The following is a 72,089-nucleotide window of genomic DNA, read 5'->3' as shown; positions in this document are numbered from 1 at the left end:
ATATATATATATATATCAGTTATATCATTTAGTATTATTTGAGACCTCTAGGGATTCAAGGACTCATCGAGGGAGGCTAAAATCACCCAAACTAGCTATCATACCTTACCTTAAATTCATTCACACTAGATGCACTCACCACCCCTAAAGACCAACTGTTCCGCTCACTGGGAGAAAAAACTAGCACTTACCCCTCTACAAATAAATTTAACTTCAATGGATCTCCCCCCCACCATGTTCTCTACCTACCTTCCATATAACGAAAAATTTCAACAATTGATATCCTATAACACCCCTTCAAGGTTTTATAGACTTCTATCATGTCACACCTCTTTCTTTTGTTAACCAGAGTCGGCAATCCACATATTTGCAATCGGTCCTCATAATCTAGATCACATAATCCAGATATGATATTGGTAACTCTTCTTTCACCCTTTACACAGCCTCTTTATCCTTATGGAACCAAGGAGACCAAATCTGCGCACAGTAATCTAGATGTCCTCTTATCAATGTCTCATAAAGAGGCAAAATTACTTCCTTATCCTTACATGGCAAGGTTCGTTTCAACATCGCAATTATAATTGTATTTGCAGCTTTTGATATGTGACCTTTGAACTTCTAATTCTTATCTACCAATACGTCACGATCCTATGCCTCTTCAGTTTCTTTTAGCATAACATCGCTAGTATAATGCTGCTGGAGCTCTAATCACGCCAAAGTACATAACTTTATACTTACTAACATTAATCTGACAGCCATTTTCGTTTGCACACATTTTTAGCGTATTCAAATAATTTTTATGTGCTGGATATCAGTAGCATTGTTGATGACCAGCCAATCTTTGCGTCATCGGCAAACATTGCACATCTGATGTTAGATCCTGCCTGATGGTATTAATGTATAGATTGAACAATAATAGCTCAAGAACTGAACCCTGAGGTACATCACTGGTTACCTTAAATCTGGCAGATTACACCCACTGTATACCACTTTTTGATATCTGTCTCACAACTATTCCTATTCCCTGATCTAAGTCAAGAGCTTATTTTCTAATCTCATATTCTCCAGTTTATGCAACAGTCTTTCGTATGGTATCCTATCAAATGACTTAGAAAATTCCAACATCATCATAGATCTATTACCTTTATCTAACTCCGCCGTAACATTGTTATAAAATATGAGCATATTGCTAAAATATGACCTTCCTTTGGTAAACCCATGCTGTTCCCTGCAGAGTATAGAATGCTTGTCTACCCATTTCTGTAGGCGAGTTCTTACCAACTTCTATAAAATATTCACTACCAGAGATAGTAATAGGTCGGTAGTTAGACACATCCGTTTTTGCACCACCCTTGTGCAATGGAAATATATATATTCCTTCCATTTCTATGGTATCATTCCTGAGGTGAAACTCAAGATATACAAATATGTGAAAGACGTAACCAATTCAGCTGAACATTCTTTTAGCAAACTGGCTGATTTTACATCTGTTGACAAATTCTTATCGAGGTTATACAACAGCTATGCAAGCTCATTGTTATGCATCTCTAACTCTTCATCTAATGTAACAATAGCACTGTGCATCATGCTACGTACACCTGGTTGATATATATTAGCAAAGTGACCAATCATTAATTGAAGAATCTCATTGACTTCCGACACTCGTGTACCATCTCTATTCAATAAAGTTATTTTTCCACATTAATTCTTTCTTTTACTTGCCGCATAACGATAAAATTCTTTGGGATTGTCTTTCGCTTACATGGAAAGTTTCGTTTCATACACTAATTTAGCTTTCTTCATAATACTAGTTACTTTTCTGTCATGAGCTTTACACAATACTTAACTCCTTTCATTCTTAATTTCAGGATAATCTTAAACATCATCTTCTTCTTGTGGATCTCTTGCTTAATAAGGTTGCACATCCATTTCACTACTAACTTATTGATTCTTCGAACACTAGAGATACATTGAGATACCGCTTTATTCAAGCAATTTTTCAAAGATTCATATACATTGCTGACATTTTCTCAATTCACAAACTGATTCCATGGGACCAAAGATCCTATTCTCCTAAGCAGATCATAATTTCCATCTTTGTAGTTCAGCATGTAACCTGTTTTAATCGGAGCATCGATATAATTAAATACTTCCCAAAAAATTACAGCATGACCACTGTCACCAATTGGTGGTAAAATAGACATATTCTTGACAGAGATCCCTTCTGATGATATGAGCAAATCCAACACTCTTTGACCTCGAGTTCCTTCTTTCACCGTCTGCTTGAGAAAGTTGTCTCTCAACAGTCCAATGAATTCTTCTTCTTCTTCTTAGCACTTTTCCTCCTCTCCTGTCTCTTTTGTGATTCCTAAAAATAGTATACCCATTACACTCGATCCCATATATATTGACTTGGCTGAGAGACATATTTTTGAAACAGATAAAATGATCATATAAACTATATTCAATAGTAGCAGATAAAGAAGCTTTCTGAACAAAATGCGCTAAGGTACGTTTTGAATCATAAATTCTTTCATTCAGAAGTTCCTTTTTTACAAGATTAATACAGACGAAATTTGTAGAACAGGTCTAGTAATAGGACAACTAATCGTGACCGTAATAATAACAATAATATGTATGAAGGTTCAAATAATGCCAGAATCATAATGTTATATTCGTTTGGCGCGTTCTATTTTAATATTTTCTCTTACGTAAGTGAATCTTGGAAAGAGAGTCAGAGATCTGGATACTGATAGAATTTAAAACGCTTGTCGAGGAAACATAAGATATTCCAAAATAACTTAGACATGATATAACTGATTGACTCGGCTTTAGACAGCAATAGGTGGAAACGTATTAAAGATATGATCGAATTGCAAGCGTCAAAGACTCAAAATAACAACAAAATAAAATTACCTGATAAATCTTAATCTCAAAAGCAAGAACAAGAAAAATAATCTAAATCAAAGTTTCAACTCTCTCCTGATAAAATTATTGTTAACAAATCCAGTTATTACATTTCTAATGTTGAAAAAAACATTCCTGATAAGGGCTTTGATTCTTGATGTCTCCCTCTCCAAAATCCATTCAAACGAGCTGTGACTTACTAAAATTGAAAAGGCTACCTCTTTCCTTGCTACTCAAGAAGCTCATTTACTTCGTATGAATCCATTTTTATTATCAACAATGCGAAACCCCCTACAGGCAATTTCTTTCCCGCAGAATGTAAAGCAGTAGAAAATTACAAAAAACAAAGATTTAATAAATCTACCTGCAGATGAAGATAACTCGAATGTCATCCTGGATACTGAGGATTATAATAACAGGATCTTTCAATTATTACAAACAGATACTCACTCGTTTCTGGACAGAGATCCAACTTGTGATGTCCATAACTGTACGAACAACTTTCTAAGAACCACTGCAGAGTTTTCTAGAAGTATTCTATTATCTCTTCGTTCACTTCATCCTTCAATCCCAATATATGGATCATCACAAAGAAAATACTCCACTGATACCATTTGTAGAAGGCATTGATTCACTTAATTATAGACTCTCAAAGTATTTAGCGAAATTCCTAAAATGTGTATTCGGTTGGACCTCAAAAATTCTGTTCATTTTGTTTTCAAACCGAGAGAATTATGGCTATATATTTTGTTGTTTCCCTCTTCGCAAATGTTCCTATAGAAGACGTTCTCACTCCCTTAAAAGATAAATTATCGAAACAAGGAATGTCTTTATTAACCCATTGTGTTACTTGTGGTTATTTCCATTTTTAAGACAATATTTACAAACATAATTTTGGCTTAGCCTCGGGCAATCCATAATCTCTCATAATGCCGAATTTATATTTAGAATCGTTTGCGGAAAAATTTGTCTCTTCATTCTATTATAAACTAAGGTTGTGGAACAGATATAGAAGAGATGACATCATCCTAATCTGGAGTCATAGACCTGAGTCTCTAAAGAACCTCCTTGACCACCTCAACAGTCAATACCCAAAAATCCAATTTAGTTCAGAGATTGATTAAAATTTCAAATTAGAGATTGATGGCCCTCTTCCGTTCCTAGGGGACAAACTCTTGTATCTGCGAAATTAAAAATCTCTATTTATAAGAAGCCAACTCACACCAATAGATATCTCCATGCACAGTCCCTTCACTATCCACCTTAAAACCTGGCATTATCTATAAGCTAGGCAAACGGGATCGCTTCCTCCTCCGTGAAGAAGATAGTAACAAAGAGCTTCACTTTCTTCTTACAACTTTTTAGCAAAATGGTTTTTCAAAGCAAACAGCTAATAAACTACTATTCAAGCCACCTCCTCTCCATTCTGAAGATAGAAATAGTGAAAAAGGCTAAATATCCCTGGCATATATCAATTCGTTTTACCAAAATTGGCCCAAATCTTAAATCAGAACCTCTTTCACTTCTCTTCTGAAACTCAGTTCCTTGCTCAGTACGCCCAAACAAACACCTAACAAGCTGAAATATCCTGTCATTCACCATATAAATGTCTTACTTTGGCCAGACTGAAAAATCCATCGAATCACGTCTAGAAGAATATAAAAGTGACGTCACGTATGGCAGAACTAGAGCAAGCGCTTTGCCGAACCACGTCTTCAATTTTGCAGACACTAAGGACTAAAACTCCATCACTCACCCAGTTATGTGTGACCAATCAGAAACATCTTTCGATGCTATGATGAACTGGAGAGAAAAATTGTAGAAAATAACGAAATCATCCTTCATTACATCTCAAAACTAACCTCAGCTGCAATCTCTCAGACTGTCATTACTCTACAATCCAACTTTGGCGTTCAACAACCGCTCAAGCCCAACAATGAACAAAAACACGGAACGCTTTCAAATCTACATTAGCGTTTTTTACTGTTTAGATTTTATCTATCGCATTGTTTCTTGGTATTTCCCTCATGCTATGCACCCGAAAAAGTCTTCAAAGAAGCGAAACAAACGATAAAAATAATTAAATTAAAAACACTTGGCTTAACGTTTTAGCGACAACGTTGCACACACACACACACACACACACACACACACACACACACACACACACACACACACACACACACACACACACACACACACACTGCATTAGTATCAAATGTTTGTGGATTCTAAAGTTGAATTATTTAAACAATTTTATCGGTTTGAAACAATAGCTAATCTATTTAAAATCGTTGTTTTCTTTTAAAAAATCACAACTTAAGCTTAAAACAATTTATTATCTAACTTTCATATGAGAAGATACATGCTTGAAGCTACATATCTAAATCTATATAATTATTGTTTATACATATTACAGCACGTGTTAGTACTGCATTATACGAATACATCATGTAACAGAATTTATTTTTTGTTTCGACATTTTTAGTGATCATCTCAAGGCATATAAATCCCTTACTAGATCCCTTATACGAAGCCATACAAATTCTTTCGTAAAATATACGTAAGGCATCCCGGGAATATCCTTGAGTTTACCTGAAACGAAAGATAAGAATATCATTTAAACTTTTCCAGGACACTCGTGAAAACCAAATAACGAATAGAGTAATGTTTTATTGTTTTAGAATTATGGCCCAAGCAAGCTAAAGGGTGACGTCCAGTGAAATCATCATTTGCATGTTTGAATTTTGACATGCAAAATTTTGGTTTTCAGTTTATAGGTATTAACTACTGAGTCTTAGATTGTGAAAAAGTCTTACCTCTGAATGAAATAATCCAACCTCCCTTTGGCTATAAAGCCTTCGTCAAGTTCTTTTGGTTCTAAATGAAATTTTAACTAATAGGGGAAGGAGAAGAATTCGACTGTAGAAGTCGCAAACCATTCTACTATTGCTAACCACAGGCTATTCCATCTACTACTACTACTATCAGTATTCCAGATGTGTGGTAATGTCACAAAGCATTCATTTGATAAATGGATGATTATGTTTATTACCAAATGGACACAAAATTGTCTTAACGTATTAAGCTGACAGTTAGTTCTTGTCCCTCAAACTGACACAGCAGCATGCGCAGTGCCTGTTAAAGTGTTTTACATGAATGACGTGTGTTCCTCCTAAGTAAAGTATAAATGACTACTTAAATTTTGCTTTGAGATTACCAGCCGTTTGTGCTCGAGTCATGTGAACATCACGATAATTAAGGAATGCTGCAACAAATGGCCGTTTGTTTCGTAATACAAGTATTGGTTCAGTTTCTTCTGGAGACATGAAACAATTTCAGAGAAAACTAATTCAGACAGGCTTCTATTAATGATGACATTATGAATATAAACGAATTGATTCGTCTATTCCGACCGAACTACTGAGTCCTATAATGATTTCATTTCGTATGAGCGTTCTGAGCTTCAGTAGCTCAGTCAGTGTACACGGAGGAGTTCGATTGGAAAGACGTGGGCTCGAACCACAATTAGCAGGCGAAGAACCTTTATCACGGATTTTAAAATGAAGGGCAGTGAACTAGTCGGATACGGTGGAAGCAGAGTGTTTGTCCCTAAGCAGGAAAACCAGTCAGCAAACCGCAGAATGAATTCTTATGGGCTAATCACGTTATGCTGGAGGTGTGGTTGCAAAATAGAAAGATGCTTGAAAGATCGTGGAAGCTTAAGTGCCTGTTAGAGCCACGGATGATGATGGTAATCATGAGCATTCTCTCCATATCTCTAAAGGCTTCAATGAATTGTTAACGTCTCCAAGATATGTTTCTTCCAAGTTTCACCTTCTCAAAAGAAAACCAACTGACTGGAGAACAGAGATAGTTGTTGGAAGTTTTTCCATTTTGTTATAAATTAAAAGTACCAAGAAATTATATCCAAGCGGAAAAACTTCCAACAACTATCTCTAATTCAGACTATTTTAATAATAAGGTGCGACACCTTCTGGCTACTCGTATATGACAGTATAACTTCGCATTACTTTAACCTTAGTATCACCACATTTGGGTCTGGCTCACACTGATGAGACCTCAATAATGGTCAATACCTGTCTGGGAAGTAACCCTTCCGATAATGCATAGCTTTACTATACATGTCCGCAGGGATATGCGCTTTACATTATGGGATGCTAAAGCGAGTGATGTGAAGTCATTAGCGTCTATATATGAGTTGCCCTAGTCCTGAAAATACTTCAGGCGCAAACGTTGTTTGCTTACCCTTGGATAAATGATTAAACCAACTATACAATATGTTAGTATCTTTAATTTATGATTGGGCAACATATCTGGCTGAGCTAAATAATTTCTTGTAAGTATTCATAAAAAGTAAGCATGCTTAATACCTCGTTGCAAGTTGGAAGAAATTCTCAATTGATCTAGTCAACAACACGTCTAATGTGGTATAAGGACAAAGGTTAAATTTAGGTAACTTCGTAGGAAAGTTCATTGAAATATATTTATTTGTATTAAATTTATAAATAAATATTTATTTGCTTACGATACAAATTAACTAAATATTAAGAAAACAGTCCAAAGATACACTTCATTTTAATTTTCTTACTAACATTCTTTTAAGAAATTACAGCAATTCAAGTAATAAAATTCGACATTTTGATTTATTTCCGATTTCGTAACATAATTATATTTCAGAATAAATTGTCTATCATTCAAAAGCGAATTATTATTTAAAAGTTTTTGTGCTATTTTAAATTACAAATTGACAGTTTAAACGGAAGGAGAACAGGGGGAAAAAACTCAACTTACCTATTCAGCGACAATTGTTCCACATTTCTGAAAAATAAAATAACACACAGTTGAATGCGAATATGGAGAGAATAATTATAGATTACGCGTGCATGTTACGAATCTGGTAATTATCGAAAACTTTCTGTCTTAAAAATGAATTCACCTACCTTGTAAGCTTCTCGAATATTATCCATTAGCACATCTGAAGAAAATTCGCTCTTACGGAAGCTACATCTTTTGGATTCCATCAGACTCTGTAAATATACCACACTGCTATGATTTCGTCTTCACCATACAAAAGTATGGACAATTATCAAATCAGAATAGAGTACTTGACTAAACTCTATTTTCCAAATAATCATTATTTATTTAATGCCAAGATATCCATAAAGATTATCTGTAAACTAAACAATATTAGGAAAATCTTATTTATCAACTTTATTATTTATTAAATATGTTATTAATCTATTTTATCTTCTTCCTCTTGTGTACCTTATCTCATCGATTTGGGGTGGGCCTTTTTACATGAAGCGATCTTATCCGCGCGATCCCAACTGACTTGTCGCAGAGTCTGACGTTGGGGAAGAGGTATTTTTATCAGTAGAAGTGTGCACACGGGGCCGATTTGTCTGTCTCAGGGCCAGGCAAACCGACTTTCTGGGACCAAAAACCACCTATCTCCGTATTAGACCGAGTACCTGACCTTTAGTCGAAAGAGACCAGATAAAGGTATCTCACCACTTTGACGGGAATGAAACCCACACCTTCCCGACCAAATTGTTTCGTCAGTACCGACTGAACTACGTAGGCTCTATGATATTAAATTATTTATTTATTAAATTAAAGATGACTCATGATTTTCTCTTTTAAGATGACGCCATTCCCAGAATCAGTAACATCGAAACATCTTGCAAAGAATGAGAATTTCACCGTAACAACAGACAACAACAACAACAATAACAAAAATGCATCACATTGTTAGAATTGTTAGTGGTTGTTGTTGTCTGTAAATTAAGGGACAAAAAATCCCAGTTTCCGGAAGGATACGGAATCCCTTCTACTGAAACTGGATATTTCGCTTTCAGTTGAAGAGGCCTAATAATAATAGTTGTTAGCGTTCTAGACGGAATTCGAACCCACGTGGTCTTTCCATCCAAAGGACTTCTATTCGGAATAAGCTATGGAGATTCATTCGGGTAGCATAAGTTTCCCAAAATTATCCTTCAGTCCCCCAATCACGGTAATCTCTAGCAACATTCCACCATTATTTCATCCTATTAGCCTCCACTTCACTTCAGATAGATTTTGTCTTTACTTTGAGGAGTTCTCACCATAACTGCACACAAATCATCTGATATTATTATCAGAATATCCTTTCCCCTTCTATCTCTTCTGTCCTTAAAAATACTATCATCTGACTGTGATAGTTTGGTTTCACAAATGCCAACAGTCTTACGTTACGAAAGCAGCAAACTGAACCCATTTGTTATTCCTGGAGTTTGGGTAGAGACATAAAAGTTACCACCACCTCCTTATACTTAAATCTGTCTGATTGACCTAGTTGTGCAGCTTTATTGCACAAACATCCAATTCCGAACCCAAAGCGTTTTCAGCTCTACCGCTTTATTCGTTTCTAGAACCATTTTTATTTCCATGAACATCATTACCACGTTTGCATGCGTTAGCTAAAGTTACACATTCTCACCGTTCCTCCCATGATGATGTAGCTTCCTTGACATTCCGCGATAGGTCGCATTCTTTTGGAATATAGGTTGAAGTGGTGCATCGAATCTGACTTACCTCGGAAATTCCAGTTCCTGCTTTAATTCCTTCACACAAATAGCCCACCAGTTCATGGATGGTTGAAATTTCCTTCCCACCAATTTCTTTGGCGCATTTCTTCCAGTCATCTAAAAACTTCGAAGATAGAAAAACAGTAATCAGAATAATTTAACCAAATAATAAAAAAAAAAAACATATATTAAATTCTTCTGCTAATATTGCGCAGGTCATTTCTTAATGAGACAGCTATTTCTAACATATTTGTGATATAATCATATTTATAATACGATTAGATCTTAAATTATAATCTATGTTTTAAATGAAAGATCAATAAAGGTAGTCTCAGTTATTTTTTTATTTCTAGTTCTTAACTTGGAGTCGTTGATGAATTCGAATAAACGTTTAAAACTCGAATTGAATGCTTATAATCATGAAACCTTTCTGGTACTTACGCATTATGTAAAATTCAAAGAGGCAATGTTATTTAAATCCAAATAAAAAGGTAATTTTACTTCGTGTTAGTTGACCATAGTATGCGGTGTATGGAAGTACTTACCGCTTGTCCCACATGTCCAAACATGCAGTCCAAAAGCTCGTGATGGGTGTCAGAAACTATAAGAAATATAAATAGAAATGCATTAAAAAAACTCAAGAAGAAAGCGTTTCTAATTATCTACCCAATAAGTAGAAAAGATAATTCATTGACACGCTATTTAATACACATAGTTTATTACAACTCATAAGCGTTGAGAAGCAAACATTCCATTTCCTGCTAACCTCCACCATTAATATCATCGTTCTTGCATTTCATTATGTTATCTTCCAATATACCCATTAAATAGCATTATTATAATGAATAATGTGTTTAGAAACAGCACCTTTATCATTCCTAAGTCTGTTATCAATTCAAATTAGTCACGAATAAACTTACGGCAATCTCTTTGCATGGTCTTCACAAACGCATTATCGTCTGCCCCGACGCTCGCCAGAAGCAAAGCCAAGGTGATCAGAACCACTTGAGTCATTCTGCACTTTATGATTATTGTGATCAGGGTCATCGCGGTTCAGTTATATACCATTTCCGGAATGCCATAAATTATTAGAATATAATGTCTCTTTCATTCTTTCTCCTCGAAAACAGAACACTTACTACTAAACTGTGATTTATTTGTTTTCCCTGTAGAACAAGATAAAAAGAAAACTTTATTTCTAGATGAATTGCAATTTGAATATTATATTCAGATTGCAACGGGACTCCTTTTTCTTCCAAAAAAGGAATTGCTGTCATTTTTCTGTTTCTTTGTTTCCAGCCGTCATAGGAGAGCTTTTATTGTTGAAGTACGTTTTCATTTTGGAAGTTGTTTATTGAACTTTATGTCTAAAAATGTTTGTATATCCATTGAAGGGTTATGCAATAGTATTTTTGATTTGTTGAACTGACAAAAATAAATCATTCAAACAAAAGAGTTACCTTCCTGAACACCGGAAGAAATGGGTTCGTGTCTTACGAAGTCAGTGTAATTTCTAAAGTTTAGCTTTGACTGGAACTCATCCAATAAAAGAGCATTCAAAGTATTTTAATTTATTGATTTCTTTATTTTCATTTTGGTTTCTTTCTTTTTCATCGTGAAGCGGATGTTGGCTACTTAAATACATTAAAAATGTGTGTAATGTGGTTTGACCACGTGGTTAGATAGCAAACTGATTGTCTGCATGGCCAAGCTAAACCACTCGTTTTAGAGTGGCTATTTTAAGTGCTTCGTTCTCTTGGAATTCTAAGTAAAAATTAGGCAAGCAGGGAAAGAGGTGGACCCATGATGGCTTGTATATTTTTCCATTCCATGTGAAATAAACAGTACAGTGAATAAATTTGAATAATTTGGATGAATGTAGTTTGTGAAAAGGTTGACTTATCAAATCCAAGGTCTCAGTTAATGCTACATTAGCAAAAATGTAGTAATATCAAAGCTAATCATTATGTAAACATTTTGTTTCTTATTTTTGAGCTAAACAGAATTTTATAACAAAGGGATGAGAAATACCTCTAATGTATCTGACGATTTAGTTAAGCATTTAGAAAGTTTCGTGTAAAATTTTTTATTCTATGGACAAATGTGCTTAAGGACGCATCTCGTGTGCGGATGTTTGGGTCTTCTCTATGGTGAGTAGCTTTACATGAAAACTATTGAGAACTGCTTAAGCCTGGATGTGGCACTTTTTCAGTAAATTACCGACTTTATTCTTTTTCGATCGTTCTACATACGAAATCTACGATTTTGTAAGTAGAACGATCTTGTGCATTATGTTCTCGCATTCTGTTCGATTCATTACCACGCTGGCTTTTCATTTCGCTGATTTGTTATTGCATAGCTCAAGTGTTCAAGGACAGTTATAGAATAGGAAGGGAGTGTTCGTGTAACCGCTTACTTTTTCAATGAGTAGAAAGAATAGAGTCTGTTATCATTAGGAAAACGGAAAACTGAATTTACGAATGTGATCTATGTAGAAGGCAGGTGACAGAAGTGAGCTCTGATACGTTCCCTCATTCGCGAACAAACTGGAACTGAATCAATTCACCTCGACACGCAACAAACGACCACAGACAAAGTTTGGTACAATCCAGTGAAAAGTGGGCTGAACAATGGCAATTTCTTGACCACACATTCAAAACCATAAATAATCGAATAATCTGGAGATTTCCAAGGCACGTAACCAAAAAACGTGTCCCTTCGATCGTACACATGCCTCCGACTGAATTAGAAACTTTTATTTAATGCAGCGGTTTCCATAAAGGCATGGGACTATCAATACCAATCGTCGTCAATTCCCTGCGCATAGTTCGGTGAGTTGGGTCGTGAACAGCTTTCGTTAAATGCTTCGGCCAACTGCTACAGACAGGAAGATCTGTTTGTCGGTACAAGCTTCTCAGACGACGTCGATCTCTCTTAGGACCACAGTTAATGCTTTTTAGACAAGCAATGTGGGTTATTTATCCACTGATTAAACACCCGGAATATCTCACATTATAAGAATCCAGTCAGCTCTGCTGTTTTCAAAATCGAGGCTCCAGCCAAACTGCAACACTTACTGTGGCACCCACAATTAGCCCTTTATTAAACTCCGAAATATCCTTTGTTTTTCCATTGCGATCAATACTGACGATCACTGGCCAACAGCATTCTTCAATAGTAAGAATGTGTAAGTGAAGTTAACATACATCTCTAAAGATTTATAATTTTTATTGGTAAAGTGTATGTAGAGAGCCCCTACCAGTGGTCACTGTTGGCCGTCCTCTACTCCAGGAGAAGGTGACTACTCATGAAATTCTCAGTGTTTATGGTAAGGAGTGAGATCATGACGATCGAACGTTAGTTGAACGGCATACTTTTATCTCCCTTGTGATTATTTCGATGTGCTGGAATAAGAGCCAGCTGAATGAAAAGATATAGTATGGCATAAGAAAGTTGTTATTTGAAGACGCCGTCATGACTAGAATGCTGTTTGCTGTTTATGTTGTTAGTTAAGATTCTTTTCATGTCATTTTTGTTGAAGAAATATGGTGCTGTTTATGGTATGGAAAAAAGTCATCTTTAGATGTTGTCTTGCTGAAAGCAGAAGGCGGAAATACACAAGAGCAGGAGTTGCATGGAATTACTTTGGTAGTACTTGAATGCTCGACTTCCATCTGCTGGGAACTTTGCACGTCAGGTTTGATTTTGATGATAGTTGTTTTAGCGCACTTTAATGTATTCTCTGTTTGAAGGTAAATGCTTTCTCGCAGGTTTGGATCCAAAGATTGAAAGTTGAGGACCGACCATGGAACGGAAGATAGAATTTTCGTTGTCGTTCCACAAAGACATCTTGTAGAGATACACGAGCAGAAGCTGTTAGGGAAAGGCGTCGAGGGAAGGGCATTTTGTTGAGAAAAGTAACTTGCACAATATTCCGGTCTAATTGAGGAAGATAAGAGGGTGACATACCTGGAAGGGAATTGGTAAATAAAAGATCCAGAATTTGTGCAGTTAGATATCAAGTATTCTTCATATTTTGGTATTGTGTGAGTGAAGTACACATGAGCAGATCAATGCTTGCACGAATCCTTCTGCACCTCGTCCAACTTTATCAGCGAAAACGATAATAGGTGATAATGATGAGACCCAACTAGCTCGAAACAGTTGTAAGGCCAGTGAAATCTTTTCAAAATGGACTAATAGAAAGCGAATATATAGACCCTTGGGCATCGTTTAGGTTTTCTAAGTAGTCTGCGCTAAGACAACTCGTGAATACCTGTGAGTGTATTCCGGTAAGCTCTCTGCCGAACTTATTTCTACGAAACTTTCATAGTGTCTCCATTCGGCTTTGAAATAATGCTCGATCCAGTATCCACTTGATTTCTGCGAATTTTGCATCGTCCAACTGAAGCCTTTCGGTTCTTTATTTTAGTAAATACTCTGCGCACCGACGGAGAGTTTGCTTTTGAAAAATACATCTCTCTAACATTTCAAGTTCCTTAGTACTGAACGAGAGTTTCTGTTCTCTCAAGGCTTCGGCTTGAGAGGAAATTTGAATCTCCGGGATTAGTGATTTCCAGCGTGGGGTCTTCTCGGTGAATGCTTTTCCTTGGAATATGAGCGGTTCTGCTCAGAGGTGGAGTGAGCCTGTCACTGGATGAAACCAACGCTGAGTTGGACGATCTTTCGGTCACTCGTAGGGAGTGCTCTGGGGGATCGCCTACTTTTCAGAGAGGCCTTTACTTATAAATCGGGCTTAAGATTTCTGGAGAGTTTTGCCTAGAGAGAGAGAGAGAGAGAGAGAGAGAGAGAGAGAGAGAGAGAGAGAGAGAGAGAGAGAGAGAGAGAGAGAGAGAGAGAGCAAATTGAGTCGTTTTTCGGTAGAGCCTCTATATGGGCTACATCGATGGGTGCTTTTCCCTGGATTATGAGCGGTTCTGCTCAGTGGTAGGGGAGAATGTCACTGAGCGGAATCAACTCTAAGTTGGGCGGTCACTAGTTTAGAGTGGTCTGGGGGATAGTCTAATTTTTAGAAGCCCCTTTACTTACTCAGCTCTCGCTGAGGAATGTTTAAGATTTCTGGAGTTGGCGTTGAGAGATCAGTTTGAGTCTTCGGACGTAGGTGTTTTCCGGCATATCCCGTGTAGGTCTTGTCGGCGGATGCGTTTCCCCTCAGTGGTAGGGCGAGCCTGTCACTGAGTGGAATGAACGCTGAGTTAGACGATCATTCAGTCACTCGTAGGGAGTTGTCTTGGGGATCGCCTAATTTTTAGAAAGGCCTTTACTTAATCAGTGGCTCCCGCTGACGGGAGCTTAAGATTTCCCGGGAGTTTTGCCTTGAGAGAACAATTTGAGTCTCTGGGGATTGGCGTTTTGGTGTTGCATACTGATGCATCAGCCATTGTAAGAATTTATAATATCCAGAAATGGTATAAAATTGAATATTATTAGAACCCATCAGAAAAGTGATAGACGGCAAAATGAGTAGAACTGATTATGATCGCCACTGCTTTGCTTCTGGCGAGTTTCGGGACAGACGACAATGCCTTCGTGAAGGAAATGCAAAGAGATTGCAGTAAGTTTATTCGTTTCTTAATTTTAGTTCATTTGAATTGATAAATCGCTGTTCAATTAGTTACGCTATAGGATATTACATCGGAAGGTAGATGGTATTTTAATAATAATGCTCATCGTGGAAGTTCACGAGAAAGGTTTGCTTCTCAATACTTAAGAATTGTACTAAATAATCTGTTATTAAAAATCTTACCAATGCATTGACTTTTTCTTTATTTCTCGATAATTTGAAAACGTAGTTTCCTGAGTTATGCTTTCGCATTTTTAATCTTTGTAGCCCTTGACCACCATCACGTGCTTGTGGACTGCATTTTTGACAATACGGGACGAGAGGTAAGTCATCGTTTGCTTCCGAAGGTCGAATCATGTTCGTATTTCTTCACTATGAGGAAGTAATACGAACCAAAATATCACACATTCTGTAGCTACTTAGTTGGCTATTTAGCTATTTTGACGGTTTTGTTTGAAAATGCAAACAACATTTTAGTGATTGTTTATCACAGTCTGGTTTGGACACTTCGGTTTGAATTCCGTCTGCGACCCGAGGGAAAGAAATAGGAATACAAAAATAAACGAGAATACCTTTACAACTGAAAAAAAAAAATTATAAAAGTCATATTAAAGTAAGATTAATGAAAAAAAATACAATTAAAACATTTTAGTACATTTAATATTTAATTAAACATATAACTTATTTGGATAATTAAATAAAAGATTGACTAATAGATTGAGAATCTGATAATACATCATTTTCAAGAACTTTGAATATTAAGATTGCGTCCATAAAGATTGTTACAAAAGGATTTACGCTCAATTCAGAAAACATTTGTAAAGAATTTCATTTCTTAAAAATTTAAACCACGTTAATTTTTTTGGGGGTGAGGGAGTGTTATTGATGATAGCTGATGAGCTGCGGCGAAGGAGCATATAAGTGGATCTGCAGGATAGAAAAAAGAGTCCATTTGAAGCTATTTGATGTGAGATTGAGACTAGCAGAACAAAATATACAGTTGGGTTCTGCTGTAGACCAGGTGATGGAATAGATGGTGGAGATAGTACGCACAAGCAAATTGATGAAATGAGTGGAAGGAGGGTAATTATTATGGGAGATTTCAACTATGGTAGAATTGATTCGAAGAGGCAGAGGACACATGGGAGGAAGGAATTGGATTTTATGCAGTTATTAAGGGAAAACTATCTGCCACAGCATATAATGGAAAATGCTAGGGGTCAGAGTGAGCTAGACTTAGTAATTGCATTTGAGAATTTGGCTGTAACGAATATGACCACGTTGCCACCAATCGGTGAGAGTGATCATAGGGACTTGACTTGGGAGGTTACTAAAGGTGTGGAATTTACAGTTAACATAGGGTACATGTGGAATTATCGGGCTGGTAAGTATGACAAGCTTAGAAGTTTGATTGGTTCAGTGCCATGGAATGTAAAACTGCAAGGTCTGGATGTTGATAGTGCATGGGAGGTGGTTAAGGAGTGTTTGCTGGAGGCAATGGCTCACTGCATACCTAAAGTCCGAATAGTAAATCAAGTAGGGGTTAAATGGATGAATAACACCATTAAGCTTGAGCTGCAAAAAAGAAACAACTGTGGAAGGAATTTAAGGATAAAGGTGACTTGCAGGTACATGAACGGTATAACGGGCAGGCCAGAAGGGTAACGAATGTGGTAAGAAAAGTAAAAGCGGATTATGAAAGAAAATTAGGTATGAAAGCTAAAGATAATTCTAAACAGTTTTTTTTTTATATGTAGCGAGTAAAAGAAAAAATGCATACGACAGATTGATTTTAAAGAATGCCGATGGTAGGGAGGTAACCGAATCAGTTGATATAGTTTATTTACTGAGCGAGCACTTTGCAAGAGTATATCATCCAGGTGGTGACATTGCAGGAATGAATGAACCAATAGCTTATACGGGAATTGTGGCTAATGAAGTGCAGGTGAATAGTCTATTACAAAAGCTCAATGTCAATACATCTGTGGGATTGGATGGTATACCAGCTCCTGTCGTAAGTGAATAGGCTAAAGAATTGTCAGTGCCCTTGACCATTTTGTTTAAATTGAGTCTCAGGTCTGGGTTAGTCCCGAGGGAGTGGAAAGAGGGGAAGATAGTTCCACTGCATAAAGGAGGTTTCAAGACTGCTGTTGTAAATTACCGACCGATCAGGATATCAGGAATCGTTGTCAAGGTCCTGGAGAAAATAGTCAAGGGGAAAAATGCAGGATTGGATAGATGAAAATAGGATACTGTATGGGGGACAGCATGGTTTTGTGAAGGGTAGATCATGCCTCAGTAACTTGCTCACGTTTTATAACACAGTGGCGGCTGACCTGGATAAGGATAATGGGTTTTCAGTGATTCTACTGGACCTTCCTAAGGCCTTTGACAGGATACCACATGGAATTCTAATCAGCAAACTGCAGCATATGGGGATGGATATAGGGTTGGTGATATGGATAGGAGGGTGGCTGATGGAGAGATTTCAGAGAGTGGTTTATTCAGGAGTAAAATGCAGAAGACGGCCTGTGACTAATGTTGTGCCAGAGGGTTCTGTTCTTGTACCACTATTGTTCAATTTGTTCACTAAATATAGGAACGGATCTAAGGAGAACTGTTCATTTATTTGCTGATGATGCAAAATTGGGAAGAGCAATAGTCAGTGCACAAAATGTCAAAATTTTGCAAAATGATTTGAATAGTGTGGAGGACTGGGCTAAGGAGAATGGATGTCAATTTAACCTGACAAAGTGTAAGGTTATGCATTTTGGGGTGCAAAGATTAGCAGCAATATACCACACTGGAGGAACCGTACTCCACGAGATTGTCGAGGCCAGGTATTTGGGAGTGTTGGCGGGGAAGTTGAAGTTTAGGGGGCACATCGCAAAAGTGGCTAATTCAGCTCCTCAGATCACTTGGTTGCTGAAAAACACTTTAACCTGGAGAGACAAGTTATTGTTCCTCTGTATCGAGCCTTGATAAGACCCCATCTAGACTACTGTGCCCAGATATGGGTGCCAGGGTTTCTTCTTGATGGGGAGGAGGTGGAGAGGATCCAGAGACGAGTGACCAAGATGATAGCATGTCTCTGGAATGAACCTTATGAGAACAGGTTGAAGATTTGTGGGTTACTAAATTGGTTGATAGGAGGAAAAGGAGTTATATGATTGAGACATTCAAATTACAGAAGGGTTTCTATAAGATTAATTCAGAAGATATTTTTGAGAACTGGACTGGTTGTGGGAGGACTACGGGCCATACATTGAAGTTGGGAAAGAGTGTGGTTAGCAAAGGTGTTAGAACGAGGTTTCTTACTTGGAGAGTTGTGAATGAGCGGAATAAGTTGCCAGAGTCTGTTGTGGGTGCTAAAACCATGAATGAGTTAAGGCGAGGTATGATAGATACTGTCTGAATGTCGAATAGTTGTTCTTGACATGATGTTAGGGCCCCCCTCGATGAGTCTGCCGACTCCTTGGGGTTTCCGGTAATAATAATTATACTAATAATTATATTTTAGAATAATCTTTCTTTTTTTTTAATAATACAATTCTAAGTTTTTCAAAAAAATAGAATAAACATATAACGACTTCTCTTTACGAAAACACTGTGAGAAATTTACATTTATTTAAGGAAATCGGACGTGTGAAAGCAGATCTTCAATTTCACTTGTAAACTTTAATAGTGAAATCCGTTTGAAAGAGTTTGTTATCGTTGATAGGGCATCGTGACCTTTCAGATGCAGTAAATTTGTACGGGAGACTTGAACGTGTTTGATATGACCAATGATCAAACATAAACATAATTATCTTATTGGGAAATCAATTACTAACTAACTTTCAAATTGTTTCATTCTTCCCTCCACTAGTGGTGGGAGGAGGAAGAGGTGATGGACTATCCAGATTTCTGAACTTTATCCTTTCAATTGGTGTTAGAAGTATTTTGCTCATTATCAAACGAAATGCACAATATTAGCAGAAGACTTTGCTGAAAGTTCGGCAAAATTCTTGTTTAAATTATTCTGATGATTTTTTTAATCAACAGAGGTTTTAGAGGTCTGGAAGAAATACGCCAAAGAAGTTGGCCGGAAGGAAGTTTCAACCTCCCATGAAATGGTGGGCTCTTTGTGTGAAGGAGTTAAATCTGGATCAGGAATTCCAGACGTAAGTCAGATGCATAATTGAATCAAGAAATTAGCGTGCTAAAAGGAATACAAATAAATGTATTAATAATCATAGATATCTTAAGTTTCTTCATATAGAAATCATAAGTTTAATCCATATATCTATACAATAAGAAATAAATCCATTTTTCTTCTCCTTTTTTTTGAAGAGAAATTGGGCTAGACTCTTACAAAATGGTATATATATTTTTCTTAACGTCGAGTTGTACGTAAGGCGCAAAAGCCAAGCCTTCCCGTCAATACCGCCAACACACCGAGTTCAGCTGCAATCAGTTTTGTTGCCATCGATTAACACAGGTAGGATCAAGAGAGAGAGAAAAAAATTTCCAGAAAAATTTGAACTTTCCCTCTTTCTTCAAACACTGCTGCTTATTTTGCTTGGTAAAAGGAGAGCATAGTGGTTGTACGTGTCTGTGTCTTCTTCCCAAATGGGTAGTTTTCTTTCAAATTAACCTGGTATTTGTCATCATTTAACGTATTGAGGGCCATTTTAACATTTTCGTTTTCTCTAATACTTTTGACTTGATTAGTGAATAGATATTACGTACTGTTGATGTGTTGAGAGGTGTAAATGAAGGCAGTTGCAAACTTTTGATTTAAAGATTGTAGCATCGTATTTTTCTGGAAGCAAGTAGGAAGGAGGACTGTTGTAGAAAAGAGCATTGCAAGAACTGAAAGAGGATGAAGTGAAACTTATTTTTTGGTTTGTTTCGAGGGATCTATGAAACTGTATTGGATTTCAGCTGTGTGCCTTTCAATGGATTTAATAGAAGGAAGGAAACATTGTTGACGGTATGAACAATTGGCATGAAAGTGCTTGTAGAAGTTGCGTGTTTCAGAAACCAAACGCCAGTATGAAAGTGGGGGTACTGAACTAGTAATCAACCTAATTACCCTCTTCTGTCTTGATTTTAAAACGTGAAAGCAATACGCTATCGATGCGTGGATTTCGATAAGGTAAACGTCTGCTTGGAGTTAAATAACGATTTGATCGAGAGGGGAAATACTAGTTTTTTCGGATAGCGAAGAAATACCAATGTTTATAGCAAGAAAAGCTGTGGCTTGTTCAATGTCAGGCATTCCAATGACATGAAGCAAACTTCTCTTGTAAAACTTCTGTTGTCTAAGTGTGAGTAAAGAAGGGATTGAGTTCAGTATTAAAGGCAATGAGTTTGGTGTTCTGTAAGTTCTCATGACATCTGTAGCGCAAGGTTTGTCAAATGAGAATGAGGAGTCTAATGTGCTGTCATCTACAAAACTGTGTATTGGACTGCTGGTAAATTGGAGTGAACTTCTCCAGTGGTCTACCAGTCCAACATACAAATAAGAGTTGTGGAAGAAAGAGTGTGGGTGGCAGAACAGAATGGGCGTTACTTGCATAAAAAGAAGATAAAAGTCATAATACGCAGTGTGGGTTTGGTTAGAAATCTGGCAATCCAGTTTAAAACGACAGAGGATAGGCCATATGATGGATGCTTAATTAATAGATCTTTGTTCCAGATCTCATCAAAGTCTTTAGGGATGTTAGAGATATCAAGCGCAACGAAATGAGTTTAACCAAACTGTTCAGCGATATTAATGCAGAGGTTCTTGTCATATTTAAGCGGATTCCCTACAGATTCGCGCAGGAGAATAGTCCAAGTGCATGAGGCATAGAGGTCACAAAGATCACCTACAAGACGTTGTTATGCTTTCACACAACTCCTGATTACCTAATTGATTATGCAATCTTCCTTAGAAAAAGCTATCAGCAGTAGATTGGTCTTAATAACGTAGATCACATACACTATTTACTACGTAGTTAGCAGGATCAGTTCTGATGATGAAATCCATAGGTATCAAGAGACTGGTTGGGATTATCCGTTACAGTGGTAGGCATGTGGACAGGTAGAGTAAATATAAAAATGTGTTATTCATTATTTAGTAAATAACAGACTTGAAAGATATTTTTTCTTATATTTATTTATCCTCTTAATCTTAAAATATCCGATAATTCAGGTTACGTTTAACTGCACACTACTTAGCTAGAAAAAAAATACAATTTATCAATTCCTAGTTTATAATTTTCATATTTGGCTATGCGTAAATAAAAATTATAGCAAATGTGGTTTATTTGCAGACTATTATGGGGGTCAAGCGATGCAGCTTTGCTAAAAGTGGGATAAGTGAAGCACAGCTGATGGATAAGTTTCGAGAATCTTTCAAGGTAAGTCAATGAATTTTTACCACAGAAAGTTCTCGGTAGTTAATAGATTTTTAACATACACTTAGTAATTCAAACCAATATACAATTGCCATTGCGGCATAAACATTAATCTGTGGGTGATTTTATTTTTCAGAAATGTGGGTCAGTTGTCGCTGAATAGGTAAGTTTAACTTTCTTTCTGTTACAATTCCGTTTGTTCGTTGCCTTATAATTAAGATCAGTTTTTAATTTTTAAACAGTAATTCGGTCTGATTGATAAATAATTGCTTTCTGAAGAACGATTTCGTACTTATAAAATGAAGATAAAATAATCTCAACCTGCGTCATACGAGTACTTGCTTGAACTTCTAAGGATGTCGTAAAGAATTTGATATTAAACTGCACGCGAATAACCTTTTAACTTTTTCTAAAATTAGTGCTTAATTTTTATCCTAAATAAGAATGAAATATCCTTAAGACGACCACTTGTAAGACGTTCATAAATCAAGAGACAAGCAATGAATTTTGATTTCAGCAACGTTTCTTACTGATGACGAAACAAATGAATTCGCTTCTGCAACAGAATTAAATATATTTTAATCAACAGTCCATTGCATTATTATCATTATTATTATTATTATTAATATTATTAATTATATTTACATTCTTATCCAATCCGAAATAATATCGTGAATTTTTCTTTCTTTCTTTCTTTTTTTTTTTTAACATTCTGTTTCAGGAAACCTCAGTGATGTGTCGGGAATTTTCGTGAATCATTTCAAGGATTTTCGCTGCCTCTTTCCCTGCTGTGCTGATTTCGTAAATTTCAAAACAAAATGCATTCTGTAATGTGTTGTATTAGCGAAATATATTGGTAATGTGCACTGCAATATGCGTAGTAGTAGATCTCATAACGTTTTTTAACATTTTTTCTAAAAAATATAAAGTGAAAAGAAAGAGACAAATAATGTGACTTTCCCATGGGACCTTGCAGAGTAATAAAAATTCCTTTCTAAGTAGGCCGAAGCTGTAGGTACTACCTGTGTGTACCAAGGCTAGTCGATCTGTTACTGAGAATTAAACATTCGTTATTTAGCAAAATAACTGAAATATACCTCTCGCACGAAATAAATCCTTTACTAAAGGGTCAAAGAGGTTCCTGTATTCTAAAATAATCTTACAAGAAAACAAATCTTTTGATCACTTAATTAACTGTGACCTTTTAAGTAAAGAAATATTTCCGATTGAAATTCGTTAAAACGAAATACAGTATTTTTCTTTCACTTTAGTTAGGTGAAATTAGAAACACCAACAGATGGATTTATATACAAAAATAGTTCAAAATCAGGCCAAAGTGATGCTCTTTATTATAATCCCCATGATACCCCAATTCCTTACAGTGTTTGACATTCACCGCTGTTGTGGAATTTTGCTACGTCCAGATTACAGCAGCAAGCACGTTTAATACTTCGCATTCGCAAGTTTCATCGTCCGGACACTTAACAGACACGTGACAGGTATGAGAATGTGATGTCAAACTGTAAAGCAACTTTCACGTTCAGTGGAGCATCCAAAATCATGGAGCAGAAAAGAAAATCACCTATAAGGTGATTTTCTTTTCTGCTCCATGATTTTGGATTTGGATTATTGCTTTAAATATCTCAGCAGATTCTTCTCTTTCGATCTGTTTTAAATGATGAATAATATCCTACATTCCAATCAGATCGCTTCATTCCAATCATCCAGTTCTCTTCGTTGTTTCACCAGGCCTAAACATTAAGGCCTAACACGAAATTCAGAAACCCAACGTTTGAATACGAAGCTTTCTAAGATTTCTCAGATCTTCAGGTAATTTTCGGTACTGAGATCACTTGTTTCCAAACAAACAAACAACATAACCCACCAACTTTCGTAAGTAGTTGGACTTACATTAAGAAGGGTGACAAAACTTACATAAAAATACTAGAAAAATTAATTACGCAGACCAGACTTTATCAGAACTTCGCAGTTCTTACTTACAAACAAAGTCACTCGAAAAAAAAACAAAACACAAACAAAAAAACATTATATTAATTATGCTGTACGCATTGGAACAAAGCTAAATCCACCATGAAAAAAACAGGAGTTTACGAATATCACTACTATTATGGCATTTGAATATAGGATAGGATTTGAGAGGATTTGCATGTCTGAACACGTAAAAGACGTAGAAAATAGAAGACAGCGTAAATCAGGATTAGCCTTCCATACTGGAAACACAGTGCTTCAAGTAGTTCGGCAAGAAACAGAAATACCATATCCATATATTGATCATAATAAGAAAGAATCCTCTTGATCACACCTCAAGAAGATTCTGAAATACTCCGGATTCCTACATCAAATTTACTTGGTGGAGGATTAAACCAAGGCGTAATCCTACACCAAGTTTGGTCTGGCTTCATCAAAAATCTAACACCGCGGACTTGGGATATGACACGTGATATGCCACAAACCGTGGCATAAAACGCCTTTATAAGTTTTATAAAGGCATTTTAGGAAGTAAGCATAATTTAGGTTCAAAAACCAAAATTATGATTTAGGTTGTCGGATGATTTAGGTTCGACAACCTTTGTTGGGTTTATTGGTTATTTTATTAAACCTATTATATGTGTAGAAATCTGCAGTCTTAACACCTAAAGTTAACTGAAAAACGATGTTTTTTTTCCTTTTAATTTATTAGAAACGTGTTTATCAAAATCGAAGTTTTTTTTTTTTCTGTGTATATTTTTCACAGTACGAAACAGACATGAATGAACACTGGACTATAAACAATATATTATTTAAGCATTATTTTCGAAAAATATAAAACGACTCTTTTTATGCCTATTAATTTTCATTAGTAATTGTGTAATCACATGGGGAACTTTCTTCAATGTACATCAGAGGAACTGATTGAAGGAAGTTCCGTGTGTGAGGCATGAAAATGATGACAAATAAATGGCAAAATGAATGACAAATGAATAACCAAATAGGCAAGAATGGAAATAATTACAGACAACAGCAACATCAAAATTGTTGCAAACTTTGGTCATCTTAATGATTTTTATTTATTTAATTTTACAATACGAATTTGTTCACGCCTAAATTTTAGTGTGAAGTTCGAAACGAATGGAACTGTTTATTAACACCACCTCAGGTCAAATATGCAGGATGTGGTCTCAACGCAAGAGAAACGTAAGTGATACGATGTCATCGTTCACGTATCTACATTCATCTCAGCAATTGCGATGAATGAAACTGTGCTTCCAGGCATGTTTAAAAACGAGGCTTCATACATGATTGCAGCATTCGATTTCCTGTCATTTTTATGTGTAGTTATATAAACCTCTGCTAATGTAGAAAAAACTGAAATCACGCAATTGAAATTTATACAGATTTTGACAAAATGTCATCAAAATTGGTCCTGCTCGGGACAGATTCGTTAGATGAAAAGGACAAAGCGGTATTATAACTTTCGCCAAAACTGTCGGAAGTTTTGTCGATGATCTAAAAGTTGAATTCGAATTCGCCTTGTGGTCTATATATATATATTATTACGAATCCAATCTAAGAAAGATCATAAATCTATCTCACATCAATATTACGCATGAATCAGCGGTTAGAGGATGTGGATATTCTGCTCTTAACACCAAATGTGGAAAATTCAAAACAACCAACTAACTAACACTGAAAAGGGAAAATACTTACGATTTAAGATATCCCGAAAGTTCTGTGTCCAGGATCCGTCTCGAAACCATCAGCAAACACCATCTTTTAAAACTTTCGAAGCGGCCCATCATTGATATAAATTTTTTTCCAATCCTCCATCTGAATGACGTGAAGCTCGACATCCCTCTCCCCTCAGTTCACATTACAAACTAAAAGTTTATATTTGAAATTTCCATAAAAATATCTTTAACACCAGAAAGGCCGGGAATATATTAAAGAAAATCAATTTCAAAATTGTAAGCGAAGTATTTTTCTAATATATAATGATTTGTATCGTTTCACATACTCGCTGCATGTCAAATTTTACAACACCCTCAGCATTCATACTGACACGGGCAAGCAGAGTTCCAATTTTTGAGTGAAACCCAAATTTCAGCCACAGCATTATTTTGTAACATTAAATATAATATTAATTTGCTGAGTTTATCGCTATAAATTAGGAAAACTCCTTTGGCCGCTCCTCACTGTCATTAGCTCAACTCTTACTATTTACTAAAATAAACAGTCAAAAGGCTTCAGTTTGGCAAAGCAAAATTATATAAGTAAAGAGGATATTAGATTCAGCATTATTTCAAAGCCGAATCTAGAAATTATGAAAGTTTCGTAAACATAAGTTGAACAGAGTGTTTTCGGGAATACACCCACTGGCATTCACGAGTTGCCGTAGTGCGGACTACTTAGACAACATAAAACCTGCAAAGCGTCTATATATTCGCGTTCTATTAGTCCATTTCCAAAAGGTTTCACTGACCTGACAGCTGTTTCGAACTGGTTGATTCTCCTCATTATTACCTATTAATAATGTTCTCGTCATTACTTTTTTCGCTGATAAAGTGGGACGAGGTGCAGAAGCATTGACTTAACTTCACTCATTCATTAACCAAAACCTGAAAACCTTCTCCACCCTCACGGCGCCTTTCCCTAAGTTCCTGTATCTCTACAGGATGACTTTGTGGAACGACCTCACCAAATGCTATCCCCCGTACCATGGTCGGTCTTCAACTTTCAATCTTTGGATCCCAACCTTACGAGAAAATATCTACCTTCAAACACAGATTACATTAAGTAAGCTAAAACCGCCATCATCAAAAATCAAATTTGACGTACAAAGTTCCCAGTAGATGGCAGTTGAGTACTAGCAAAGGTCATTCCATGTGACTCCTGCTCATGTGTACCTCTTACTTTCAGCAAGATAGCGTCACTGATACAGCATCTAACGATAAAAATAACTTCTTTCCATACCAAAAACAGCACCATATTCGTTTAGCAATAATAACATGAAAAGAATCTTAAGTAACCTAAATAGTAAAAAGCGTTCTAGTCATGATGTTGTCTTCAAATAACAACTTTCTTATGTTATACTATATCTTTTAATTCAGCTGCTTCTTATTCCAACACACTGAAATAATCACAAATCCATACTATTCCTAAAAAGGGAGATAAAAGTATTCAGTTCAACTAGCGTTCGATCATTGTCACCTCACTCCTTACCATAAACACTGAGAAGGTCCTCAGTAGTCACCTTCTCCTGGAGCTAGAGGCCGGCCACTAGTGACCACTGGTAGGGATCCTCTACATACACATTACCAAAAAAAAAAAAAAAAATTGTTAACGTCACTTCCGCATGCAAAATACGTATATGCAAAATACTTTGTCACGTGCGTCACCACGTGTTCTAGGCAACTATTTAAGAATGCTGTTGGCCAGTGATCGTTAGCATTGATCACAAGGAAAAAACAAAGGATATTTCGGAGTTTAATAAAGGGCTTACACTGGGTGCCACAGTAAGTGCTCCGGTTTGGCTGGAGCAACGATTTTGAAAACAGGAGAGCTAACTGGATTCTTAAAATGAGAGATATTCCGGGTGTTTAATCAGTGGATAAATAACCCACCTTGCTTGTCTAAAAAGCATTAACTGTGGTCCTAAGACAGATCGACGTCGTCTGAGACGTCGTGTACGACGTCTCAGACGACGTCGTACACGATCTGTTTGTCGGTACAGCGCGTGTACCGACGAACAGATCTGCCTGTCTCTAGCAGTTGACCGATGCATTTAACGGTCAACTGCTACAGACAGGCAGATCTCGACCCATCTCACCGAATAATGCGCAGGGAATTGACGAGGATTGGTATTGATAGTCCCATGCCTTTAGGGAAACTGCTGTATTAAATAACAGTTTCTAATTCAGTCGGAGGCATGTGTAGGATCGTGCCATGGAAATCTCCAGATTATTTGATTATGTATGGTTTTGAATGTGTGCTCAAGAAATTGTCATTCTTCAGTCTACTTTTCACTGGATTGGTGCCAAACTTTGTCTCTGGTCGTTCACTGCCTGTCGAGGTGAATTGCTTCACTTCGTGTTTGTTCGCGAATGAGGAAACGTCTCAGAGCTCACTGCTGTCACCAACCTTCTATATAAATCACATTCGTAAATTCTGTTTTCCGTTTTCCTAATTCACCCTATTCTGCGTACTCATTTGACAAAGTACTCCGTTACACGAACACTCTCTTCCTAATTTATAAATGCCACTTGAGCACTTGAGCTATGCAATAATAAGAATAGCAAAAGCAGCGAAAGGAAACGCCAGTGTCGAAAGGAATACCAGAATGCGAGAATATATGATGCATAAGATGAATCCAATTAACAAAATCGTAGATCATTATACTACGAATACTGAAAAGAATAAAGTTGGTAAATTACTGAACAAATGTCACATCCAGGCGTAAACATTTCTCAAGAGTTTTCTTGTAAAGCTACCCACAATAGACAATGCACCAAATATCCACACACAACATGCATCCTTAAGCCCAATTGTCGATAGAATAAAAAATCTTACTCGGTTAGGGAACTAAATCGTTAGTTCCCTTAAAATAAGAAAATAAAGCTTAAAAATAAGAAAATAAAAAAAAATGTATACATAACGATTAGTTTTCATATTATTTCATTTTTTTAAATATTGGTGAGACTGGACATACAATCGCTATACGTAAACAAAAACACAAAAATACACATTAAATATAACAATTTTGTTGAAGCAGGCCTCTCAGATCACGCTCTCAACATCTTACACCAAATTGATTGGAAAAGTACTACTCTTTACATCATAGAAAAACCTGGTATGGAAGGAAATTTAAAGAAGCCTGTGAAATTATGATTAATCACCCTAATCTCAACAATAAGAATTCCAAGAATTGGATGGCACATTCAGCCTAATTAGTTTCCAATATACTTTAGGACTTTAAGCAGTTTTCAGCTCTTATTGGAAACTATCTCATAGCAATTGGTTGAAATTTATGTGTATAATTTTTCTTTCTTTCATTTTTTTTAATATATATATAAACATGTTGCTCTCCAGCCCAATTTAATTTTCTAACCTAACAGATAACAATACTACTACTAATAATAATAATAATAATAATAACAGGACTCTTCTATCTTTGATGTAGTAAAGATTTTTTTTTATTATTTTTTATTTTTATTTTATTTTTTTTCGCCAGAAATGCTGCAGACAATGACCTTCATATATGAAGGTCGAAACGTTAAGTGTGTATCTTGGTTTATATTAAACTAAGGTTTTACTCCAACACGGTAGTTGCCTCCATAATTTTACAAAATGTATATTACTTCATTCTTTGCTTCATTGTTTGATTTGAAAAGTCCCCCTTTTCACTCAGCTAAATTCATCTGAATTATTCAAATTTATTCAATGTACTGTTTATTTAACATGGAATGGAAAAATATATAAACCATCATGGGTCCACCTGTTCCCCGCTTCCGTAATTTTTACTTAGAATTCCAAGAGAACGAAGCACTTAAAATAGCCACTCTAAAACGAGTGGTTTAGCTTGGCCATGCAGACAATCAGTTTGCTATCTAACCACGTGGTCAAACCACATTACACACATTTTTAATGTAATTTAAGTAGCCAACATCCGCTTCACGATGAAAAAGAAAGAAACTAAAATGAAAATAAAGAAATCAATAAATTAAAATACTTTGAATGCTCTTTTATTGGATGAGTTCCAGTCAAAGCTAAACTTTAGAAATTACACTGACTTCGTAAGACACGAACCCTTTTCTTCCGGTGTTCAGGAAGGTAACTCTTTAGTTTGAATGATTTATTTTTGTCAGTTCAACAAATCAAAAATACTATTGCATAACCCTTCAATGGATATACAAACATTTTTAGACATAAAATTCAATAAACAACTTCCAAAATGAAAACGTAGTTTAACAATAAAATCTCTCCGATGACAGCTGGAAACAAAGAAACAGAAAAATGACAGCAATTCCTTTTTTGGAAGAAAAAGGAGTCCCGTTGCAATCTGAATATAATATTCAAATTGCCATTCATCTAGAAATAAAGTTTTCTTTTTATTTTGTTCTACAGGGAAAACAAATAAATCACAGTTTAGTAGTAAGTGTTCTGTTTTCGAAGAGAAAGAATGAAAGAGAAATTATATTCTAATAATTTATGGCATTCTGGAAATGGTATATAACTGAACCGCGATGACCCTGATCACAATAATCATAAAGTGCAGAATGACTCAAGTGGTTCTGATCACCTTGGCTTTGCTTCTGGCGAGCGTCAGGGCAGACGATAATGCGTTTGTGAAGACCATGCAAAGAGATTGCCGTAAGTTTATTCGTGACTAATTTGAATTGATAACAGACTTAGGAATGATAAAGGTGCTGTTTCTAAACACATTATTCATTATAATAATGCTATTTAATGGGTATATTGGAAGATAACATAATGAAATGCAAGAACGATGATATTAATGGTGGAGGTTAGCAGGAAATGGAATGTTTGCTTCTCAACGCTTATGAGTTGTAATAAACTATGTGTATTAAATAGCGTGTCAATGAATTATCTTTTCTACTTATTGGGTAGATAATTAGAAACGCTTTCTTCTTGAGTTTTTTTAATGCATTTCTATTTATATTTCTTATAGTTTCTGACACCCATCACGAGCTTTTGGACTGCATGTTTGGACATGTGGGACAAGCGGTAAGTACTTCCATACACCGCATACTATGGTCAACTAACACGAAGTAAAATTACCTTTTTATTTGGATTTAAATAACATTGCCTCTTTGAATTTTACATAATGCGTAAGTACCAGAAAGGTTTCATGATTATAAGCATTCAATTCGAGTTTCAATTCATCAACGACTCCAAGTTAAGAACTAGAAATAAAAAAATAACTGAGACTACCTTTATTGATCTTTCATTTAAAACATAGATTATAATTTAAGATCTAATCGTATTATAAATATGATTATATCACAAATATGTTAGAAATAGCTGTCTCATTAAGAAATGACCTGCGCAATATTAGCAGAAGAATTTAATATATGTTTTTTTTTTTTATTATTTGGTTAAATTATTCTGATTACTGTTTTTCTATCTTCGAAGTTTTTAGATGACTGGAAGAAATGCGCCAAAGAAATTGGTGGGAAGGAAATTTCAACCATCCATGAACTGGTGGGCTATTTGTGTGAAGGAATTAAAGCAGGAACTGGAATTTCCGAGGTAAGTCAGATTCGATGCACCACTTCAACCTATATTCCAAAAGAATGCGACCTATCGCGGAATGTCAAGGAAGCTACATCATCATGGGAGGAACGGTGAGAATGTGTAACTTTAGCTAACTAATGGAAACGTGGTAATGATGTTCATGGCAATAAAAATGGTTCTAGAAACGAATAAAGCGGTAGAGCTGAACGCTTTGGTTTCGGAATTGGATGTTTGTGCAATAAAGCTGCACAACTAGGTCAATCAGACAGATTTAAGTATAAGGAGGTGGTGGTAACTTTTATGTCTCTACCCAAACTCCAGGAATAACAAATGGGTTCAGTTTGCTGCTTTCGTAACGTAAGACTGTTGGCATTTGTGAAACCAAACTATCAGAGTCAGATGTTTTAACTGTAATCGAGTGTAAAGGTAATAGTATTTTTAAGGACAGAAGAGATAGAAGGGGAAAGGATATACTGGTAATAATATCAGATGATTTGTGTGCAGTTATGGTGAGAACTCCTCAAAGTAAAGACAAAATCTATCTGAAGTGAAGTGGAGGCTAATAGGATGAAATAATGGTGGAATGTTGCTAGAGATTACCGTGATTGGGGGACTGAAGGATAATTTTGGGAAACTTATGCTACCCGAATGAATCTCCATAGCTTATTCCGAATAGAAGTCCTTTGGATGGAAAGACCACGTGGGTTCGAATTCCGTCTAGAACGCTAAGAACTATTATTATTAGGCCTCTTCAACTGAAAGCGAAATATCCAGTTTCAGTAGAAGGGATCCCGTATCCTCCCGGAAACTGGGATTTTTTGTCCCTTAATTTACAGACAAAAATATTATAGGCATACGACTAACAATTCTAACAATGTGATGCATTTTTGTTATTGTTGTTGTTGTTGTCTGTTGTTACGGTGAGATTCTCATTCTTTGCAAGATGTTTCGATGTTACTGATTCTGGGAATGGCGTCATCTTAAAAGAGAAAATCATGAGTCATCTTTAATTTAATAAATAAATAATTTAATAACATATAGCCTACGTAGTTCAGTCTGTATTGACGAAACTCTTTGGTCGGGAAGGTGTGGGTTTCATTCCCGTCAAAGTGGTGAGATACCTTTATCTGGTCTCTTTCGACTAAAGGTCAGGTCCTCGGTCTAATATGGAGATAGGTGGTTTTTGGTCCCAGAAAGCTGGTTTGCCTGGCCCTGAGCCAGGCAAATCGGCCCAGTGTGCACACACTTCTACAGATAAAAATACCTCTTCCCCAACGTGAGACTGCGACAAGTCAGTTGGGATCGCGTGGATAAGATCGCTTCATGTAAAAAGGCCCACCCCAAATCGATGAGATAAGGTACACAAGAGGAAAAAGATAAAATAGATTAATAACATATTTAATAAATAATAAAGTTGATAAATAAGATTTTCCTATTACTTGATTAGTTTACAGATAATCGTTATGAAAATTTGATTTTCCTAAAGATAATCTTTAGGAAATCTTGCCATTAAATATATAATAATTATTTGGAAAATAGAGTTTAGTCAAGTACTCTATTCTGATTTGATAATTGTCCATACTTTTGTATGGTGAAGACGAAATCATAGCAGTGTGGTATATTTACAGAGTCTGATGGAATCCAAAAGATGTAGCTTCCGTAAGAGCGAATTTTCTTCAGATGTGCTAATGGATAATATTCGCGAATCTTACAAGGTAGGTGAATTCATTTTTAAGACAGAAAGTTTTCGATAATTACCAGATTCGTAACATGCACGCGTAATCTATAATTATTCTCTCCATATACGCATTCAACTGTGTGTTATTTTATTTTTCAGAAATGTGGAACAATTGTCGCTGAATAGGTAAGTTGAGGTTTTTTCCCCCTGTTCTCCTTCCCTTTAAACTGTCAATTTGTAATTTAAAATAGCACAAAAACTTTTAAATAATAATTCGCTTTTGAATGATAGACAATTTATTCTGAAATATAATTATGTTACGAAATCGGAAATCAAAATATCGAATTTTATTACTTGAATTGCTGTAATTTCTTAAAAGAATGTTAGTAAGAAAATTTAAATGAAGTGTATCTTTGGACTGTTTTCTTAATATTTAGTTAATTTGTATCGTAAGCAAATAAATATTTATTTATAAATAAATACAAATAAATATATTTCCATAACCTTTCTTACGAAGTAACCTAAATTAAGCTTTTCCTTATATCACATTAGAAGTGTTGTTGACTAGATCAATTGAGAATTTATTCCAATTGCAACGAGGTATTATTATTATTATTATTATTATTATTATTATTATTCCTGATACCTCCAAGGAGTCCGAAGACTCATCGCGGGAGGACATCTTCAACTGTCTCTACACCTTACCTCTACTACGAATCAACGCCATCTACCGCCCACCTCCAACACCACCACAACTAGTAATTTTTGTCTGTAAATTGCGTGTGTTCTGAAGGGCCGATTTGTATGTATGCGGGATGAAAAACCCGAGTTTCCGGGAGAAAAAACCCTGCTACCTCCGTATGAGATCGGCTAACTCACCATCGATTGAAACCGACCAGATAAAGATATTAAGCACGCTTACTTTTATTGAATGCTTACAAGAAATTATTTCACTCAGCTAAATATTTTTCCCAGTCATAAATAAAGATACCAAGATATTGTATAGTTGGTTTAATCATTTATCCAAGGGTAGGCAAAGGTTGCGCCTCAAGTATTTTCAGGACTGGGGAAACTCATATATGGACGCTAATGACTTCACATCACTCGCTTTAGCATTCCATAATGTAAAGCGCATATCCTTGCGGACATGTATAGTAAAGCTATGCATTATGGGAAGACACACTTTCCAGACAGGTAGGTATAGACCTTTATTGAGGTCTCATCAATGTGAGCCAAACCCAGATGTGGTGATACTAAGGTTGAAGTAATGCGAAGTCATACTGTCATATACGAGTAGCCAGAAGGTGTCGCACCTTATTATTAAAATCGTCTGGATTAGAGATAGTTGTTGGAAGTTTTCCCACTTGGATATAATTTCTTGGTATTTTTAATTCATAGTATAACTGTGAGTGTATAATAGTAGAAATATTTACAGTATAAAAGTGGAAAAACTTCCAACAACTATCTCTGTTCTTCCCCAGTCAGTTGGTTTGTTTTCAGTAGGCGAAACTTGGAAGAAACATATCTTGGAGACTTCACCAATTCCTTAAAAACTTCAGAGATATGGCGAGAATGCTCATGATTACCATCATCATCCGTGGCTCTAACAGGCACTTAAGCTTCCACGATCTTTCAAGCATCTTTGTATTTTGCGTGATTAGCCCATAAGAATGCTTTTTGTGTTTTGCTGACTGGTTTGCCTGGTTACGGACAAAAACCCTAATTTCACCGTATCCGACTAGTTCACTCCTCTTCATTTTGAAATCCGTAATAAAGGTTCTTCGCCTGCTAAATGAGATTCGAGCCCACGTCTTTCCAACCGAACTCCTCCGTGTACACTGACTGAACTACTGAAGCTCAGAACGCTCATACGAAATGACATCATTATAGGACTCAGTAGTTCAGTCGGAATAGACGAATCAATTTGTTTATATTCATAATGTCATCATTAATAGAAGCCTGTCTGAATTAGTTTTCTCTGAAATTGTTTCATGTCCAGAAGAAACTGAACGAATACTTGTATTACGAAACAAACAGCCATTTATTGCAGCATTCCTTAATCATCATGATGTTCACATGACTCGAACATAAACGACTGGTAATCGCAAAGCAAAATTTAAGTAGTCATTTATACTTTACTTAGGAGGAACACACGTCATTCATGTAAAACACTTTAACAGGCACTACGCATGCTGCTGTGCAGTTTGAGGGACAAGAAGCAACAGTCAGCTTAATACATAAAGACAATTTTGTGGCCATTTGATAATAGCAGGATTTTTTCTCCCGGAAACTCGGGTTTTTCATCCCGCATACAGACAAATCTTCCCTTCAGAACACACGCAATTTACAGACAAAAATACTATTTGTGGTAGTGGGCGGTAGATGGCGTTGATGGAGATAATTCGTAGTAGAGGTTCGGTGTAGTGGTTGAGACAGTCGTAGGTGTCCTTCCGCGATGAGTCTTCGGACTCCCTGGAGGTATCACTAATAATAATAATAATAATAATAATAATAATAATAATAATAATAATAATAATAATAATAATTATCCATTTATCAAATGAATGCGTTGTGACATTACCACACATCTGGAATACTGACAGTAGTAGCAGATAGCGTAGCCTGTGGTTAGAAATAGTAGAATGGTTTGCAACTTCTACTGTCGAATTCTTCCCCTTCCCCTATTAGTTAAAATTTCATTTAGAACTAAAATAACTTCACGACAGCTTTATAGCCAAAGGGAGGTTCGATTATTTCATTCAGAGGTAAGACTTTTTCACAATCCATGACTCAGTAGTTAATACCTATAAACTGAAAACCGGTCAAAATACAAACATGCAAATGATAATTTCACTGGACGTAACCATTTAGCTCGCTTGGGCCATAATTCTAAAACAATAAAACATTACTCTATTCGTTATTTGGCTTTCACGAATGTCCTGGAAAAGTTTTAAATGATATTCTTATCTTTCGTTTCAGGTAAACTCAAGGATATTCCCGGGATGCCTTACGTATATTTTACGAAGGAATTTGTACGGCTTCATATGAGGGATCTACTAAGGGATTTATATGCCTTGAGATGACTAAAAATGTCTAGACAAAAAATGAATTCTGTTACATGATGTATTCGTATAATACAGTGCTAACACGTGCTGTAATATGTATAAACAATAATTATATAGATTTAGATAGGTAGCTTCAAGCATGTATCTTCTCATATGAAAGTTAGGTAATAAATTGTTTTAAGCTTAAGTTGTGATTGTTTTTTTGAAAAAACGATTTTTCTATAGATTTTTTATTTCAAACTGTTAAAAATGTTTAAATAATTCCTCAAGTTTGGGATTCACAAACATGTATGTGTGTTTGTGTGTGTGTGTATATATATATACATTTAAATTGAAGAGAAAGAGAGTAACATGAACATCCAAAAATTAATCTAAACTCCGTTCCTACAACTATTAAAAGTGCTTCATGAAAATAACGAGAATATTAAGAACGATTTCTTAATTTGAAGAACAAGACTTCTGGTGATGGAAATAGTTTTAAATCATAGTACAAAAACGTTATACACAAATCGTCTGATGATGCTTAAGGGATATCCCCCCTCACAACAACCATGACCCCCCACCTTTTACATGTAGAACCTCGTTTCGCTGAGATGACGGAAGCAAACCCACTCGGAATATTTTCAACAAGCATACGATAGCGATCAGTGGGGATTTCGGAACATTCTTCCAAGAGGCATGAAATGAGATCCTAATTTGTTGTGAGGGGGCGGGATTCCCCATAATTTCACCCGACGATTTAGTTCATCTCACAGATGTTCAGTAGGGTTGCGATCAGGGCTATGCGGATGCATCATGTGTGGTGAGATTAATGTCCACAAATCACGAAAAAAAAAACAGCAGCCTTATGAATATTGTTTTCCTGAACGCGACAATGGTCAGTTCCGTAGAAACGCCAAAAATTACGGGGCATTACATTCTCAAGAATGGTCAAATACTTCTCGGTGTTCAATGTTCGTGGCACCACAAACTCAGGTCAGAGGTAAAAAGTAGGTTACGCACCCTGAAAAGAGAAGTTGACCAGGCCTCCGCCGAACCCATCCATCTGCTCAGAAGATGTCGTAGCCTAATTCGTTGCTCAATAACCCAGATTTCCAAGTTTCCACTTCTCACTGTCCATGCTGTTCGCACTACTTAAGACGAAGCTGTGTTTTGTTAGGGGAATTTGGGGCTTCATATTGCGATCACACCATGGCAACCCATGTTGTGAGCCTCGGTTCGGAATGTTTTTTGCAGATCCGTGTTTCAGTCGATGCTCTCGACACTCCACATTCAACGGGTTAACAGCTCCATGACGAGTTTCACATATGATCCTACGTAGCATACGTCGTACGGTCACGTTGGGTAGGGTGGTGGGTTGTCCACTGCGGGTAGCACTTGCTTTTGACTCCCTGCGATTCCATTTCAGTAATTGAACTGAGATGGCCAAATATGCCTAAGAGATAGCCCTGCAGCATAGCTTCCTATCACAACGCATCTTTCAAACTCAGTACGATCCCTTCTCGCAGCCATTTCAACCGGACACGGTTGCACTGACTTGGGAGCATCACATTCCTGCAATTTAAACTAGCTATAAACACGTGACTCCTGACATGACACTATGTACCTTTCTATCGGATGTCCGGTGACTTCTTTCCAAGCAGTATACGTCCGCGCGGTTTAGCCTATTCGCTATGCGCTTCGCAACCATATGCGTGGGGAAGGAGTGTTCTAGGTTCGATTCCCGTCGACGGTGCAAGGAACTTAAGGATTTTCCTCTGCCATGCCATGTTAGCCGGTCTTGGACAGCAGGGTTTTTTCCAACAGTGTATCTGTGGTTTTTCATCCCGCAAGCAGGCAAACCGGTCCAGTGAACACACACGGATTACAGTCAGGAATATTGACCCAGCCATAGGTCTGATTCGTCAGCAATGCCGGTTCCGGAGTCCAGATAAAATTTGGGAGGGGGGGAACTGAGATGGTGCCGTACATTATTAAATCATGATTATACTTGTACATTCCAGCCAGTTGACTTATGCTGGATGTTATATATTAGGTAGGCTGAATGTGTGCCATCCAGATCCTTGGAATTTTAATGCCATCTTTGTTGTTGATATTTGGATGGTTTATCAGGATTTCGCAGGCTTCCTTAAATTTCCTTTCATACCAGGTTTTTGTGTGGTGTAAAGTGCAGCTGCTTTTCCAGTTGATTTGGTGTGTGGTGTTCACCATAATGGTCATATTTAATGTGCCTATTCTTGCGTACGGGGATTGTCCGTCCTGTTACACAAATGAAAGGTAACTTACAGGTGCAGCGGATGCAAGAGACTCACCTTTTAACCAGAGGTCAGGCCAACAATTGTTGTAGCGGTTGGTCAGTATCATTAACAAGTCAAATCAAGTCAAATTAAGCAATCAAACCAGTTTGATTGTAGTGTAGCTTGTTTTCTGTGTATAGTTGTATGCTCCAGAAGATGACCTTGACAAAAAAGATCGAAACGTCGAATGTAGATTTTAGTTATATTAAACTAGATTTTATTCAAACACGGTAGTTGTCTCCATAATTTTCAAAAATGCATTCGGATCCCACAAGCGATGCAATCGGTGTGGTAAGTTAAAGATTCGTATTTCCCTCTTGATCAATCAGCTGCCCATTTTAAAGAGATGCAGAGACAATAACCTTATTCTTATCTGCATCAGGCTAAAAAAGAAATTTACGTCCGCTAAAGAACTCCGTATTTATGACCGCACAGAAAAAGCAATGCTCAGAGAACAGATCCAAACAGCCCGCCAAAACCTAACAACAACACAAACTCTGGCTTCAAAATTACAATCTGAACTATCGAACTATATTAAATCCAGACTTTCTACAAGTACTTGAAAGACAATTCGGCCAAATATACCCTGAAAAAGAATAAAGAAAAACTCAAAACCAAATGCCACAGTTTGAAACAACGGCAAAATATGGCGGCCAATCTCAGAAATCCATCCAATCCGAAGACCTCCTCCCCGATAAACACCAACTATGAACAACAAACAAGGGAGACAAGGAGCGACCAACCACCGGCAAGCAAGAACCATGTGATCAACATATCAAGCCACACCCTGAACAACGGCGAACTTACGCTACTGAATAAAGGACTTAACTACGCAACAGCACCTAAAAAGGTAAACAAATTGGATTTTATCTACCACATAGAAAGAGGCATTAGGTTCCTACCTGACAATATAGCCGATAAAATACGATTAGAAACTAGTAACGTCCTGAACACTAAGAAAACCATACAGAACAACCTGACAAAAACAGAATTAACAGCAATAAAATCATTAAAAGCCAAACAAGACATAATAATAACGAAAGCGGATAAAGGCAATGCCACTGTAGTCCTTGACGGGTCAACATACGTAGTTCAAATGAATCAACTCGTAGCCGATAACAACACATATAAAATGGTAAATTATAACCCAACAAAAAGGATAAACGATAAAACAGAGAAACTACTCAAGTCCGTCACTTCCTGGCCACCAAACACGTTTAAAAAACTCAACCCCCCCACAGAATATATGGGGTCCCGAAAATACACAAACAAAATGTGCCCCTTCGATCAATCGTGGAAGAAATAGACAGTCCCAATTACCACCTAGCCAAGAAATTAGTGGCAACACTCAAGGAGTTGGTAGGTCATTTCCCCTCCTACAAAAAAAAAAACAAAAACAGAACACTTTATAAACAAAATTAAAAACATAACACTCGACAAAGACGACTTATTAGTTTTGACGTTTTTGCCCTTTTCACTAATATCCATCAATGACACAATTCTCCTACTACAGAACAAATTTCCGCCCGACATTACGGCCCTCTTTACCCACTTACTACAGTCCGGTTACTTCGTGTGGCAAAACAAATTCTACCTACAAAAAGAAGGTACAGCCATGGGCTCACCACTATCCCCCCAATTGCTGACTTCTACATGGAAGCCTTTGAGCAAAGAGCTCTTGACTCCGCCATGCTAAGACCAACAGTCTGGCTTAGATACGTTGACGACGTGTTCGCGATCTGGCCGCAGGGCGACAAACGCTAAACACATTTCTGAACAAACAACACGAACGCATACAATTTACCATCGAAATCGAAAATCAAAATTCGCTCCCGTTCCTAGACACACTAGTCACATGTCTTCCTTTAGGCAGTCTATCCTTCACGGTCTACCGAAAACCGATACACACGGGCCAATACATACATGCGAATTCATACCACCACCCAGCACAAACATATGGAGTCATTAACACCCTTAAAAACAGAGCTACAACAATTTGCTCTAACCAACAAGCCCTGAAACAAGAACTAAAAATCATCAGCGACACATTCATAAATAATGGCTATAACAAAAATACTGTTAATAAAATACTCCATAAAACAACAACAAACACGAATCGAGATTACAGTAAAACCATAACCATCAGAAAAAATCAACAGAATCCTACAACATTATAACCTCAATGCCACCTTTAAACCACCCACTAAACTTAAAACCATATTCAACTCCTCTGAGGATCCTCTCCTCCCATTAGCACATCCTGGAATCTATTGCACCTGCTGCACCTGTAACTCACCGTACATTGGTGAAACAGGATGGACAATCCCCATACGCAAGAAAGAACGCATTAGACACATTAAATATAACCATTATGGTGAAGCAGGCCTCTCAGACCACGCGCTCAACATCTTACACCAACTCAACTGGAAAAGTACCCGCTCTTTACACCACACAAAAACCTGGTATGAAAGGAAATTTAAGGAAGCCTGCGAAATCCTGATAAACCACCCAAATATCAACAACAAAGATGGCATGAAAATTCCAAGGATCTGGACGGCACACATTCAGCCTACCTAATATATAACATCCAGCATATGTCAACTGGCTGGAATGTACAAGTATAATCATGATGTTATTATATGTATATAGATAGATACTTGTTGTTGCGCCCAATGTATTTCTACAAAAAAGAGATAACACTAACAATAGGACTCTAGCTTTGATGTATAATTTTTTTTTTCCATCAGAGGTCAGGCCAACAATTGTTGTAGCGGTTGGTAAGTATCTTTAACAAACCAGTTTGATTGTAGTGTAGCTTGTTTTCTGTGTATAGTTTTATGCTCCAGAAGATGACCTTGACATAAAGGTCGAAACATCGAATGTAGATTTTAGTTATATTAAACTAAGTTTTTATTCAAACACGGTAGTTGTCTCCATAATTTTCAAAAATGTATACTCTATATATCTATATTTCTGTATATAAACTTACGCAGAGGGTTGCATAAAAATCTCTATGAACGGATCCTGCCCGCTCAGATGATACAATGGAATAGTGTTTTTGCTGTAGAAAAAAAAAATTGGTCCAGAAGTAGATGATTCTGAATATCCTGATATAGAAAAAGTTTTGAATTACGTAACTCCTAGCCCACACAGTTTTAAGTGCCAATATTTAGAACTATATACGGGGTGTTCGGGATAAATTTGACATATTTATAATTAATTATATTTTTCCGTAAGTTACATGTATTAACACACACTTCTCTTCATTTAAAAGTTTGGGCCCTTCTTCATTCATATACAAGATGTCAGAAAGGATGGATAGCTGGAACCCACTTGAATCATGGAAGAGAATAACTTGTATCATGATGATTCGTGCCCGCCATCAAAATAAGGATATTACGACTGCTGCCCAATGCTCCCTGAATACAGTAAAAACAATCAGGCATGAACTAGAGACTTGCAATGGTGACTACGAGGATGTAGCAAGAAGAAAGATCCCTAGCAGACGATCTGATTGCGTTCGTACAGCAGAATTCCTCGCAAATCTGCAGGAACAGGTGTTGAAGAACCCTGGCATTGGAATTCGGGCTTTGTTCGTGGAGTTGCTAACTGTAGTCAAGCCCTGGATAACAAGGGTAGGCAATGGTAGGCCGTATGTATGGCAGCAGGATTCGGCCCCTTGCCACACCTCTGGGAAAAGTCAAAAATGGTTGTCTGAAAATTTCTACGACTTCACCAGTCCAAATGTTTGGCCTCCAAACTCCCCAGACCTTAACCCCATGGATTATTTTGTATGGGGCGCAGTTGAAAAAGACACCAATCGCACTTCCAGTAATACAAAAGCCCAGTTAATGGATAAAATTAAAACAGTTTTTGCGGCCCTTCCCAGGGAGACTGTAGCATCAGCTTGTTCGAGGTTCCGAAGCAGAATTGAAGCTGTGATCGATGCTAATGGTGGTTATTTTGAGTAAATCTTGTTGATAGTATTGTAATTAACTCTGCCTGTAATGTTTTTTTGTCAATTCATTAAATTTAATAGATACAAAGAAGATTTTCTTTTTCCTTACGAAACTGTCAAATTTATCCCGAACACCCTGTATATATATACAGGAGCTAAAATAACCAAGCATATAAAATTGCTTGGTTATCCTAATATACAATATATCCAAGTTAAAAATTTATTCCCATATATATATATATATATATATATATATATATATATACTGAATGGTACAGTACTTTCCAAAAAGGGATAAATTTCAATATAAACAGATAAATTGCCTTATATATATTCCTCACATTCTATAGAGAATTCGGAACCATTGGCGGAATGTTACTTATTCAGAGCCGATGTTCAAGTCTCTGTGCTGATGGCTTAATGCAAAATGTAATGCAGAAAACGATGAAGTTGGATCTCGCCTGGTAATCGTTCAGTGAAAGAAACGCATTGTGTTGTTGAATGTCAAAGCCACCATCAAATTTGTTCTTAATATGTGTGTGTGTATCTCTGAAAGGTTACGCAAATAGTTCTTAGTTTGATTATTTTTATCGGGGTTATTGCTCACTAACTTTTGTTCAATATAATATTCGTATACGAGGGTGGTCTGGAACTTTCTCGGCCTAACAAACAAAAAATGAATTTATAATATCAAATTATTTTTAATTTTTCAACATAATCCTCCCCTTAAGACTAATACATTTATTCCAGCGATGCTGCAGCGCCATTATCCCGTCCCTGTACTGGTTCTCAGTAAGATCTGCAAAATACTCCTCTACAGCTGCAATCATCTCTTGATTCGAAGAAAATTGCTGACCAGGAAGAGTTATAGTTTTGGGAGACAAAAGTCAAAAGGAGCCAAATCTGGGGAATAGGGTGGATGTTCCAATAATTCATAGGGGAGATCCCTTAATATAATCATTGCCAAACCACCTTCGTGGACAGGTGCATTGTTCTGATGAAAGATGATTTTTTGCTTCTGCAAACCGGGTCTTTTCTCACGAAGGTTTTTGTCTAGTCTGGTTATAAGGTAGGAATAAAATTCCCTGGTTATTGTTTTACCCATTTGAAGATAATTAATGACCATAATATCTTCAGCATCCAAGAACACCGATGCCATGACCTTTCCTGCTGATGGAACCGACTTTGAGTTCTTTGGCGCTGAACAACCAGGTTCTGTCCACTGTTTTGACTGCTGTATGAATTTTGGTGTGTATTGGTGAATCAAATCTTATCCACAGTAATAAATTGACGCACAAAATCAGTTTTATTCTTGTTAAAACTCCCCACCCATTCAGATATTTTCATGCGAGTGCATTTTTCATCTGCTGTGAGGAAGTGCGGCACCCATCTTGAGAAAACTTTTTCATTTGCAATTCTTCATGCAAAATATATCCTACATGTTCTTTTGAACTGCCTATTGTCTCAGCAATTTCATGCACTTTGACTCGCAGCTCATCCAAACCATATTGTACACTTGATCAATGATTTCTGGTGTTGTTACACTTTTCTGGACGTCCTTCACGTGGATCATCTTCAAGGCTGGTACGGTCACGTTTAATCTGGCAGCCCATATCTTAATTGTCGAAAACAAAGAAGAGGAATGCCCATAAACTATTGTAAAATTCGAATGCATTTATTTTGGCGTTAAATCTTCTTTTTCAAAGAATTTTATACTCACCCGATACTCAGTTTTATCCGTTTCAAGGGATGCAGACAACACTTTTATTTCAGACAGTTGTATAAAACAAACTACGTGATAGAATGACTTGCAATTTCACGTGGTTGCTTATGACAGATGTACCAACAATATATATATATATATATATATATATAGTTTTATGAAAAAAAAATTGAATGACTAGAACCGAGATTTAATTAAAAAAGGTTTTAATATAAACACACTACTAGTTTCGGCCTGTAACAGCCTTCTTCAGGTGACATTATAAAAGAAAAAACACTAAACATTGAGGGTTAAAAGACTATGAACATCATAGACCGTCTTTATACATAATTAGCATTAAAACGTTGTAGTTGTAATTTTTTTCATAAAACTATGTATGTTAACCGAGTCAATGATCATTCTGTCATATATATATATATATAAATATATGTTTTCATACTAATCCCAAGTATGAAAACAAATTAAGTTTGCGCCTGAAACAAAGTTCAAGTCTAAAGATGATACAACACCAGGGCAACTCATTGTAAAGGTGGGTAAAGCTCTTATCACTATTATTAGTATTTTCCCATAATGTAAAGCACATCTCACTAGAAGATGTACTGCAATGCATTATGGGTGGGGTCACTACCCAGACCGGTTTTAACCTTTTTTGAGGTCTCCTCAGTGAGTAGCTAGACCCTAAATACCAACGGTTTAGTAATACAGAGCCTTATCACTTTTACCTATAGAAGATGCAACAATAATCGTCGTTTTATAGTATAGTGATCAACGATAACTGATTTTGTAAAACGACTATTACAAAATCAGTTAGCTTTGATCAAAGCTAACTGATTTTGTAATAGTCGTTTTATAGTGATACGATGTTTCTTATAGTGTTGACTTGCTTTCTATGTTCCTACGCCTGAAGAAGTCGGACAATCCGATGAAACATGTTGCGTTTTGAATAAATTTAATTGTTATTCTAGTCTCGGTTATAGTTAGTATATATAAATATGAATATATATATATATATATATATATATATATATATATATATATATATATATATATTGTTTATTTTTGCAAAGTTCGCAAATCCTGCTTTTGAGATCGAACACGAAAGTATTTCGAGATGAAATTAATTTTCTCCCTAAAGACAGTCACAAACATGAATGTCCAAAGTAGACTTCGAACCCACAGCACGTTGGTTGAATAGAGCATGCGATAATGACTCTACCAATCAAGTCAGCAACTGTTTCGGTTTGCAGAAATTTTGAGCTTTGTTTTAGATTTTCATTATTTTTATGAAGATATTATTGTACTGCTTTGTAGTAAGTACGTTTAGTTCTTTAGCTCTTCGAGTCGATTCTCGGTGAGATTATGATTGCAGCTTAGCGTCGAAGTTGCTCTTTACCCTTCTTGTAGGATACTTACAAATTACAACTGCAGCGTTAATGTCAGAGGAAAAGGTGCTCATACAAGAGTATGAGCACTATTTTTCGGTCTCACTGTTTACAAAGGCGAGCAATTTAAAATTTTTAACAGTTCAAAAAAACAAATCTAAACAGCGAACTGGTATGAATAAAAAATGAGTCAGAAGACAATCTTAAAGAGGAGTTTATTAGTATGCAAAGTTCCGTGCCAAAAAGAAACACTATTTTGCTCTTTGCATTTACATTTTTAGAAAAATGTTAGAAAGTTATCTAATCAAATACCGCACATATTACTGTGCATAATAACATTGCTTTTCAGTAATACAACACATTACAAATGCATTTTGCATTTTGTCATTTAATAAGCAGCACAACAGGAGAAGAGACGTCGAAACTCATGAAAGTTATTACAGAGACATCGGTGAGGTTCCTGAAACACAATATTAAACAAACTCATTATTTCAGATTAGTTTTCCATATTTTTTTTAAAACAAACACAGCAGGATAAAGTTAGGATGGATGGATGGCTTAGAATTACTGATGATGCATTAAATCGTTGAAGCCAATGCGTTAGGTTTACTGTTAATGGCCTTTTCAATTATGACCATTTGTCAGTTTTGTAATTATATTTTGAGTTTCCAGATTTGAAAAATAACTTGTCATCTCACCTTCTTATGAAACTAAGAACATTCCCTTTACTTGAAAAGCTTTTATGAAAGTTCTTCACATCCCAGACGAGAGAGGGTAGAGAAACACGTAGACAGCATCGCAAATATTGTGGTTTGCACAAAAAAGGGCCATACGCAGCACAGCATTCTACGACTGCCAGTTACATGCCACAGAGTCTAAGTTAGTGAATTGTTCACAATGTCCTTCTCCACTCAACCCTTTTACCAGTGCTCAGTGAAATGTCCACTCTGCAAAAAATTACCAAAGGGATATAATTATCCATTTGGTAGATGGATCCTTTCATCGATTTATTCACCACTGTTAATATTGATGACGTACTCCTTATAACGAAAACGAAAATGTTTGCTTCGATATTCAGTTGTGATTATGAGATGTTTATGCTTGGGTGATGTAAACATTGCAATGATAATACTGTTGAAATGTAAGTAATAATTATGTATATAACTAAGAATAATATTCCCAATAATAATGTAATGTAATGTTGATTAATAATGTAATTAATGATGTTGCAGCAACAACCAATATTAATCTGCTGTCTCCTGAACTTTTCTAAACTTCTTAAAACCTAATGAATATTTTTTCTTCTTTACGATGCAAATCAAGCACTACATTAAGATAAACTTTAAAGAAGCTAAACGTGCAATTTAATTTAAATTTCTTTACGAAATCCTTAAAAGATGAAACAAGCATTCGTATGATGCAAGATGAGATTATTCCACCATCATGATATCAATGTGAAATCGTGTTTCAGAAAGCACTGTTTTATCAATCAGAGCGAATTAATATTTAAAAATAATCTTAATTATAAAGCAACGAAGTAACGGAACTGTAATAGAAGTTAGACAAACTTACCTATTCAGCAACAACTGACCCACATTTCTGAAAAAATAAAATCACACAGAGATTAAGGTTTGTACCGCAATGCCAATTGTAGATTGGTTTGCATTAATGCGTGCATCTTAGCAATCTATTAACTACCAAAACTTTGTGCAGTCAAAATTCATTGACTTACCTTGTAAGATTCTCGAAACTTATCCATCAACTCTGCTTCAGTTATCCCACTTTTAGCAAAGCTGCATCGCTTGACCCCCATAATAGTCTGAAAATATACCACGTTTGCTTTAATTTTTATTTACATTTAGACACATATGCATAATAGACTCTATAAGTAAATTGCATTCTTCTTTATGGCTAAGTAATGTACATTTAAATGTAACCTGAATTACCAGATTTATTAAGATTGTGAAGCTAAATACAGTAAATAAAAAAAATATTTATCAAGTATCTTAGTTAGTAAATAATAAATAGTATTATTATTATTTTGCTCTAACTGTTCACCTGCCTCCCATAATAACAGATAATCCCAACCAGTCTCTTAATACACATGGATCTCTTCCTCAGAAGGGACCCTTCTTAGTTCGTAGTAAATAATGTATGCGATCTACGTTATTAAGACGACAATCTACTGCTAATCTCCTCTTTCCAGGAACAGCACTTGTATAATCAATCAAGTCATCAAGTGTTGTCTGAAATTCCAAAAATACCTTGTAGGAAGACAATCACAACCTCTCTTCCTAATGCACTTGGTTGGACTATTCTCCTGCCGCGGATCTATAGGGGATCCACTTAAATATTACAAGAATCTGAACATTAATATCGCCGAAGACTTTGTTAAATGTCATTTGTTTGCGCTCGATATCTCCACCGTCTCTAAGGACTTCGACCAGATGTGGTGCAAAAATCTAATAATTAAATACGTCTTCAACTGCATTGCCAGATTTGTCTCACCCACTTTCTTCAGTATATCCGTGAATTGCTCCAGTTGACCACCAGTCCAATACACAGTTTTGTGGGTGAGAGCACATTACACTCCTTCTCATTTAACCAACCTTGAGCTACACAAATTACTAAAACTAACGATGCATGAAACTCACTGTCTTCAGTACTGATATCGAATCTCTCCTTCAGTGGCACTCACATATCGTTTTACAAGAGAAGCTTGCTTAATGCCAAGGGAAATCCTGAAACGCTAAAAAGCTCTGTGACACTGAGAGCTAAGTAAAAATACTTGACTCAATACAAAAGAAGACGATTAGGTTGATTACCAGTTCACTTGCTCAGTTTCACACTGGGGTTTGGTTTCTGAAGCAAGCATCTTCTACAGGTACTTTCATGGTAATTGTTCTTACGAACTGGCATCAGTCATCTTCCCCCTCCTGGCAACAAATCCACTGAAACACACGCAGCTGAGATCACTTTCACCGTTCCCTCAAGACTCACAGAAAAAGTTCCACTTCATCCTCTTTCACTTCTTGCAATCCTGTTCTCTACAACTGTCTTCCTTCTTACTTGCTTCCACAAAAATATGATGCTACAATCTTTAAAATCAAAAGTTTGCTACTTCCTTCATTCCCAACTCCCAACGCATCAATGGTACGCACAAGATATTGCCTAATCAAGTCAAAAGTACTTGAGAAAAACAAAATGTTAAGAGCGACTTCAAGATGTTACATGCTGAAAAATATCAAGTTAATTTGAGAGAAACTACACATTTGGGAAAAATAACACACACACACACACACACACACACACACACACACACACACACAACTATGTTAGCCTTTTACCAATCAAAATAAGCAGTAGGTGTTTGAAGAAAGTGAGCGAGTTCTACTTTTTTCTGGAAATTTTCTTTCACATTTTTCTCATGTAAGACGTGTTTATCTGATGAGAACAAAACTTAATGTGGTTGAACACGGTGTGTTGGCAATATTTACTGAAGGCTTGGCTGCTGTTCCTGACGTACAACTCGACTTTAAGAAAAAAATATATACCATATGAGATTAACCAATTTGTTTTATAAAAAAGGAGAATAAAAAAAATGCATTTATTTTTTTCATTGTCCAGAAATCTGGATTAAGCTTCGCAGATAATAATATTTATCATTATTAATAGATTTATAGATATTTTTATTTTTAAACGCCACTTTCAATTGATTCAATTACGCATCTAACTTACGTCTGAAATTCCTGATCCAGCTTTAACTCCTTCGCACAAATAGCCCACCAGTTCATGGGTGGCTGAAACATCCTTCCCGCCAACTTCTTTGGCACATTTCTTCCAGTCTTCTAAAAGCTATGAAGATAAAAAAAAATCATCACAATAATTTAAACAAGAATTTTATCAAACGTTTACGAAAATATTCTGTTAATATTGCAAACTTCCTCTGATAACGATAAAAATATTTTTAAAACTAATTGAAAGAATAAATAGTAAGTGGGCGCATTTCTGTTTGAAATAATCTTTCCTTATAATGTTCAGAAATCAACGGTCTGTTACCCCTTCCACCCTCGCCTATGATGAAGTGAAGAGTGAAACGATTTGAAAATTGGTGAGGAACCGATTTTCTAATAAGCTAATTTTTATGTCTGATTCACACAAGGAGGGCCACATGATCTATAGCACACACTATAACACAGTGTGTGTGGGTAAGCGGAGTAGAAGAAAGGAGTTTCCTGTTCACATTTTGCTTGAATGGCTGAGGTTTGTAATCTTTGGGGAAGGCAGAGAGAGGAAGACTGTTCCAAAGGATGGAAGTAGAAGGAATGAAAGAGGAGGCAGTGGAGTTAGTTCAGTGAGTTTAAGATCGATTGTAAAAGGATGTTGATTAGCAGTGATTCTTGGTGGAGCTTAGAGGAATAATAGTGGACAGATTAGCAGAGCACTTTCCATGAAAGTATGTGTAGAAGAGGTCCAAATCAGAAACTCGAAGTCTGTGAGAGAGGGATCATTACTTAGCCGAATTGCCCTCTATTGATTAGAATCGAGCAATCTTACAGTGGATTTTGGTGCACCACCCCAAATTTGGGAGAAACATGTTTGGACTTAGGTGTATTTGGGCTTTGTGTAAAGTTAGCAAATGGGAAGGTGTGAAGTACTGTCTTGTGCGAAAAAGAACACCAAACTGTTTCGCAGTTTCAGAGGTTAGAGTTGAAATAGGTTATGCCAGGAAAGATTAAGTTAATGTTTGATCACTCTGGTCATATCAGATATACCAAAATCTTTGCTACTAATTCACTGCATCTGATAGGAAAGCTGCCCTCACCAAGGATAACAAACACTCAAATAGACTATTAAAGTTTATAAGTGAAATTGGAGATCTGCCTTAACAATTCAGATTTCGTTCTGTAAATCAAATCTTCTCCCAATATTCTCCCAATGACTAGTCCGTATATGTTATTCTATTTTTATTATTTAACATTGTATTATTCATAAAAATACAATAAGAATAAGAGTAGTTCTAAAACTTTTATATACTTGGAATGAAAGGAGGAAATGGAGTAAATGAAATTCTTTATAAATTTTTTCTGAACTACACGTAATTCATTTCTAACGAATTTTATTTTTTTGGAAATGTCGTTAGAAATTAAGAAATAAAAGAAATGGTGTATTTTCAGATTCTGTTAGTCAATCTGTAACGTGATTATCCATACTAGTTATATGTTTAACTAAATATATTAAAATGTTTGTACTCTTCATTAATTTTCAGTTTGTAAAAAGAAGAAGTCCAAATGGCTGTCAGAAGATGCCATCAAAACTGCTCAGGAAAGGAGGAAAATGAAGGCCACAGGAAATTTGCAGGAAGTACGCATTTGAATGCAGTGTTTCAACGACAAGCCAGAAGAGACAAGAAAAACTACTTTAACTAGGAATTCCAACAAATAGAAGACTGAAACAATAAGGTAAAAACAAGAGAACTTTTCAAAAAGATCAGAGAACTAACAGTGAAGTTTAGTGCCAAGGTGACAATATTGAAAAGCAAACACAAAAGATATCTTACAGAAGCTGCAGACATCAAAGAAAGATGGAAAGAGTATAGAGAAGCCCTTTACAGAATGGACTCCAAAATTACTGAGATATTTGAAGAGCAGGATTATACACAGGAACCAGTACCACTGGAGAGTGAAGTGAGGTGAGCACTGCAACAGATATCCAGTAAGAAGGCACCGGGAGGAGATGGAATACCTATTGAGATGCTAGAGCCCTGGGAGAAAAGGCGGGTAAAATTTTAACAGCTCTATGTCGGCGAATTTGGATCACAACTACATGGCTTAGGGAATGGAAGAAATCAGTTTATATACCTATATTGAAGAAAGGCGATGCAAGAGAGTGCGAAAATTACAGAACTATAGCACCAATTTCTGAGGCAAGTAAAGTCTTATTAAGGTCATTCAGAAAAGACTGGAACTATTTATGAAGAGAGAAATGCCAGATGAACATGCAGAATTTCGAAAAGACAGAGGAACAAGAGATCAAATCGACAATGTGAGATGGATAATAGAAAGAGCACAGGAATATCACAAGAATGTCTACCTTTGTTTCCTTGACTATATGAAGGCTTTTGACTCTGTAGATCATGCGACATTGTGGAATGTGTTAAGAACAATGGGAGTCCCAGAGAATTTCATTATTTTTCTGAGGAATCTTTATTATGAACAAGAAGCTACTGTCCGAACAGATCTTGGAGAAACTGAGTATTTCACAATAGGCAAAGGGAAGCGACAATGATGTATTTTATGTCTGTACCTGTGTAACTTGTACAGCGAATACATTTTAAGAGAATGATAGGGCTGGAGAGTCTTCAGTTGGAATTAAAATTGGTGGAAAAAATATTAATACTTTGAGGTATAAATTGCATTCTGCATTCTGCTACCTTGCTAGCAGAATGCAAAGAAGATTTCAAGGAATTATGAAGGAATTGAAGAGGATTATGCAAATTAAAGAAGAAAGTGCTAAATATGGTCTTAATCTTAACCTAAAAAAGACAAAAGTTAGGAGAAAATAGAAGCAGTTAACAATTTTGTGTTCCTAGGATCCCGAATTGACAAAGATGGTTATTGTACCGAAGAAGTTAGAAGAAGATTATTACTCGGAAAAAAAGCAATGATAAATTTAAGCAAGATCTTTAAAGATAAAGATATTAGCCTCACAACAAAAATCAGAATCGTGAAAGCAATGGTATTCACTCTGGTGCCTGAGGGATGTGAAAGTTGGATCCTGAGAAAGAGTGAAAGAAGGAAGATAGATGCATTTGAATTATGGGTTTGGAGACGATTACCATGGACTGCAAAGCAAAAGTTGCTTCCTTGAAGCTATGATCATCAAGCGAAAATTGTCATACTTCGGACATTATGCGAGCAAATGACGGCCTCGAAAAGATGATGATGCTTGCTAAAGTTGATGGAAGCAGGAGAAGAGGAAGACCATGAATTAGATGGGTGGATGGAGTTAAAGAAGCAAGTGGAGTGCGCTTGGAGGTTTTGAAAGACATGGTCAGGGACAGATTGGAATGGAGAGTGTATGTGCGTGGAGTCGCCAGGGGTCGGAAACGACTCGATGAATCATAACACACACACACACACACACACACACACACACACACACACACACACACACACACACACACACACACACACACACACACACACACACACACACACACACACACACACACACACACACACACACACTTTTCATTAAGCGCAAATGACATATTTATGATGAGAGATTAGTTTAGTCACTTATGTGAGAGATTAGTAAAGATATTCTCATTTATTTTTGTGTTTCTTTTTTTTCTCGAGTGGTAAACAGAATTCAAATAGAAGGGCTCAAACCAGACTGTCATGATTATCATTAAAAGGTTTCAGCCAAAGAAAAACGTGATGACAGATTGAATAGTACTCATTAGCCACTTAAATAACAATAAAAATGTTTGATATTTTTGGTTCGTGTTACTTCACCATAATGAAGTAATACGATCCATCGGAATTAAAGGATGACTTACCTCTCGTCCCGCATTGTCAAAAACGCAGTCCACAAGCACGTGATGGTCGTCAAGGACTACAAACATTAAGAATACAAACGCATTACTCAGGAATTATAATTTTTATATTCGTACAGCAAATCAAGAAAAAAATCAATGCATTCCTAAGATATTCCATAATGGAGTATTTAGTATAATTCTTAAGTATTGAGAAGCAAACTTTCTCGCGAAATTCCACGATGAGCATTGTTGTTAAAATACCATCTACCATCCGATGTAATCTTCTATAACGTAACTAACTGAATAATGACCTCGCCCCCACAGCGATTTATCAATTCAAATGAACTAAAATTAAGAAACGAATAAACTTACGGCAATCTCTTTGCATTGTCTTCACGAAGGCATTATCGTCTGCCCCGACACTCGCCAGAAGCAAAGCAGTAGTGATCACAATCAGTGGACTCATTTTGCCGTCTATCACTGTTCTGATGGGATCTGATGAGCTTCATTTTTATACCATTTCTGGAACGTTATAAACTCTTGCAACGGATTGTAGGATTGTAGGATTGTAGGATTTCTCTTTCACTCTTTCTCGTTAAAAATATGAAAGATAATAAACTGAGATTTATTTGCTTTGTATGTCATCGAAATAAGAGAAAAGTGAAATATTAGAATCTGATAGCAATGAGATTTTCCCTGTCATAAAGAAACCTGCCAAATTTCCCTTTCACTATTTTTAATGTCAAACGATAGATTGTGGTTTGTGGCAGAAAGTTATAGCACTTATTCAAATTTGTACTTACAAATACTTGTAAGTAAAGCCTTCTTGTAATAATATTTTATTTTGTTGAATGCTTAATTGTATTTTAGTTTGTTGAAATGGCAAAAATCAATCATTCCAAGGACGGCGCTTCGTGGGCACTCATTTTGAACAGCTCGACGTTGTAACTTATCAAATTCGTATATATCTTTGATGTAACTACTTCCTCCTGCCAACGCAACGCTGTAGTACTGAAAACACTTCATGAATGAAGACAATTCGTATCTTCTTTAAATTTGTTTGTGTGTGTAGTGTACACCATACGCACATGTATAAAAATATATACACGTATTTTTTTTTTTTTTGCATGCGTGTTTCCATTTTAAATTTCCACTTTATATATGGATGGTTGATCGAGGGTAGCTAATACACTCTCTTCAACTAATAAGATGTATTTTCGAGTCCGACTTAATTATCATCACCGATTGGAACGGCCCTCCTAATAACTGGCATTTGAAAATAACTGGGAAGAAATTCAAAAAACTCTTACCTCTCGCATAGCACTAATGTGATATTGATCTGCAATCTTTCATGGATGATATTTGAATTTTAAACAAAAACGTTCGGCGGAACCCAAATGTGACTTAAAATTTTAGATCATCTTTAAAAATTTGAGATTTATCAATCTATTAACATCGCTTTGTCCGTTCTTTCATCCATTTTATTTATCCCTCTAAGCTGATCCCTGAGACTAGACCAATTATGACGAAATTTCATCAAGCTTGTGTTAATTTCAGTTGCGTGATTTTATTTGTATAGGAAAAAAAAATGAGTTAAGAATAGGCGTAAACTTCTGTGGCTAATTGGTTCAAAAGACATATTTCGGTGATTACACCACATTTGTTTATTATTCAGTTCTATAAAACACTGAAATAATAGTTCCCGAGAAGTTTCGTAAATTCTACGATTTACGAAACTTGTATTTTGTGTATAAACTTGTATAATACACATTTTGTTCATAACATCATTTGAATGTAGTTACTGTTAAGACCTATGATTGTGTTATTAGATTGTGTTATTGTGTATTAGTGTTAAGACCTATGATTGTAATACTAGTATAAAAGTTATTTATTTATTTATTTATTTATTATGTGGCAGTGAGTTCGAAGCCAATTGGTTTCAGGTGGAATCTAACAAAAGTACATACATAGTGGATTGCAGCCACACACCTAATGGACCGGTTGCTAGTGAAGAAGATACGCATCAATAAATAAATACGATGGGTGCGAAAAGAGTAATCATAATGGGCAATTTAATTATCCGATCATTGATTGGTTAGCAGTAGAATCTCATGAGCAGAATGAAACTGAATTTATTGAGCTGTTGCGAAACTACTTCCTCAAGAAGGAAGTGACAAAAGAAACTCCAGGATGAAGACTGCAAGATTTTATTATAGAGTCACTGGGGATTTCAGATGAATCCCTTCTGACACTATAATCAAGAGAGAAGAATTAATTAAGAATTAATGACGTAACTATTCTGATTCCTGCTGGTGACAGTGACCATGCAGTACTCGCTTGGGAAGTATCTAAGTTTATGAATGTGCCATTTAGAAAAATTTACACTCTAAACTAAAAAGCAGGAAATTATAACAAACTTAGCAGTATACTGGATTCTCACAGTACTTGGGAAGCATTGGAAAATACTTAAATGATGCAACATCAGAATGTGTCGTTAGAGTTCGAAGAATACATAGCGTAGGAACGAAATGGATTGTAATATTATTAAGCAGGAGATTCGTAAAGAAAACGTAATCTGAATAGAATATCGTGTGGTTAACTATCATGTCAGATATGAAAATTATAAACAGCAAGCTAGAAGAGCTTGTGTTGTGCGGAAAGTTAATCTGAGTATGAAAAGAAACGGCTCAATCAAGTTGAAGATAACCTAAAAGGATTCTATCAATATGCTGCAAGTAAAAGAAAGAATGAATATGAAGGAACAACTCTACTAAATTCAGATGGTATGGGGATGACAGATGCAGAAGACGTTGCTCAACTAACGAGTGCCCAGTTCGCTAAAAGTATGAACCTAATGTATCCAACATTGAGTTCAATGCTACCTCTTCACTGGATGAAGAATCTCAGGTTTATGAGGACGAGGTATTAGAGCTGTTGCATAAACTGAATAAGGATTCAGCAAAAAGGTCAGATGGGACATCAGCACGAGTGCTAAAAGAGTGTTCAGCTGAACTGGCCATTCCTTTGACCAGGCTGTTTAATAAGAGTCTCAGAACAGAGAAGGTTCTGATGGATTAGAAACAATGCATGATAATCCCATTGCACAATTGGTACAAAGACTGTATCCAACTATCGACCAATCAGTATCTCAGGAATAATAGTGAAGATTTTGAAAAATTATACTGGTCAGGTTTCTTCTTCATATTCTATAATAATGTTACCATGGAGTTAGACAAGGGGAATAAATACACCATGATACTTTTGGATTTTGCTATGGCTTTTGACAGAATACAGACTGAAAGACTATTGCCTAATTTTGCGAAAATGAATTGGATTAAAAAAACACGTGACGACTGACTGACAAATATCAAAAAGTGGTATATGGGTGATGTTTTTCTGCAAAATTCCCGACACTGCCTTAAGCCTCTATACATGGCGTCCCTGGACCTCCAAAAGGCCTTTGATAGCGTGTCCCTTCCTGCTATCCTTAGAGCGTTTTCTGTTGCCGGATGTCCTAAACCCTTTCTTACCTATGTTACGGAGCTCTATATAGGTAGTTCTATCCCAACAGGAGCCCGTTTGACCATAATAATCGCGGTGCAGGATGTTTGTCAGGGCGAACCTCTATCTCCTATATTCTTCAATGGCATGATATGTGTTTCTTCGCTATCTTCCTAACCATATTGGTTACTCTCTAGGTACCTCTTTCTTCAATGCTATGGACTTGTTGACGACCTTATTCTCGTAGCCTCCACAAAGGTAGGCTTGCAGGACCTCCTTGACCAGGCAGTTGACTTAGGCGGCCTGAACATTAATGTTAAGAAGTGCTGTTGATTATTTCTTGTCCCTTCAGGTCACGACAAAACGTTAAAGGTCGAGAGTATAGAGTTTCCCTGCACGCGAGACCATTGCATGATTTCATCATCGTAGAGGAGTAGAGATACATTGGTGTTATGTTCACTCCAAAGGAAAGGTCTTCTGTCCCTTCTGCCTTAAAGTTTGGGCTTACCGTTTTGAATCGAGCTCTTCTTAAGCCCTAGCAAAGGCTCCTTATTCTGTCCTATTATCTCCTACCTCGATTTTACACAAGTTAGTTCTTGGTAATACGTATGTTTCGGTACTGGCCCGAAATGGATAGGGCTGTTCTCGTTGCCGGTAGATCATGGCTCCGATTTCCACCGGACACCCAGTAGCTTATTTACATGCTCGGGTGAAGGACGCGGGCTCGGGGGTCGTATCACTAAGGTGGTTGATTACGGCTCCGCTTATCTAGAATAGGAAAACTTGCAGCTTTATCCTCTACTATCTGTAGAGAGGCTTTTCATAGTATTATTGTGGTTATTGTGGTCACACGGGCTCCTGTTGTGATAGAGCCACCTATATAGAGCTTCCTAACATAGGAAAGAAAGGGGTCTGGACATCCAGCAACAGATAGCGCTCTACGGATAGCAGGAAGTGGATGGAATCACCAATATCAGGGCGCCCAGATTAAGACAGCAAGAGATGAGTATAAGAGATGGGCTTATTTGCTTTACAGTTCTGTAGGCGGCGCCTCCGTAGTTGAGTCACATTTGGTATCCCCACAACATCAGTGGGTACGTGACAGGACCAGATAACTTCCAAGTTTCGACTTTATTGATTTAATAAGGACTAGAATAAATGCCATGCCCACTAGAGCTCGCACAGTCCGATGGGGCAGTGAAGACATTAGCTGTAGGGCTGGATGCCTTACAGCAAGACTTTGTTTCATATTTCCCAATGCTGTTTCCGGACACACAGTGTTCGTGTGCAGAGCCATGATGCTGTGGTCTCCATATTGGCTAACCTTTTTATTAACAAAGGTTGTGGTTCAATTGTGGTTCAACCGACCACAGTTGGACCATACTGAAGTTAGAAAGGCAGATATAGCAATGAGGAGAGATGGTGGTGTTTGGGTGATTGATGTTCAAGTAGCTATTGGTTGATAGATAGGTAAGGCATTCGTTGTTGTGCTGATATGAGATACTCAGAATGATTTAATGAAGGCTGAAATTGTAGCCATGTGAAAATGTATATCAGTTTCTTGTTAGAAAATATAAATTCATGCACTTCGGTGTAAAAATTCATTGTAAAAATTCTCAATTTCATGTTATACCGATGTGATTATGATAATAGAAAGTGACAAGATTTTGAAGTTCTAGTTTATAGGAAGTTGAAGTTCAAGGGCTACGTTGTATAGATTGCAATAGAACTCAGAGGATAATTGCAATACTGAAATGGTCTTTTATTGTATAGATAAAAAAGTCATTTGTCTCTTTAACCCTTTGCTAAGACCTAACTTGATTTATTGTGCACTGTGGTGGTTTCCTGGTTTACGTGATGATTCTGATATAGTGGAAAGCTGAATGTTAATGAAGTAAATGTTGTAATAATGTAAAATAATACAATAATAAAACTACTAAAAATGATAAATTGAGAATTTTTACAATGCAGACGCTTGCAAATAGGAGGAAGATGGGGGGTATGATTGAGGGATAATACATACAGGATTTCAGTTGATGGAATTTTTAATTTTACGAAGGATGGGGAAAAGACCACAGGGCTTCCTTCAAAGTTGAAAAATGAATGCCCTCAAAGGGGTGTAAGGGTTAGATTTTTCTCTCATGGAGTGGTGCGTGATTGAAATGGATTGTCAATGGATGTGGCGTGTGCAAGTAGTCTGAATCATTTCAATAACAAGTATCACACCATCGAATAGTCTCTGACTCTGTGTTGGACTCTCTTAATACTATTTAAAGAAAGAACAATACCAAGAGTTTGAGAAGAACAATGCCATTTTATGAAAAAAAAAAGAAAAAAAAAGAAACAGGACAAATCAAAAACCTATAGAAGTACAAATTTGCTTTGCACAACATTTTGCGTAAAATAGCTGATATGCAGTACTTTTAGTAATGATTAAGCATTTTATTGAATTATCCAATGAGAAGCAAGGATTTATAAAAACGTAGATTAGAAGTAGCCATTGTAGTATGACAATCCTTCCAGCATAGGAAAGATACTACTGAAATGTATTTATTAGTTTTGAGTGGATGCCATCTAAATTAGTTTTGAGTGGATGCCATTACCTTCAGACTGAATCGAGACCTTTTTTATACAAGGAAGTAACTTCGCACAAATTTCTCCTTGCATGCTTTTAACAGACAAGGAAAAAATGTTTGTTAAATTATGTAACGATTTTAGGAGGTTATTCATGGAAGTGTATACTTAAAGTAAGCACCATTTCGGAAGCGTTTGCAATATTATCTTCTTTTGTTGGCCTGACAAAAATCAATCATTCCAAGGACTCAACTTCCTGAACTCCATCTCCAACAATTTTACTTCGTGTTCTATCAATTGCGTGCACAGTTTTAAGTTGATCTCACCCGCGAAAGATTAAAAATTTAATAAATTTGAACACCATTCGACTGCGGATTTCCAATCCAGTTGTGCGCATTGACGTTTGTAATTGCGTGGCTGTTAAAAACTAGCGTTTCATTAAAATAATTCAAAAAAGTAAAGAAGACAAGTACACTTGGAAAATGTACTTTTTTTGTGCTTCTATGTTGGATAAATTTTTCAAAGATATTTTTATTTTTAAATTAAATCTTCTTTTCCCTCCTACTACGTATTAGACTTACTGGCCTGTTACAGAGCTATCTTTAGCCCTTCTAAGTAAGTCGTACCGTCCTGAGGATAAGGTTAACCATATGCCTCCCGGTATTTCTTATGGTTGTAGCTACGTGTGTTCACGGGGCTAATTTACCTGTTTGGGGGAGGAAAAACCCCAGATAAACTGGGGAGAAAAACCCTGCCGTCCACACCCGGCTACCTTGTCTACGTCTGAGAAAGATCCTTCAGCTTTTCACGTCGTTGACGGGAATCAAATCCAGGGCACTCCTTTCCCAGGCATACTGTTGCAAAGCGCAAATCCACGAGGCTAACCGCGCGGATTTAAATTAAATCGTTATCAATTAATTTGCGAATACTAAATATGGAAACTGATCTCTTTAATTACAATAGGTGTGCGGGGTTACATTTATCGCAAAGTTTAGGAATGACGTTATTATGATTATGAATAATTTGCCCGCAGCTTGCGTTAGTAATGTTACTATCGATGAGAACAGCTGCACGATATCAACTGCAAACAGAAACAGAAATATTTAGTAACATTTGTCCATAGTATCCTGTTGGGTCGCGAAATAATTAAAATTCATTTGCTATCAGTACTCAATTGTACAAGAGTTAATTAGCATTTGACCATAATTTTAAGATCAGAGGAGGCTGTCTTACGGTCAGGGTATGATAAACCCTGCGCCCTTCTCATGTGAAATGCTAAGTCGCTTTGAGTCGAAAAGCTTTATTGAAATTTTAATTCAACCTCCGAAATAATAACCCTAGTGTCGTTTATTTGTCCTGTGGAGGATGTCGAAAGGAGGGATAATTCCCTTTCCTCCAATCTTAAGCCCAAGAAAGACGATTTAAAATACAATATTAATTATATAAATCAAGTGAATATTAAATTAATCCAGCATTATTTCAAAGCCGAGTACAGAAACTAAAAATGTCGTATGAAATACACCAGAGAGCTCACGGGAATACTGTTGCCGGCTTTTACGAGTTGCCCTACCTTATACTGTAAGAGAGCATGATCGCTGTCAAGCGTCCATATATTCGCCTTCTGTTGGTCCATTTTGATAAAAGAAACTGTTATAGTTTCTGTATTCGGCTTAGAAATAATGCTGGATTTAATTTAATATCCACTTGATTAATATAATTTTGCGTCGCCGAAATGAAGCCTTTTGACTCTTTATTTTAGTAAATACAATACTGAGTTTTCGATCCAATGGGTAAAAAGAGGAACCCTTTCTTATATTTTAAAATTACGAACTATTTCACTGTAGGAAATCTAAATTAAACGGAAGTAGTATTTTTAAACGTTCGTGGGTATGTATTAACCAAACCACGAAGGTTAAAAAAATATTAATGCCATTGGTAATTCCTCTTTCTTAAAAGGAAAAACAAAAGGCGAGAAAAACTCAGGTGTCTGGTTCCTTCACCGTTCAGTGTAGAACCATTCAAAGGCAAAGAAATTAGTAGCTGATTCTAAAAAGTTTATGAAGAACTGTTAAATATTGATGAGGGTGTAGGGGATCTGAAATATCTATTGCGTTTGTAACAATTTTTCATTAAATTAAATTAAATTTTCTCTCCCAATGAATACTAAATTCATTTGGGGGCCTCGCTCGCTCAGTTGGCATAGACGAAGCCTTATGGTTCGAATGGTTCGAATAATTTTATCGAGGCTTTTCAACTCAAGATGAATTAGCCGACAACACGGCAAATTTGGGATTTTTATTCAGCAATAAAAAACACTCATCTGGGATTCAGCAAAACCATCACAAACCGTATGCAAAAAATTGCATAAACCTCCCTAATTAGTTGACTCCACTCGTCTACGACGGAATGTATGGAAATGGATGGACGATGAGGGGGTGAAAAATAAATTTAATTTTCCCTTAATACGTTACCATTTGAATATTAAAATTTTATTTATGAGGCATGAAATAAGTGTTTTTGTTTACTTATTTATTATAAAAAGGTAAGAAACGTTACTATTGTAATAAATTTAGTTTAATCCTTTATCCAAGTGTGAGCAAACAAAGTTTGCGCCTGAAAGTACTGAAAAAAACTAAATTTATTATACTCTAACCAAGTGAAAAATAAACTTTCAACGTTACTATTTTGTTATGATTTAGGACGAACTGCTCCATACCCATTATCCGACACCGCAGACAGTAGCCAAGAACGGCCATGTTTGCAAATGAATAAAGATTTTTCAAGACGTATTTCAATGTAATTCTCAAATGTAACATTAAAAGGTATTTCATTTTTTTTCCCGAAGGCCTCAATTTTTTTCTTGATATTTTGCAAGCGCTTTGTATAACTGATAAATAACTTTATGATACAGGATAGCAACACATCCAAAGTGCAATTTTAAATGCAATACCTAAAAACAAAAACGCCTCAAATCAGCACGTCTGCGATTATAATTCTCAAAGCTGGGGTCTTCGTTTAAGCTAGCATTGATAAATGACCTTTAAGAATGTGATTCGATGACAGCTATTACTATCTAAGTTGAGAGCTCTTTTACCCTTTTAGTTTTTCGTTGTAATACTCGTAATAATACCATGTTAAGAACGACTGACAAAGAGATTCAGAGAGGTAAGTAGTCTTGATATATATATATATATATATATATATATATATATATATCAAGACTATATATATATATATATATATATATATATATATATATATATATATATATATATATATATAAAATTAAAGTATCCCTGTTGAAGGTTTGTGGAGCTCCATTCAGTGATTCATATGCCGTGAAACTTTGCAGAAATACATTGTGAGTCATGCGGAAACGATATCTGAAAAGAATTTGAAAATTCACTGCTAGGTGGGAGGCGCTGTATATGATGTACTGAATGTAGTGAATTTGCTGTGTGTGTAAGTAAGAAGGAGAAAAGCGACACAGTTATAAATGACACATTTTTATTCACTTCTATTTTCTCTTCATGGGCTGTACTGTTGACTGTGTTGTCCTTCTCCGTATGACACAAACTGCACCCTTTGCACAGCATGTTCAACGGCAGAACGCAGCTGGTCGAGACTGATGTTGTTATAAAATAATCAGTTTTTAGGGTATGTTTTCAGTTTCATGCATGCGTCAACTTTAACATGTATTTTGTAGTGAATATTTCATATTTTGTAATCTAATTATTTCGAGACATTGGAGCTTGCGAACTAATCGTTAATTTTATTTTGATTATTTGAAATGCTTTTCTCACGTAGCATGCTATGGTTCCACTCTATTAGAGTTTGATTAGGCCACATATGGACTATTGTTCGCACATTTTGTCAACTAGTTTTCAAAGGTTTGAGCAGATATTGGAAAAGGTCCACAGACGATTGACTAATGCGATTTATTGTCTCTGGAATGTCGAGTACGAAGACAAATTGAGGAAATGTAAATTGCAGAGACTAGTGAATAGGAGGAGGAGGAGGGGGGGATATGACTGAGATATTTAAGTTATTAATGGGTTTTTACCACATTAGTGTGGATGAGGTTTAACATAGAATGTGTAAAAACAAAGAGAAAACAAGAGGGCATTCGTGAAAGCCGCATAAGGAGGGTGTGAGCAAAGGGGAGAGGAGTAGATTTTTTGGCACGAAGAGTGATTGGAATGAATTGCCTGAGATTGTTGTGAATGAAGACAGCGAAGATATTTAAGGCGCGATAGGATAAACTGCGTGTAATAGTGGGACCTCTGACGATGAGACACTTGGCTCCATGGGGGGTCTGGTGATAATAATATTAATAATAAAACCATATATATATATATATATATATATATATATATATAATAAGACCAATAAGAATATTCGTTAAGTGCTTTACATCTACTAAAAGGATATAACTTTTTTTTTTGGCGGATTTGGCAATAGATGATTATACGCATGACTTATCTGTTTTTAGCATGGACTAGTTCCTTACTTTTTGTTTTTACCCTCTGTAATCGAATCGGTCTGTCTTGTACGGACCAGGAAGAAGATTCTTTACGGTAAATAGTAAAGTAAATAAAAACAAGTAAATAAAAGTGTCGAAGTATAAAAGTAATGTGTATACTTTGCATGTTGAAATTTCCGTACCCTAAGTACTCCCACTTAGAACTCAGCTCGTTGGAACACGTGCAGCTGCTGCTCAACATCCCTTCACAGTGTACCTTGAAACCCACAGAACAGGTTCCTTTTCCTCCTCCTTCATCCCTGCTACTGCCAGCTTTCCTATTCAATGCCCTACTCCTCCAATTTTTGACTCCGTAAACCTTAATATCTTGCAACACTCCATCTTCCCGTCTTAACTTAGGTCTTCGAATTTTTCATTTTCCTTCCGTAATAGTATTTAATATCTTCTTAACTATCTATTACTATCCATTCGTATAATATGTCCAACCCAAATTAATCTATTTATTTTTATGTATTTAATGATGTCTGAGTCAATAAATAATCTGTATAGTTCATGGTTATATCTTTTCCTCCACACACCATTCTCTTGCACTGCTCCAAAAATATATCTGAGAACTCTTCTTTCAAACAGACCTAACAATCTTTTATCTGCTATTGATAATACCCGGTTTTCAGAAGCATAAATTGACGCCGGTCTTACAAGTACATCATTATCTTTGTTTTTCTTGAGATCAGATGTGACTTTCGGTGTTTCATAAGTCAAAAAGCATCTATTTGCGAAAAGAATGCGTCTCTGAATCTCAACACTGATATCATAATTAACTTCTGATCCCAAGTCTATAAAACTGTGTGCAATATTAAATTCATAGGAACGAATGTCAATTTGAGAAGGAGTGTTTTCACAGATCTTTCTAGTTACTGGTATATACTTTGTTTTTTCTTGGTTAATCTGCAAATTCATCTTTTTGCTGCCTCTTCTAAACTGATGAGAGTTTCTTCCATTTTGTAAGTTTATTTTTCGCTTGGTTAGACTATAATAAATTTAGTTTAATCCTTCATCCAAGTGTGAGCAAACAAAGTTTGTGCTTGTAAGTATCTTCTGGACTGGGGAGCGAGTTGCCCGGTGTTGTACCATCTTACCCCAGTCATGAAGATACTTTCAGGCGCAAACTTTGTTTGCTCACACATGGGTAAAGGATTGAGCTAAATTTCTTCCATTTCTTTTCGTGTCCTTCCTATAATATCGATATCGTGTGAATATGCCATAATTTGTACTGACTTGTAGAAAATAGCTCCCCTTGTATTAATGCCAGCATCTCTGTAAACCTTTCCAAGTGCTTTGTTAAACAGTAAGCAAGCTAAGCCATCCTTTGTCGAACATCATTTTTATATATATCATGAATAGAGAACAGTTAGGATAAATCTCTCTTTTACGGTTGCTAAGATAAGAAATAAATAAAGAAGAAGAATAACAATTACATTAAACATTTTTTTCAAACTTTTACGAAATTGGAATCTTATGAACATTCAAGTTTATGTAACTTATGAAAGTTTCCAAATTAATCGAGATGAAATTTATGAAAATTATGATAACGAAACCTGCTATTTTGTATATTTTATTATTATTATTATTATTATTATTATTATTATTATTATTATTATTATTATTATTATTATTATTATTATTATTATTATTATATCTTATAATATTATTATATAATATTATATAATATTATATTATATAATAAAAAAGAACGTGAACCATCAAGACAGATGCAATAACGCAGGATATATCGGCAATTTCACTTTGATCCGACCTTTCAGATCATTCATTTGACCTCCCAAAGATCTGCCTACTTCCAACACAGCAACCAAATCAATAAAAAATATACGTATATATAACCAGTATCACCCTCAGATAAGCTAATTACAAAGCTTCGAGGGTGCAGTTGAATTACATCCCAGTAGTAGTTATCTAACATTATTTATTCACTTAACATTCTGTAATGAATTCTAGTAGTAAATATAAATGTGATAGTAATACTGCAGTCATATATTTAAGTTTAAAATTATATATTTAATTTACAATTTAAATTTAAAAAAATTATTATTATGTAAACTGCAACATAAGTAATATTGTTTAACTTGTGAGTCATTAATAATAAACACGATTACTATGATTATTATTAATGGTAATAATACACACTTTTTACACTTGTGTCAATGAGAAATTCTGCAAATGATAATGATATTACGAGTAATTATAATTCTTAGTGAACCATTTTGCAAGAAAAATATGTATTGTTGCCTAAATGTTAGTATATTCATGTAATTATTTGAGAGATAATAAACTATAAAAAAAAAATATTAATGTAAAGTGATGTACAGAATTGTACACATGGTTAGTACAAAATTGTAAAGTTTCGTTGTTCACTGTTGCTGTGGATGATTTTTTTTTATTATGTTGCATTAAAAGTAATTCTTAATGTGATTTGTGAATAAAAATTAATTGTAAAATTAAATTGAAAATGACAAAATGCAAAAATAGATGTTTATTTGTTTTAAATGTAAAACTGTAACTGTAAATTGCTTTTGTTATGTTTACTATTACTTTTAACATTAATTATAGTATTACATTGTCCTAATCAATACTTTTAATAACATGTAACAAAATGTACCCTACACTCATGTTTAGAATAAGGCACAACATTCCTTGTTGTGTCTTATTCTAAATAAAGACGATAAGTGATCATTTATGCAACCTTCTGGTGTTGCTGGGGTTAAATTGTATTGATCAGTATCATTCTATTCGAGAAATTTCTATGGGATTTTTAATAGCCCGTTCAGATATTTTTTGTTCAAGAAAAACTCGTGTTTTCACTCGCTCAACTAAGAATAATCTTCAATACGACTGACAATATGTATGACAATAGTAGTATGAATTTGAAACACAAGATGGCAGCAGGTGCTGTGGTATTCTCCTCGATTATGCATAACTGAAAAATGGAATAATCAGCTGTGCGATAACGAATTGGAGATCAACTGAATACAGATTTCCAAATGGGTACGGATTATGAACTGCGAGATGACAGCAGTTGTTTTCCACACTCTTCTCCTGATGCCTATGAAAATCATCGATCGCCCTCAACCAACTATTTTTAGTCAGCTAAGTTCGGAGATTGTTCCCTAAATTCCAAAAGTTAAAGAGGACTAAACAGCCTCGCTTACCTTCTAGAGGAGTAAGGGGCATTCTTCGATTATTTATTTATTTTTAAAAATCAAAGACATCTCTTATCATGTCTTAACAATACACGAAAAGTTTTTATTATATTCACAAAACTGTTTCTGAGTTTTTGCTGCAGTAATTTCAAACAGTATTTATGCAAAATTTATTTCCAAAATAATAAAGATCTTCCCACCATGGCTTCATGGTGGGAAGAGTTAAATAACTCTTCCCACCAGGAAGAGTTATGTTGTACTCTTCACTGGGATTTGACTTACTTCATATACTTTAATTTCTTTACTTTTTTTTATCTTCGTAGTTAGTCTCTGGCAGAAACGTAAAAGTGAATCACTGACTGCGTTAATAACGCAGTTTATTTCATCACAGATTTTGCTCTTATAAATGCCCGGATGGTTCACCAATACCAAAATGTTCTGCACATCAAAGAGTGAGCTACTGGGTTGTTACGAGAAATGGAATAGCGCAAAAATAACTGGCTAACTAACTGTACTGCAAGCTTTTTTTTTTAACTTTCACTCACGAAAGTTACAAACCTGCATGTATAGCACATTAATACTCGTACAGTGAATGGGCTATATGTGATGTAGAAGATATTATGAGAGCTCTACGCAAAAGTTTGATATAATTACTAATTTCCTATAGAAAACGTTTCTCCAAATTAATCAGTTAAATCTGTCAAGAATTCCAGAAGGATCATATGTTATAATTCTGTCATCCAAAGCATCTTTTACTGTATAAGTTCACCTACTCTTAAGCTTCTTCTGAGTCTTTTTCCTCTTATCCTGGGCAAAGGGGAAAAACATGGAGCCTCTGTAGCTCAGTCGGTATAGACGATTTCCTGTGCTCAGAAATACCAGAGTTCGATTCCCGTCCGTGACGAGAGGAACCTTTATCTGGTCTCTTTCGATGAAAGGTGAGTTCGTGGGTCGCATACGGAAGTGGAGGGTTTTTCACCCCGAAAGTTAGGTGTTTTGTCCCTCACAACAGGCAAACCATCCAGTGAACACACACGTATCTACAGTCATAAAATACATACTTAAAAATCCCTCATTGGCGGGCTCAATTAATCCTAAGGAATGGTTGAGGAAAATTGGAGGGAACCCCACACGAAAACAACAACAACAGTGGAAAATCATATTTGCTTACCTTTCCTCTCCTACTGTGTTTAAATATACCACCAGAGGTGGTAGAATTTATACAGAGTAGGATAGTACTAACCTACTTCTGAATCCGAATCCCAACGCTATCAAGGTCCTTCCTAATATCATCATTTCATAATAAGATTCTGTCATTGATGCCATCTCTTCACTTCGCTAATCTTTCTCAGAACACTCATATTTGTATCTGAAGTGGTTTATGTCTAACACACCTCTAAGATCCATACGTTAAATAATTTAAATATTTAATTTTTTTTTAATTTGTTACATAATTGAGAAACCCACTTTATACACCAAACAAGGAACTTTGTCAAGTCAATTAATATTAAAAAATAAAATAAAATAAACAACTAAAAAAATCAATCAGCTAACGCATTTTATTCCCCCTACACAGAGTAGGCGAGGCCATTTTAGCCCATTCTAACTTTTGGAGACTGAGGGTGCAGAGATGCGGCTGAAAAGTGCCGCCATCCTGTGGTCGCACTGTGCTTTACTGTCTGAAGACAGTGTACGTTCTACGGTCCATTGTCTTGAGTTTACGTGAAAAAAACCGGAGTTTCTCAGAGAAAAACCTGCTTGGCCCTGCCAGAGATCGACTGACTCGGGAACCGGTCGAAAAAAGGCTTAGTAAAAGTTCCTTCAGTCGGCTACTAGAATTGATAATTCGTGGAATTTATAATTTTTCCAGCCTGCAGTAAGAAAGAGTGGCATCGCATCTGTAAAGGAAATTCATCTCCCAAATACCTTAGGGGTTAACGAACATTCAAATCCCTCGGAGGTATTCAAAAGTGCCCCCTGTTGGCTGAAAAATCATCTCTTGGCCAACCAGCTGACCAAAACTGCAATTAAGATCATCGCGCAGAAGGATCACATTTGCTTTTAGAAATTGCGATTACGTCATCTTTTTCTTAGGTTTGCTTTTGGAGCTTCCGCTAATCTGTAGGATAAGGGCTTTTCTAATTCTTAATTCTTGTTGCAAAATCTTGCCTGTTCAAAAATCACTCATTTTAGAATTATTAATTAGGATTCTCGTTTCATTCTTTATCGCTTGTCCGATTAGATAATACAGGGTGAAGATGGCTCGTTTTTGTAAGGAAATTCTTCCTAAGAATGATTGAGAATCCAATTATTATAATTCGCGAGTCCTGCTCCGATTCCCAAATGGTATTTCGTGCGCTTCAGAAGTCTTGTGTGGAGGATGTCAGAATTGCGATTAAAGCAGTCCACTAGGAAACGCCAGTACAATAGAATTATGTAAGAGCCGCACTTAATACAATATCCCATGAATATTATAACGCATTATAAATATTTATAATTTTATATAATATTCCTGGATAATCTCGTAACAGGAGTGTTTCCAGCATGCCATATTTCCTTTTGCAGTAATCGAAATCAGGTTTCGATTACTGTAATGTGGAAGGAGGTTTCATATCAGTTTATCAATAATGGTCTCCCTTCACCTTCAAGTTGACTTCGTTTATGCCCGTTTCGTTATTAAACATTAACAGAAGGGAGAAAACAAACCATGCTGTTGTTGCGTCATTGATTTTTGCTTTCATAATCTCAATTTGCCCAACTCGAGATGTTACATTCACTTCACTTCCCCTTCATCGTCATTATGATTAAACTATAAATATTTAAGTGCTCACGTATCACCAAGGTAACAAACATGTTTACTGCGGAAAACTTGAATATGCCGTATAGGTTCATAAACAAAAGAGCATTTCAGTGGGGTTTGGAAATCTCTCTCTCTCTCTCACACACACACACACACACACACACAAATGCTGAGATGCGTAGTCTATGTGGAGCACAACATTGTCCAAATTTCATTGTGTACAAATAGATTTCGTAAAATATAAGAACTGTTTCGTGATATGCAACAGCTGATGAAATCGGCAACCTTATGGAAATGTAAGAACAGAATTGATTGAATCAACAGCTGGTTAGGAACGTATTTTGGCCAATTCTTCATTGAGCGATTATATAAACGATCATATCAGAAGCTTGACAAATAACATAGCAGAGTGAAAGAAATTTGATGATCGTTTGTTTATCCATGAAATATCATATAAGGCTCACATAACAGCTGTTATATAAGAGAAGTAATAATAATGTGCGAAATACAGTTAGCCGAATATATATAAACTAGACGCTTCCAATACTTAATTTCAAAAACAATTCTAATTTAAAGATCCATTTAGAAAACAACCCAGATTTCACCGTTTAAGAAACAATGGATCCTGTTAGGAAATTGTAATTCCTTTTCTTTAGAGTGTGAAATATATTTGAAAGGGCTGAGGAAAAAGTACTAAGGTGAAAAAGTAAAGGGTTGCTCATAATAGGCCTACAGTACTTAGTACAGGGGTGTAAGAGAGCCTGATAGTATTAAGAGAAAAAAAGACAGATAGATAGCATGAGAAAGAAAGAGAAAAGGCCGCAAGTGTTTTATATCATCATAAAGTATATCAGTTTTCCTTTTTCAGCAATCTCATGCTGATGAACAACCAAAAAACCAAACTAAAGCGAAAAAATTATAGTAGTATACCAGGAACTTCTGACCAGATCAAGATCAAGATAGGATAAGAAATTGTGACGTAATTGGTTGTTGAGATGATGACGTCATTATTTGTGTGACATCGTGGGTTGGGAATGTTTGAAATTTTCCTTGGGGTATATGTGTCAATGGCTTCAGTTCTTGTGTTTTGGTTCGTGTATGCAATTATGGGTGATGGTAGAGATAAGGATTCATGTAGTGATTTGTGGGACACTTCTGACCAGATCAAGATCAAGATAAGATAAGGAATCGTGTTGTGAGTGTGTGTGCTGTTTTCAGATGTAGATAAGTGATGTAATTTGTTAGTTGTAAATAAGTGACGCTATTGTTTTGAATGAAAAAGAAGATAAATTAGTGGATAAGGAATCGTGTTGTAATTGGTAGGACACTTTTAACAAGATCAAGGTCAAGATAAAATAAGGAATCGTGACGTGGGTGTGTGTTGTTATGTGATATAGATAAGTGATGTAACTTGTTAGTTGTAAATAAGTGGCATAATTTGTTTGTTGTAAATAAGTGACATTATTGTTTTGAATGGAAAAGGAAGATATTAGTGGATAAGTATTCATGTCATGATGGGTGGGATACTAAGAAAAAAAATGGGTAGGGTAAATTTGGGGGAAGTGTGTCAGTGTCTTGGATGTGTATTGTTGTGAGTTGTAGATAAGTAAATGGTTTGCGTATGGCATTGTGGGTGATGGATAGCAATAACATAAATTTTGGAATGTTTGGAATTTTGCTGGGGCTCCTTCTGTTAGGGACATCACTTGGTGTGTTTGGTTCACATATGCATTGTGGATGCATTTAGAGATAAGAAATCGTGTCGTTATGCGTATGGAAATTTCTGGGGAACATATGTCTCTCTGTGATATCACATGGTGTTTTGGTTTGCCTGTGGAATTGGGGGCGATGTTTGTGAGATAAGATATCTTGGAATTTCCCAGGGTGACACACAACTGTCATTGTTGTCATGTTTTGTCTTTGATTGTCTATAGATGGCTGAACTAATTTTCCAATACATTTTGAGGTATTTCTTTCCTGTAAAAGGGTGGGCTCATTATCAGAGCAGAGTCGTGATGACAGCAGTGATTAGACTTTTCTGAATAATTTAATTATATTCTGGTGTCCCTCAAACACACATGCAAATACACACACATTAGACATGAAAAGTCACTAATGTATCCATCTTGATAATGTAATATGTACCCTATGATTATTCTTATAAAAAATATTCAGTATTAGAATTATGCTTATTAAAACATAGGAGCAATGATTATTGAAATTACAATTATCAATTGTTAAGTTTAAATTTAAAAAAAATAAATTAAGTTGCATTTCTTTCCAGAATGGGAACATCTTGGTACTATCTAGGTTTGCTAAATATTCCAAATTGTTGATTTTAAACATATATCCACAACACAGAATGCAAACACACATTTGAAAATTCAGTTGACTTTTTCTTTATAATTACTTTGGCTAACATATATTGTCAGCACAAAAAACACACAAAACAGAGGAGTTGAAAGATATTTCTGTAAATAACCAGAAAATATAATTTACACATCGTTTAGATTACCACCCGTTTGGTTCTGTTTGTTATCTTGGAGATGACTCATTAAATTCCAGTCTTAGTTTTCGGTTCTCTTTTTCGAACTATGGAACTATAGTTACTCATTTTGTATACAACTAATCACATCCTGTATTAGATGACGTTCAAAAGGTATAATTTCAACGTTTTTTTCCCCACCCTTCTGGAACTTCTCTGATTACCGACATCATGGAAGAAAAGTAAACACAGTGCTTGCCTTTCTGTTAATCTCATTTATTTCCAGTATTAATCTGTAGTTTATTCTGTTTGTACTAATCGCATCCTGCAATATATGAGTTGCAGTATTGTTCAAAAGGTATCATTTTTCAACTGATGGATGTTTCTCAAACACTTACATATGACTAAGTGATTAGCATTCACATGATTGTAATGACACATATCCTAAAATTATTGATTCGTGATGAAGGAATATAAAGTTGTGGATTTAAATATCAAGTTCTACTCAGAATAACTGAGTAAAAAATTCACTGTTGAAAACCCAACAACAAAAGCACACATTTTTGTTCATTTAAGTTTATAAATGCATATTTTATTTTGCTTAAATACTATTTACAAGTATATACACTGAGAAAAATTCGAAACATATAATTACCTAAAAAT

At 35.9% G+C, this 72,089-nt stretch overlaps 3 protein-coding genes across 3 annotated transcripts; 1 reads left to right on the top strand and 2 right to left on the bottom strand.

The window, feature by feature from the left end:
- Positions 1 to 5,372: 5,372 nt before the first annotated feature.
- Positions 5,373 to 10,505, bottom strand: LOC150107893 (uncharacterized). Its single transcript, XM_090415419.1, has 6 exons — positions 10,418 to 10,505; positions 10,043 to 10,098; positions 9,505 to 9,621; positions 7,872 to 7,958; positions 7,723 to 7,749; positions 5,373 to 5,502 (listed from the first exon to the last, which is right to left on the bottom strand). Exons 1-5 carry the CDS (start codon positions 10,431 to 10,433, stop codon positions 7,723 to 7,725), a joined length of 303 nt encoding a protein of 100 aa, XP_090271545.1. The 5' UTR covers positions 10,434 to 10,505; the 3' UTR covers positions 5,373 to 5,502.
- Positions 10,506 to 29,741: 19,236 nt separating this feature from the next.
- On the top strand, positions 29,742 to 35,487 carry LOC150107892 (uncharacterized). The gene is made up of 6 exons (XM_090415418.1): positions 29,742 to 29,834; positions 30,154 to 30,209; positions 30,618 to 30,734; positions 32,348 to 32,434; positions 32,557 to 32,583; positions 35,377 to 35,487. Exons 1-5 carry the CDS (start codon positions 29,819 to 29,821, stop codon positions 32,581 to 32,583), a joined length of 303 nt encoding a protein of 100 aa, XP_090271544.1. The 5' UTR covers positions 29,742 to 29,818; the 3' UTR covers positions 35,377 to 35,487.
- A 10,907-nt stretch (positions 35,488 to 46,394) lies between these two features.
- On the bottom strand, positions 46,395 to 52,831 carry LOC150107891 (uncharacterized). Its single transcript, XM_090415375.1, has 5 exons — positions 52,738 to 52,831; positions 52,387 to 52,442; positions 48,561 to 48,677; positions 46,555 to 46,641; positions 46,395 to 46,421 (listed from the first exon to the last, which is right to left on the bottom strand). The coding sequence occupies exons 1-5, from the start codon at positions 52,829 to 52,831 to the stop codon at positions 46,395 to 46,397; spliced, it is 381 nt and encodes a 126-aa protein (XP_090271501.1).
- Positions 52,832 to 72,089: the final 19,258 nt, after the last annotated feature.

Source organism: Typopeltis vanoorti, chromosome 3 (genome assembly GCF_054136105.1).
Source record: "Typopeltis vanoorti isolate ZY-2024b chromosome 3, IOZ_Tvanoo_1.0, whole genome shotgun sequence".
NCBI classification, from domain to species: Eukaryota; Metazoa; Arthropoda; class Arachnida; order Uropygi; family Thelyphonidae; genus Typopeltis; species Typopeltis vanoorti.
The sequence above is the reverse complement of the archived record's forward strand: the minus strand, read 5'-3'. Positions and strand labels throughout refer to the sequence as shown.

What these genes read in the sequence shown, in the direction of transcription:
- LOC150107892 (XM_090415418.1), top strand. An exon ending in TTGGACATGTGGGACAAGCG is followed by an intron (nt 30,210 to 30,617) that starts GTAAGTACTTCC and finishes CTATCTTCGAAG; the next exon opens with TTTTTAGATGACTGGAAGAA. An exon ending in ATATTCGCGAATCTTACAAG is followed by an intron (nt 32,435 to 32,556) that starts GTAGGTGAATTC and finishes TTTATTTTTCAG; the next exon opens with AAATGTGGAACAATTGTCGC.
- LOC150107893 (XM_090415419.1), bottom strand. An exon ending in CAGGAACTGGAATTTCCGAG is followed by an intron (nt 7,959 to 9,504) that starts GTAAGTCAGATT and finishes GTATATTTACAG; the next exon opens with AGTCTGATGGAATCCAAAAG. An exon ending in ATATTCGAGAAGCTTACAAG is followed by an intron (nt 7,750 to 7,871) that starts GTAGGTGAATTC and finishes TTTATTTTTCAG; the next exon opens with AAATGTGGAACAATTGTCGC.
- LOC150107891 (XM_090415375.1), bottom strand. Translation starts at nt 52,831, where the DNA reads ATGAGTCCACTGATTGTGATCACTACTGCTTTGCTTCTGGCGAGTGTC. An exon ending in TTGACAATGCGGGACGAGAG is followed by an intron (nt 48,678 to 52,386) that starts GTAAGTCATCCT and finishes TTATCTTCATAG; the next exon opens with CTTTTAGAAGACTGGAAGAA. An exon ending in AGTTTCGAGAATCTTACAAG is followed by an intron (nt 46,422 to 46,554) that starts GTAAGTCAATGA and finishes TTATTTTTTCAG; the next exon opens with AAATGTGGGTCAGTTGTTGC.